This window comes from Cyanistes caeruleus, unplaced genomic scaffold, assembly GCF_971803275.1.
Source record: "Cyanistes caeruleus unplaced genomic scaffold, bCyaCae1.hap1.1 HAP1_SCAFFOLD_102, whole genome shotgun sequence".
NCBI lineage: Eukaryota > Metazoa > Chordata > Aves > Passeriformes > Paridae > Cyanistes > Cyanistes caeruleus.
This window is the reverse complement of record NW_028255904.1, coordinates 414,279-478,283: the sequence shown is the minus strand read 5'-3', so window position 1 is coordinate 478,283 and position 64,005 is coordinate 414,279. Positions and strand designations below refer to the sequence as shown.

Sequence of the window (64,005 nt, the reverse complement as noted above, 5' to 3'; positions counted from 1 at the left end):
AGAAACACCTCAAAAATTCCAGAAAAAAGTCCACAAAATTCCCAAAATCTTCTCATAAGCCTACCAAATTCCAGAAACATCCCACAAATTCCTTCAAGTCTCCTCAAAATCCCACAAAATTCCAGACAATTCCTCAACATTCCAAAGAAATCCCACCAAATTCCAGAAACATCTCACAAAATTCCAGAAAAAATAAGCAAAATTACCCAGATCTTCTCATAAGCCTACCAAATTCCAGAAATATCCCAAAAAATCTCCACAAGTTTCCACACATTCTAACAAAAATCCCACACAATTCTTCAAGGCTCCTCAAAATCCCACAAAATCCAAGAAAACTGCCACAACATTCCAAAAAAATCCAACAAAATTCCCTGAATCTTCTGAAAACCCCACCAAATTCCAGAAAATCTCCACAAAAATCTCCACAAATTTCCACAAAATCTAGGAAAAATCCCACACAATTCTTCAAGGCTCCTCAAAATCCCACAAAATTCCAGAAAATTACCACAACATTCCAAAACAATCCCACCAAATTCCAAAAATCTTCTTTTATCCCTACCAAATTCCAGAAACATCCCACAAAATCTCCAACAATTTCCACACAATCTAAGAAAAATGTACTCAAAGTTCTTCAAGTCTCCTCAGAATCCCACAAAATTTCAGACAATTCCACAACATTCTAAAGAAATCCCACCAAATTCCAGAAACACCTCAAAAATTCCAGAAAAAAGTCCACAAAATTCCCAAAATCTTCTCATAAGCCTACCAAATTCCAGAAACATCCCACAAATTCCTTCAAGTCTCCTCAAAATCCCACAAAATTCCAGAAAATTACCACAACATTCAAAAAAAATCCCACCAAATTCCGAAAATCTTCTCATAACCCTACCAAATTCCAGAAATATCCCACAAAATCTCCAACAATTTCCACACAATCTAAGAAAAATGTACTCAAAGTTCTTCAAGTCTCCTCAGAATCCCACAAAATTTCAGACAATTCCACAACATTCAAAAGAAATCCCACCAAATTCCAGAAACGCCTCAAAAATTCCAGAAAAAAATCCACAAAATTCCCAAAATTTTCTCATAAGCCTACCAAATTCCATAAATATCCCACAAAATCTCCACAAGTTTCCACGCAATCTAAGAAAAATCCCACACAATTCTTCAAGTCTCCTCAAAATCCCACAAAATTCCAGAAACATTCCACAAAATTCCAGAAAAAACCCACAAAATTCCCTAAATCTTCTCAAAACCCTACCAAATTCCAGAAATATCCCACAAAATCCAACAAAAATTTCCACAAAATCTAAGAAAAATCCCACACAATTCTTCAAGTCTCCTCAAAATCCCACAAAATTCCAGAAAATTACCACAACATTCCAAAACAATCCCACCAAATTCCAAAAATCTTCTCATAACCCTACCAAATTCCAGAAACATCCCACTAAATCTCCACTCATTTCCACACAATCTGAGAAAAATGTACTCAAAGTTCTTCAGGTCTCCTCAGAATCCCACAAAATTTCAGACAATTCCACAACATTCCAAAGAAATCCCACCAAATTCCAGAAACACCTCAAAAATTCCAGAAAAAAGTCCACAAAATTCCCAAAATCTTCTCATAAGCCTACCAAATTCCAGAAACATCCCACAAATTCCTTCAAGTCTCCTCAAAATCCCACAAAATTCCAGACAATTCCTCAACATTCCAAAGAAATCCCACCAAATTCCAGAAACATCTCACAAAATTCCAGAAAAAATAAGCAAAATTACCCAGATCTTCTCATAAGCCTACCAAATTCCAGAAATATCCCAAAAAATCTCCACAAGTTTCCACACATTCTAACAAAAATCCCACACAATTCTTCAAGGCTCCTCAAAATCCCACAAAATCCAAGAAAACTGCCACAACATTCCAAAAAAATCCAACAAAATTCCCTGAATCTTCTGAAAACCCCACCAAATTCCAGAAAATCTCCACAAAAATCTCCACAAATTTCCACAAAATCTAGGAAAAATCCCACACAATTCTTCAAGGCTCCTCAAAATCCCACAAAATTCCAGAAAATTACCACAACATTCCAAAACAATCCCACCAAATTCCAAAAATCTTCTTTTATCCCTACCAAATTCCAGAAATATCCCACAAAATCTCCAACAATTTCCACACAATCTAAGAAAAATGTACTCAAAGTTCTTCAAGTCTCCTCAGAATCCCACAAAATTTCAGACAATTCCACAACATTCCAAAGAAATCCCACCAAATTCCAGAAACACCTCAAAAATTCCAGAAAAAATCCACAAAATTCTCAATATCTTCTCATAAGCCTACCAAATTCCAGAAATATCCCACAAAATCTCCACAAGTTTCCACGCAATCTAAGAAAAATCCCACACAATTCTTCAAGTCTCCACAAAATCCCACCAAATTCCAGAAACATTGAACAAAATTCCAGAAAAAAACCCACGAAATTCCCAAAATCTTCTCATAAGCTTACAAAACTCCAGAAACATCCCACAAAAATCTCCACAAGTTTCCATGCAATCTAAGAAAAACCCCTCAAAATTCTTCAAGTCTCCTCAAAATCCCACAAAATTCCAGAAACATTCCACAAAATTCCAGAAAAAAACCACAAAATTCCCTAAATCTTCTCAAAACCCCACCAAATTCCAGAAATATCCACCAAAATCCTCAGAAATTTCCACAAAGCCTAAGAAAAATCCCACACAATTCTTCAAGGCTCCTCAAAATCCCACAAAATTTAAGAAAACTGCCACAACATTCCAAAAAAATCCAACAAAATTCCCTAAATCTTCTGAAAACCCCACCAAATTCCAGAAAATCTCCACAAAATCTCCACAAATTTCCACAAAATCTAAGAAAAATCCCACACAATTCTTCAAGGCTCCTCAAAATCCCACAAAATTCCAGAAAATTACCACAACATTCCAAAAAATACAACAAAATTCCCTAAATCTTCTGAAAACCCCACCAAATTCCAGAAAATCACCACAAAAATCTCCACAAATTTCCACAAAATCTAAGAAAAATCCCACACAATTCTTCAGGTCTCCTCAAAATCCCACAAAATTCCAGAAAATTACCACAACATTCCAAAAAAATCCCACCAAATTCCGAAAATCTTCTCATAACCCTACCAAATTCCAGAAATATCTTACAAAATCTCCAACAATTTCCACACAATCTAAGAAAAATGTACTCAAAGTTCTTCAGGTCTCCTCAGAATCCCACAAAATTTCAGACAATTCCACAACATTCCAAAGAAATCCCAACAAATTCCAGAAACGCCTCAAAAATTCCAGAAAAAAATCCACAAAATTCCCAAAATCTTCTCATAAGCCTACCAAATTCCAGAAATATCCCACAAAATCTCCACAAGTTTCCACGCGATCTAAGAAAAATCCCACACAATTCTTCAAGTCTCCTCAAAATCCCACAAAATTCCAGAAACGCCTCAAAAATTCCAGAAAAAAACCCACGAAATTCCCAAAATCTTCTCATAAGCTTACAAAACTCCAGAAACATCCCACAAAAATCTCCACAAGTTTCCACGCAATCTAAGACCCCCCAAAATTCTTTAAGTCTCCTCAAAATCCCACAAAATTCCAGAAACATTCCACAAAATTCCAGAAAAAACCCACAAAATTCCCTAAATCTTCTCAAAACCCTACCAAATTCCAGAAATATCCCACAAAATCCAACAAAAATTTCCACAAAATCTAAGAAAAATCCCACACAATTCTTCAAGTCTCCTCAAAATCCCACAAAATTCCAGAAAATTACCACAACATTCCAAAACAATCCCACCAAATTCCAAAAATCTTCTCATAACCCTACCAAATTCCAGAAACATCCCACTAAATCTCCACTAATTTCCACACAATCTAAGAAAAATGTACTCAAAGTTCTTCAGGTCTCCTCAGAATCCCACAAAATTTCAGACAATTCCACAACATTCCAAAGAAATCCCACCAAATTCCAGAAACACCTCAAAAATTCCAGAAAAAAATCCACAAAATTCCCAAAATCTTCTCATAAGCCTACCAAATTCCAGAAACATCCCACAAATTCCTTCAAGTCTCCTCAAAATCCCGCAAAATTCCAGAAAATTACCACAACATTCCAAAAAAATCCCACCAAATTCCGAAAATCTTCTCATAACCCTACCAAATTCCAGAAATATCTTACAAAATCTCCAACAAGTTCCACACAATCTAAGAAAAATGTACTCAAAGTTCTTCAGGTCTCCTCAGAATCCCACAAAATTTCAGACAATTCCACAACATTCCAAAGAAATCCCACCAAATTCCAGAAACACCTCAAAAATTCCAGACAAAAATCCACAAAATTCCCAAAATCTTCTCATAAGCCTACCAAATTCCAGAAATATCCCACAAAATCTCCACAAGTTTCCACGCAATCTAAGAAAAATCCCACACAATTCTTCAAGTCTCCACAAAATCCCACCAAATTCCAGAAACATTGAACAAAATTCCAGAAAAAAACCCACGAAATTCCCAAAATCTTCTCATAAGCTTACAAAACTCCAGAAACATCCCACAAAAATCTCCACAAGTTTCCATGCAATCTAAGAAAAACCCCTCAAAATTCTTCAAGTCTCCTCAAAATCCCACAAAATTCCAGAAACATTCCACAAAATTCCAGAAAAAAACCACAAAATTACCTAAATCTTCTCAAAACCCTACCAAATTCCAGAAATATCCACCAAAATCCTCAGAAATTTCCACAAAGCCTAAGAAAAATCCCACAAAATTCTTCAAGGCTCCTCAAAATCCCACAAAATCCAAGAAAACTGCCACAACATTCCAAAAAAATCCAACAAAATTCCCTAAATCTTCTGAAAACCCCACCAAATTCCAGAAAATCTCCACAAAATCTCCACAAATTTCCACAAAATCTAAGAAAAATCCCACACAATTCTTCAAGGCTCCTCAAAATCCCACAAAATTCCAGAAAATTACCACAACATTCCAAAAAATCCAACAAAATTCCCTAAATCTTCTGAAAACCCCACCAAATTCCAGAAAATCACCACAAAAATCTCCACAAATTTCTACAAAATCTAAGAAAAATCCCACACAATCCTTCAGGTCTCCTCAAAATCCCACAAAATTCCAGAAAATTACCACAACATTCCAAAAAAATCCCACCAAATTCCAAAAATCTTCTCATAACCCTACCAAATTCCAGATACATCCCACTAAATCTCCAACAATTTCCACACAATCTAAGAAAAATGTACTCAAAGTTCTTCAAGTCTCCTCAGAATCCCACAAAATTTCAGACAATTCCACAACATTCATAAAAAATCCCACCAAATTCCAGAAACACCTCAAAAATTCCAGAAAAAAATCCACAAAATTCCCAAAATCTTCTCATAAGCCTACCAAATTCCAGAAATATCCCACAAAATCTCCACAAGTTTCCACGCAATCTAAGAAAAATCCCACACAATTCTTCAAGTCTCCTCAAAATCCCACAAAATTCCAGAAACGCCTCAAAAATTCCAGAAAAAAATCCACGAAATTCCCAAAATTTTCTCATAAGCTTACAAAACTCCAGAAACATCCCACAAAAATCTCCACAAGTTTCCACGCAATCTAAGAAAAACCCCCCAAAATTCTTTAAGTCTCCTCAAAATCCCACAAAATCCAAGAAAACTGCCACAACATTCCAAAAAAATCCAACAAAATTCCCTGAATCTTCTGAAAACCCCACCAAATTCCAGAAAATCTCCACAAAAATCTCCACAAATTTCCACAAAATCTAAGAAAAATCCCACACAATTCTTCAAGGCTCCTCAAAATCCCACAAAATTCCAGAAAATTACAACATTCCAAAACAATCCCACCAAATTCCAAAAATCTTCTCATAACCATACCAAATTCCCTAAACATCCCACTAAATCTCCACTAATTTCCACACAATCTAAGAAAAATGTACTCAAAGTTCCTCAAGGATCCTCAAAATCCCACAAAATCCAAGAAAACTGCCACAACATTCCAAAAAAATCCAACAAAATTCCCTGAATCTTCTGAAAACCCCACCAACTTCCAGAAAATCTCCACAAAAATCTCCACAAATTTCCACAAAAATCTCCACAAATTTCCACAAAATCTAAGAAAAATCCCACACAATTATTCAAGGCTCCTCAAAATCCCACAAAATTTCAGACAATTCCACAACATTCCAAAGAAATCCCACCAAATTCCAGAAACACCTCAAAAATTCCAGAAAAAAGTCCACAAAATTCCCAAAATCTTCTCATAAGCCTACCAAATTCCAGAAACATCCCACAAATTCCTTCAAGTCTCCTCAAAATCCCACAAAATTCCAGACAATTCCAAAACATTCCAAAGAAATCCCACCAAATTCCAGAAACATCCCACAAAATTCCAGAAAAAAATCCACAAGACCCCCAATATCTTCTCATAAGACCACCAAATTCTAGAAAAATCCCACAAAATCTCCACAAGTTTCCACGCAATCTAAGAAAAATCCCACACAATTCTTCAAGTCTCCTCAAAATCCCACAAAATTCCAGAAACATTGAACAAAATTCCAGAAAAAAACCCACGAAATTCCCAAAATCTTCTCATAAGCTTACAAAACTCCAGAAACATCCCACAAAAATCTCCACAAGTTTCCACGCAATCTAAGACCCCCCAAAATTCTTTAAGTCTCCTCAAAATCCCACAAAATTCCAGAAACATTCCACAAAATTCCAGAAAAAACCCACAAAATTCCCTAAATCTTCTCAAAACCCTACCAAATTCCAGAAATATCCCACAAAATCCAACAAAAATTTCCACAAAATCTAAGAAAAATCCCACACAATTCTTCAAGTCTCCTCAAAATCCCACAAAATTCCAGAAAATTACCACAACATTCCAAAACAATCCCACCAAATTCCAAAAATCTTCTCATAACCCTACCAAATTCCAGAAACATCCCACTAAATCTCCACTAATTTCCACACAATCTAAGAAAAATGTACTCAAAGTTCTTCAGGTCTCCTCAGAATCCCACAAAATTTCAGACAATTCCACAACATTCCAAAGAAATCCCACCAAATTCCAGAAACACCTCAAAAATTCCAGAAAAAAATCCACAAAATTCCCAAAATCTTCTCATAACCCTACCAAATTCCAGAAACATCCCACAAATTCCTTCAAGTCTCCTCAAAATCCCACAAAATTCCAGAAAATTACCACAACACTCCAAAAAAATCCCACCAAATTCCAAAAATCTTCTTTTATCCCTACCAAATTCCAGAAACATCCCACAAAATCTCCAACAATTTCCACACAATCTAAGAAAAATGTACTCAAAGTTCTTCAAGTCTCCTCAGAATCCCACAAAATTTCAGACAATTCCACAACATTCTAAAGAAATCCCACCAAATTCCAGAAACACCTCAAAAATTCCAGAAAAAAGTCCACAAAATTCCCAAAATCTTCTCATAAGCCTACCAAATTCCAGAAACATCCCACAAATTCCTTCAAGTCTCCTCAAAATCCCACAAAATTCCAGAAAATTACCACAACATTCCAAAAAAATCCCACCAAATTCCGAAAATCTTCTCATAACCCTACCAAATTCCAGAAATATCCCACAAAATCTCCAACAATTTCCACACAATCTAAGAAAAATGTACTCAAAGTTCTTCAAGTCTCCTCAGAATCCCACAAAATTTCAGACAATTCCACAACATTCAAAAGAAATCCCACCAAATTCCAGAAACGCCTCAAAAATTCCAGAAAAAAATCCACAAAATTCCCAAAATTTTCTCATAAGCCTACCAAATTCCATAAATATCCCACAAAATCTCCACAAGTTTCCACGCAATCTAAGAAAAATCCCACACAATTCTTCAAGTCTCCTCAAAATCCCACAAAATTCCAGAAAATTACCACAACATTCCAAAACAATCCCACCAAATTCCAAAAATCTTCTCATAACCCTACCAAATTCCAGAAACATCCCACTAAATCTCCACTCATTTCCACACAATCTGAGAAAAATGTACTCAAAGTTCTTCAGGTCTCCTCAGAATCCCACAAAATTTCAGACAATTCCACAACATTCCAAAGAAATCCCACCAAATTCCAGAAACACCTCAAAAATTCCAGAAAAAAGTCCACAAAATTCCCAAAATCTTCTCATAAGCCTACCAAATTCCAGAAACATCCCACAAATTCCTTCAAGTCTCCTCAAAATCCCACAAAATTCCAGACAATTCCTCAACATTCCAAAGAAATCCCACCAAATTCCAGAAACATCTCACAAAATTCCAGAAAAAATAAGCAAAATTACCCAGATCTTCTCATAAGCCTACCAAATTCCAGAAATATCCCAAAAAATCTCCACAAGTTTCCACACATTCTAACAAAAATCCCACACAATTCTTCAAGGCTCCTCAAAATCCCACAAAATCCAAGAAAACTGCCACAACATTCCAAAAAAATCCAACAAAATTCCCTGAATCTTCTGAAAACCCCACCAAATTCCAGAAAATCTCCACAAAAATCTCCACAAATTTCCACAAAATCTAGGAAAAATCCCACACAATTCTTCAAGGCTCCTCAAAATCCCACAAAATTCCAGAAAATTACCACAACATTCCAAAACAATCCCACCAAATTCCAAAAATCTTCTTTTATCCCTACCAAATTCCAGAAATATCCCACAAAATCTCCAACAATTTCCACACAATCTAAGAAAAATGTACTCAAAGTTCTTCAAGTCTCCTCAGAATCCCACAAAATTTCAGACAATTCCACAACATTCCAAAGAAATCCCACCAAATTCCAGAAACACCGCAAAAATTCCAGAAAAAATCCACAAAATTCTCAATATCTTCTCATAAGCCTACCAAATTCCAGAAATATCCCACAAAATCTCCACAAGTTTCCACGCAATCTAAGAAAAATCCCACACAATTCTTCAAGTCTCCACAAAATCCCACCAAATTCCAGAAACATTGAACAAAATTCCAGAAAAAAACCCACGAAATTCCCAAAATCTTCTCATAAGCTTACAAAACTCCAGAAACATCCCACAAAAATCTCCACAAGTTTCCATGCAATCTAAGAAAAACCCCTCAAAATTCTTCAAGTCTCCTCAAAATCCCACAAAATTCCAGAAACATTCCACAAAATTCCAGAAAAAAACCACAAAATTCCCTAAATCTTCTCAAAACCCCACCAAATTCCAGAAATATCCACCAAAATCCTCAGAAATTTCCACAAAGCCTAAGAAAAATCCCACACAATTCTTCAAGGCTCCTCAAAATCCCACAAAATTTAAGAAAACTGCCACAACATTCCAAAAAAATCCAACAAAATTCCCTAAATCTTCTGAAAACCCCACCAAATTCCAGAAAATCTCCACAAAATCTCCACAAATTTCCACAAAATCTAAGAAAAATCCCACACAATTCTTCAAGGCTCCTCAAAATCCCACAAAATTCCAGAAAATTACCACAACATTCCAAAAAATCCAACAAAATTCCCTAAATCTTCTGAAAACCCCACCAAATTCCAGAAAATCACCACAAAAATCTCCACAAATTTCCACAAAATCTAAGAAAAATCCCACACAATTCTTCAGGTCTCCTCAAAATCCCACAAAATTCCAGAAAATTACCACAACATTCCAAAAAAATCCCACCAAATTCCGAAAATCTTCTCATAACCCTACCAAATTCCAGAAATATCTTACAAAATCTCCAACAATTTCCACACAATCTAAGAAAAATGTACTCAAAGTTCTTCAGGTCTCCTCAGAATCCCACAAAATTTCAGACAATTCCACAACATTCCAAAGAAATCCCAACAAATTCCAGAAACGCCTCAAAAATTCCAGAAAAAAATCCACAAAATTCCCAAAATCTTCTCATAAGCCTACCAAATTCCAGAAATATCCCACAAAATCTCCACAAGTTTCCACGCGATCTAAGAAAAATCCCACACAATTCTTCAAGTCTCCTCAAAATCCCACAAAATTCCAGAAACGCCTCAAAAATTCCAGAAAAAAACCCACGAAATTCCCAAAATCTTCTCATAAGCTTACAAAACTCCAGAAACATCCCACAAAAATCTCCACAAGTTTCCACGCAATCTAAGACCCCCCAAAATTCTTTAAGTCTCCTCAAAATCCCACAAAATTCCAGAAACATTCCACAAAATTCCAGAAAAAACCCACAAAATTCCCTAAATCTTCTCAAAACCCTACCAAATTCCAGAAATATCCCACAAAATCCAACAAAAATTTCCACAAAATCTAAGAAAAATCCCACACAATTCTTCAAGTCTCCTCAAAATCCCACAAAATTCCAGAAAATTACCACAACATTCCAAAACAATCCCACCAAATTCCAAAAATCTTCTCATAACCCTACCAAATTCCAGAAACATCCCACTAAATCTCCACTAATTTCCACACAATCTAAGAAAAATGTACTCAAAGTTCTTCAGGTCTCCTCAGAATCCCACAAAATTTCAGACAATTCCACAACATTCCAAAGAAATCCCACCAAATTCCAGAAACACCTCAAAAATTCCAGAAAAAAATCCACAAAATTCCCAAAATCTTCTCATAAGCCTACCAAATTCCAGAAACATCCCACAAATTCCTTCAAGTCTCCTCAAAATCCCGCAAAATTCCAGAAAATTACCACAACATTCCAAAAAAATCCCACCAAATTCCGAAAATCTTCTCATAACCCTACCAAATTCCAGAAATATCTTACAAAATCTCCAACAAGTTCCACACAATCTAAGAAAAATGTACTCAAAGTTCTTCAGGTCTCCTCAGAATCCCACAAAATTTCAGACAATTCCACAACATTCCAAAGAAATCCCACCAAATTCCAGAAACACCTCAAAAATTCCAGACAAAAATCCACAAAATTCCCAAAATCTTCTCATAAGCCTACCAAATTCCAGAAATATCCCACAAAATCTCCACAAGTTTCCACGCAATCTAAGAAAAATCCCACACAATTCTTCAAGTCTCCACAAAATCCCACCAAATTCCAGAAACATTGAACAAAATTCCAGAAAAAAACCCACGAAATTCCCAAAATCTTCTCATAAGCTTACAAAACTCCAGAAACATCCCACAAAAATCTCCACAAGTTTCCATGCAATCTAAGAAAAACCCCTCAAAATTCTTCAAGTCTCCTCAAAATCCCACAAAATTCCAGAAACATTCCACAAAATTCCAGAAAAAAACCACAAAATTACCTAAATCTTCTCAAAACCCTACCAAATTCCAGAAATATCCACCAAAATCCTCAGAAATTTCCACAAAGCCTAAGAAAAATCCCACAAAATTCTTCAAGGCTCCTCAAAATCCCACAAAATCCAAGAAAACTGCCACAACATTCCAAAAAAATCCAACAAAATTCCCTAAATCTTCTGAAAACCCCACCAAATTCCAGAAAATCTCCACAAAATCTCCACAAATTTCCACAAAATCTAAGAAAAATCCCACACAATTCTTCAAGGCTCCTCAAAATCCCACAAAATTCCAGAAAATTACCACAACATTCCAAAAAATCCAACAAAATTCCCTAAATCTTCTGAAAACCCCACCAAATTCCAGAAAATCACCACAAAAATCTCCACAAATTTCTACAAAATCTAAGAAAAATCCCACACAATCCTTCAGGTCTCCTCAAAATCCCACAAAATTCCAGAAAATTACCACAACATTCCAAAAAAATCCCACCAAATTCCAAAAATCTTCTCATAACCCTACCAAATTCCAGATACATCCCACTAAATCTCCAACAATTTCCACACAATCTAAGAAAAATGTACTCAAAGTTCTTCAAGTCTCCTCAGAATCCCACAAAATTTCAGACAATTCCACAACATTCATAAAAAATCCCACCAAATTCCAGAAACACCTCAAAAATTCCAGAAAAAAATCCACAAAATTCCCAAAATCTTCTCATAAGCCTACCAAATTCCAGAAATATCCCACAAAATCTCCACAAGTTTCCACGCAATCTAAGAAAAATCCCACACAATTCTTCAAGTCTCCTCAAAATCCCACAAAATTCCAGAAACGCCTCAAAAATTCCAGAAAAAAATCCACGAAATTCCCAAAATTTTCTCATAAGCTTACAAAACTCCAGAAACATCCCACAAAAATCTCCACAAGTTTCCACGCAATCTAAGAAAAACCCCCCAAAATTCTTTAAGTCTCCTCAAAATCCCACAAAATCCAAGAAAACTGCCACAACATTCCAAAAAAATCCAACAAAATTCCCTGAATCTTCTGAAAACCCCACCAAATTCCAGAAAATCTCCACAAAAATCTCCACAAATTTCCACAAAATCTAAGAAAAATCCCACACAATTCTTCAAGGCTCCTCAAAATCCCACAAAATTCCAGAAAATTACAACATTCCAAAACAATCCCACCAAATTCCAAAAATCTTCTCATAACCATACCAAATTCCCTAAACATCCCACTAAATCTCCACTAATTTCCACACAATCTAAGAAAAATGTACTCAAAGTTCCTCAAGGATCCTCAAAATCCCACAAAATCCAAGAAAACTGCCACAACATTCCAAAAAAATCCAACAAAATTCCCTGAATCTTCTGAAAACCCCACCAACTTCCAGAAAATCTCCACAAAAATCTCCACAAATTTCCACAAAAATCTCCACAAATTTCCACAAAATCTAAGAAAAATCCCACACAATTATTCAAGGCTCCTCAAAATCCCACAAAATTTCAGACAATTCCACAACATTCCAAAGAAATCCCACCAAATTCCAGAAACACCTCAAAAATTCCAGAAAAAAGTCCACAAAATTCCCAAAATCTTCTCATAAGCCTACCAAATTCCAGAAACATCCCACAAATTCCTTCAAGTCTCCTCAAAATCCCACAAAATTCCAGACAATTCCAAAACATTCCAAAGAAATCCCACCAAATTCCAGAAACATCCCACAAAATTCCAGAAAAAAATCCACAAGACCCCCAATATCTTCTCATAAGACCACCAAATTCTAGAAAAATCCCACAAAATCTCCACAAGTTTCCACGCAATCTAAGAAAAATCCCACACAATTCTTCAAGTCTCCTCAAAATCCCACAAAATTCCAGAAACATTGAACAAAATTCCAGAAAAAAACCCACGAAATTCCCAAAATCTTCTCATAAGCTTACAAAACTCCAGAAACATCCCACAAAAATCTCCACAAGTTTCCACGCAATCTAAGACCCCCCAAAATTCTTTAAGTCTCCTCAAAATCCCACAAAATTCCAGAAACATTCCACAAAATTCCAGAAAAAACCCACAAAATTCCCTAAATCTTCTCAAAACCCTACCAAATTCCAGAAATATCCCACAAAATCCAACAAAAATTTCCACAAAATCTAAGAAAAATCCCACACAATTCTTCAAGTCTCCTCAAAATCCCACAAAATTCCAGAAAATTACCACAACATTCCAAAACAATCCCACCAAATTCCAAAAATCTTCTCATAACCCTACCAAATTCCAGAAACATCCCACTAAATCTCCACTAATTTCCACACAATCTAAGAAAAATGTACTCAAAGTTCTTCAGGTCTCCTCAGAATCCCACAAAATTTCAGACAATTCCACAACATTCCAAAGAAATCCCACCAAATTCCAGAAACACCTCAAAAATTCCAGAAAAAAATCCACAAAATTCCCAAAATCTTCTCATAACCCTACCAAATTCCAGAAACATCCCACAAATTCCTTCAAGTCTCCTCAAAATCCCACAAAATTCCAGAAAATTACCACAACACTCCAAAAAAATCCCACCAAATTCCGAAAATCTTCTCATAACCCTACCAAATTTCAGAAATATCCTACAAAATCTCCAACAATTTCCACACAATCTAAGAAAAATGTACTCAAAGTTCTTCAAGTCTCCTCAGAATCCCACAAAATTTCGGACAATTCCACAACATTCCAAAGAAACCCCACCAAATTCCAGAAACACCTAAAAATTCCAGAAAAAAAATCCACAAAATTCTCAATATCTTCTCATAAGCTTACAAAACTCCAGAAACATCCCACAAAATCTCCACAAGTTTCCACGCAATCTAAGAAAAATCCCACACAATTCTTCAAGTCTCCTCAAAATCCCACCAAATTCCAGAAACATTGAACAAAATTCCAGAAAAAAACCCACGAAATTCCCAAAATCTTCTCATAAGCCTACAAAACTCCAGAAACATCCCACAAAAATCTCCACAAATTTCCATGCAATCTAAGAAAAACCCCTCAAAATTCTTCAAGTCTCCTCAAAATCCCACAAAATTCCAGAAACATTCCAAAAAATTCCAGAAAAAAACCACAAAATTACCTAAATCTTCTCAAAACCCTACCAAATTCCAGAAATATCCACCAAAATCCTCAGAAATTTCCACAAAGCCTAAGAAAAATCCCACAAAATTCTTCAAGGCTCCTCAAAATCCCACAAAATCCAAGAAAACTGCCACAACATTCCAAAAAAATCCAACAAAATTCCCTAAATCTTCTGAAAACCCCACCAAATTCCAGAAAATCTCCACAAAATCTCCACAAATTTCCACAAAATCTAAGAAAAATCCCACACAATTCTTCAAGGCTCCTCAAAATCCCAGAAAATTCCAGAAAATTACCACAACATTCCAAAAAATCCAACAAAATTCCCTAAATCTTCTGAAAACCCCACCAAATTCCAGAAAATCACCACAAAAATCTCCACAAATTTCTACAAAATCTAAGAAAAATCCCACACAATTCTTCAGGTCTCCTCAAAATCCCACAAAATTCCAGAAAATTACCACAACATTCCAAAAAAATCCCACCAAATTCCGAAAACCTTCTCATAACCCTACCAAATTCCAGAAACATCCCACAAAATCTCCACAAGTTTCCACGCAATCTAAGAAAAATCCCACACAATTCTTCAAGTCTCCTCAAAATCCCACAAAATTCCAGAAACGCCTCAAAAATTCCAGAAAAAAATCCACGAAATTCCCAAAATCTTCTCATAAGCTTACAAAACTCCAGAAACATCCCACAAAAATCTCCACAAGTTTCCACGCAATCTAAGAAAAACCCCCCAAAATTCTTTAAGTCTCCTCAAAATCCCACAAAATCCAAGAAAACTGCCACAACATTCCAAAAAAATCCAACAAAATTCCCTGAATCTTCTGAAAACCCCACCAAATTCCAGAAAATCTCCACAAAAATCTCCACAAATTTCCACAAAATCTAAGAAAAATCCCACACAATTCTTCAAGGCTCCTCAAAATCCCACAAAATTCCAGAAAATTACAACATTCCAAAACAATCCCACCAAATTCCAAAAATCTTCTCATAACCATACCAAATTCCCTAAACATCCCACTAAATCTCCACTAATTTCCACACAATCTAAGAAAAATGTACTCAAAGTTCCTCAAGGATCCTCAAAATCCCACAAAATCCAAGAAAACTGCCACAACATTCCAAAAAAATCCAACAAAATTCCCTGAATCTTCTGAAAACCCCACCAACTTCCAGAAAATCTCCACAAAAATCTCCACAAATTTCCACAAAAATCTCCACAAATTTCCACAAAATCTAAGAAAAATCCCACACAATTCTTCAAGGCTCCTCAAAATCCCACAAAATTCCAGAAAATTACCACAACATTCCAAAACAATCCCACCAAATTCCAAAAATCTTCTTTTATCCCTACCAAATTCCAGAAACATCCCACAAAATCTCCAACAATTTCCACACAATCTAAGAAAAATGTACTCAAAGTTCTTCAAGTCTCCTCAGAATCCCACAAAATTTCAGACAATTCCACAACATTCTAAAGAAATCCCACCAAATTCCAGAAACACCTCAAAAATTCCAGAAAAAAGTCCACAAAATTCCCAAAATCTTCTCATAAGCCTACCAAATTCCAGAAACATCCCACAAATTCCTTCAAGTCTCCTCAAAATCCCACAAAATTCCAGAAAATTACCACAACATTCCAAAAAAATCCCACCAAATTCCGAAAATCTTCTCATAACCCTACCAAATTCCAGAAATATCCCACAAAATCTCCAACAATTTCCACACAATCTAAGAAAAATGTACTCAAAGTTCTTCAAGTCTCCTCAGAATCCCACAAAATTTCAGACAATTCCACAACATTCAAAAGAAATCCCACAAAATTCCAGAAACGCCTCAAAAATTCCAGAAAAAAATCCACAAAATTCCCAAAATTTTCTCATAAGCCTACCAAATTCCATAAATATCCCACAAAATCTCCACAAGTTTCCACGCAATCTAAGAAAAATCCCACACAATTCTTCAAGTCTCCTCAAAATCCCACAAAATTCCAGAAAATTACCACAACATTCCAAAACAATCCCACCAAATTCCAAAAATCTTCTCATAACCCTACCAAATTCCAGAAACATCCCACTAAATCTCCACTCATTTCCACACAATCTGAGAAAAATGTACTCAAAGTTCTTCAGGTCTCCTCAGAATCCCACAAAATTTCAGACAATTCCACAACATTCCAAAGAAATCCCACCAAATTCCAGAAACACCTCAAAAATTCCAGAAAAAAGTCCACAAAATTCCCAAAATCTTCTCATAAGCCTACCAAATTCCAGAAACATCCCACAAATTCCTTCAAGTCTCCTCAAAATCCCACAAAATTCCAGACAATTCCTCAACATTCCAAAGAAATCCCACCAAATTCCAGAAACATCTCACAAAATTCCAGAAAAAATAAGCAAAATTACCCAGATCTTCTCATAAGCCTACCAAATTCCAGAAATATCCCAAAAAATCTCCACAAGTTTCCACACATTCTAACAAAAATCCCACACAATTCTTCAAGGCTCCTCAAAATCCCACAAAATCCAAGAAAACTGCCACAACATTCCAAAAAAATCCAACAAAATTCCCTGAATCTTCTGAAAACCCCACCAAATTCCAGAAAATCTCCACAAAAATCTCCACAAATTTCCACAAAATCTAGGAAAAATCCCACACAATTCTTCAAGGCTCCTCAAAATCCCACAAAATTCCAGAAAATTACCACAACATTCCAAAACAATCCCACCAAATTCCAAAAATCTTCTTTTATCCCTACCAAATTCCAGAAATATCCCACAAAATCTCCAACAATTTCCACACAATCTAAGAAAAATGTACTCAAAGTTCTTCAAGTCTCCTCAGAATCCCACAAAATTTCAGACAATTCCACAACATTCCAAAGAAATCCCACCAAATTCCAGAAACACCGCAAAAATTCCAGAAAAAATCCACAAAATTCTCAATATCTTCTCATAAGCCTACCAAATTCCAGAAATATCCCACAAAATCTCCACAAGTTTCCACGCAATCTAAGAAAAATCCCACACAATTCTTCAAGTCTCCACAAAATCCCACCAAATTCCAGAAACATTGAACAAAATTCCAGAAAAAAACCCACGAAATTCCCAAAATCTTCTCATAAGCTTACAAAACTCCAGAAACATCCCACAAAAATCTCCACAAGTTTCCATGCAATCTAAGAAAAACCCCTCAAAATTCTTCAAGTCTCCTCAAAATCCCACAAAATTCCAGAAACATTCCACAAAATTCCAGAAAAAAACCACAAAATTCCCTAAATCTTCTCAAAACCCCACCAAATTCCAGAAATATCCACCAAAATCCTCAGAAATTTCCACAAAGCCTAAGAAAAATCCCACACAATTCTTCAAGGCTCCTCAAAATCCCACAAAATTTAAGAAAACTGCCACAACATTCCAAAAAAATCCAACAAAATTCCCTAAATCTTCTGAAAACCCCACCAAATTCCAGAAAATCTCCACAAAATCTCCACAAATTTCCACAAAATCTAAGAAAAATCCCACACAATTCTTCAAGGCTCCTCAAAATCCCACAAAATTCCAGAAAATTACCACAACATTCCAAAAAATCCAACAAAATTCCCTAAATCTTCTGAAAACCCCACCAAATTCCAGAAAATCACCACAAAAATCTCCACAAATTTCCACAAAATCTAAGAAAAATCCCACACAATTCTTCAGGTCTCCTCAAAATCCCACAAAATTCCAGAAAATTACCACAACATTCCAAAAAAATCCCACCAAATTCCGAAAATCTTCTCATAACCCTACCAAATTCCAGAAATATCTTACAAAATCTCCAACAATTTCCACACAATCTAAGAAAAATGTACTCAAAGTTCTTCAGGTCTCCTCAGAATCCCACAAAATTTCAGACAATTCCACAACATTCCAAAGAAATCCCAACAAATTCCAGAAACGCCTCAAAAATTCCAGAAAAAAATCCACAAAATTCCCAAAATCTTCTCATAAGCCTACCAAATTCCAGAAATATCCCACAAAATCTCCACAAGTTTCCACGCGATCTAAGAAAAATCCCACACAATTCTTCAAGTCTCCTCAAAATCCCACAAAATTCCAGAAACGCCTCAAAAATTCCAGAAAAAAACCCACGAAATTCCCAAAATCTTCTCATAAGCTTACAAAACTCCAGAAACATCCCACAAAAATCTCCACAAGTTTCCACGCAATCTAAGACCCCCCAAAATTCTTTAAGTCTCCTCAAAATCCCACAAAATTCCAGAAACATTCCACAAAATTCCAGAAAAAACCCACAAAATTCCCTAAATCTTCTCAAAACCCTACCAAATTCCAGAAATATCCCACAAAATCCAACAAAAATTTCCACAAAATCTAAGAAAAATCCCACACAATTCTTCAAGTCTCCTCAAAATCCCACAAAATTCCAGAAAATTACCACAACATTCCAAAACAATCCCACCAAATTCCAAAAATCTTCTCATAACCCTACCAAATTCCAGAAACATCCCACTAAATCTCCACTAATTTCCACACAATCTAAGAAAAATGTACTCAAAGTTCTTCAGGTCTCCTCAGAATCCCACAAAATTTCAGACAATTCCACAACATTCCAAAGAAATCCCACCAAATTCCAGAAACACCTCAAAAATTCCAGAAAAAAATCCACAAAATTCCCAAAATCTTCTCATAAGCCTACCAAATTCCAGAAACATCCCACAAATTCCTTCAAGTCTCCTCAAAATCCCGCAAAATTCCAGAAAATTACCACAACATTCCAAAAAAATCCCACCAAATTCCGAAAATCTTCTCATGACCCTACCAAATTCCAGAAATATCTTACAAAATCTCCAACAAGTTCCACACAATCTAAGAAAAATGTACTCAAAGTTCTTCAGGTCTCCTCAGAATCCCACAAAATTTCAGACAATTCCACAACATTCCAAAGAAATCCCACCAAATTCCAGAAACACCTCAAAAATTCCAGACAAAAATCCACAAAATTCCCAAAATCTTCTCATAAGCCTACCAAATTCCAGAAATATCCCACAAAATCTCCACAAGTTTCCACGCAATCTAAGAAAAATCCCACACAATTCTTCAAGTCTCCACAAAATCCCACCAAATTCCAGAAACATTGAACAAAATTCCAGAAAAAAACCCACGAAATTCCCAAAATCTTCTCATAAGCTTACAAAACTCCAGAAACATCCCACAAAAATCTCCACAAGTTTCCATGCAATCTAAGAAAAACCCCTCAAAATTCTTCAAGTCTCCTCAAAATCCCACAAAATTCCAGAAACATTCCACAAAATTCCAGAAAAAAACCACAAAATTACCTAAATCTTCTCAAAACCCTACCAAATTCCAGAAATATCCACCAAAATCCTCAGAAATTTCCACAAAGCCTAAGAAAAATCCCACAAAATTCTTCAAGGCTCCTCAAAATCCCACAAAATCCAAGAAAACTGCCACAACATTCCAAAAAAATCCAACAAAATTCCCTAAATCTTCTGAAAACCCCACCAAATTCCAGAAAATCTCCACAAAATCTCCACAAATTTCCACAAAATCTAAGAAAAATCCCACACAATTCTTCAAGGCTCCTCAAAATCCCACAAAATTCCAGAAAATTACCACAACATTCCAAAAAATCCAACAAAATTCCCTAAATCTTCTGAAAACCCCACCAAATTCCAGAAAATCACCACAAAAATCTCCACAAATTTCTACAAAATCTAAGAAAAATCCCACACAATCCTTCAGGTCTCCTCAAAATCCCACAAAATTCCAGAAAATTACCACAACATTCCAAAAAAATCCCACCAAATTCCAAAAATCTTCTCATAACCCTACCAAATTCCAGATACATCCCACTAAATCTCCAACAATTTCCACACAATCTAAGAAAAATGTACTCAAAGTTCTTCAAGTCTCCTCAGAATCCCACAAAATTTCAGACAATTCCACAACATTCATAAAAAATCCCACCAAATTCCAGAAACACCTCAAAAATTCCAGAAAAAAATCCACAAAATTCCCAAAATCTTCTCATAAGCCTACCAAATTCCAGAAATATCCCACAAAATCTCCACAAGTTTCCACGCAATCTAAGAAAAATCCCACACAATTCTTCAAGTCTCCTCAAAATCCCACAAAATTCCAGAAACGCCTCAAAAATTCCAGAAAAAAATCCACGAAATTCCCAAAATCTTCTCATAAGCTTACAAAACTCCAGAAACATCCCACAAAAATCTCCACAAGTTTCCACGCAATCTAAGAAAAACCCCCCAAAATTCTTTAAGTCTCCTCAAAATCCCACAAAATCCAAGAAAACTGCCACAACATTCCAAAAAAATCCAACAAAATTCCCTGAATCTTCTGAAAACCCCACCAAATTCCAGAAAATCTCCACAAAAATCTCCACAAATTTCCACAAAATCTAAGAAAAATCCCACACAATTCTTCAAGGCTCCTCAAAATCCCACAAAATTCCAGAAAATTACAACATTCCAAAACAATCCCACCAAATTCCAAAAATCTTCTCATAACCATACCAAATTCCCTAAACATCCCACTAAATCTCCACTAATTTCCACACAATCTAAGAAAAATGTACTCAAAGTTCCTCAAGGATCCTCAAAATCCCACAAAATCCAAGAAAACTGCCACAACATTCCAAAAAAATCCAACAAAATTCCCTGAATCTTCTGAAAACCCCACCAACTTCCAGAAAATCTCCACAAAAATCTCCACAAATTTCCACAAAAATCTCCACAAATTTCCACAAAATCTAAGAAAAATCCCACACAATTATTCAAGGCTCCTCAAAATCCCACAAAATTTCAGACAATTCCACAACATTCCAAAGAAATCCCACCAAATTCCAGAAACACCTCAAAAATTCCAGAAAAAAGTCCACAAAATTCCCAAAATCTTCTCATAAGCCTACCAAATTCCAGAAACATCCCACAAATTCCTTCAAGTCTCCTCAAAATCCCACAAAATTCCAGACAATTCCAAAACATTCCAAAGAAATCCCACCAAATTCCAGAAACATCCCACAAAATTCCAGAAAAAAATCCACAAGACCCCCAATATCTTCTCATAAGACCACCAAATTCTAGAAAAATCCCACAAAATCTCCACAAGTTTCCACGCAATCTAAGAAAAATCCCACACAATTCTTCAAGTCTCCTCAAAATCCCACAAAATTCCAGAAACATTGAACAAAATTCCAGAAAAAAACCCACGAAATTCCCAAAATCTTCTCATAAGCTTACAAAACTCCAGAAACATCCCACAAAAATCTCCACAAGTTTCCACGCAATCTAAGACCCCCCAAAATTCTTTAAGTCTCCTCAAAATCCCACAAAATTCCAGAAACATTCCACAAAATTCCAGAAAAAACCCACAAAATTCCCTAAATCTTCTCAAAACCCTACCAAATTCCAGAAATATCCCACAAAATCCAACAAAAATTTCCACAAAATCTAAGAAAAATCCCACACAATTCTTCAAGTCTCCTCAAAATCCCACAAAATTCCAGAAAATTACCACAACATTCCAAAACAATCCCACCAAATTCCAAAAATCTTCTCATAACCCTACCAAATTCCAGAAACATCCCACTAAATCTCCACTAATTTCCACACAATCTAAGAAAAATGTACTCAAAGTTCTTCAGGTCTCCTCAGAATCCCACAAAATTTCAGACAATTCCACAACATTCCAAAGAAATCCCACCAAATTCCAGAAACACCTCAAAAATTCCAGAAAAAAATCCACAAAATTCCCAAAATCTTCTCATAACCCTACCAAATTCCAGAAACATCCCACAAATTCCTTCAAGTCTCCTCAAAATCCCACAAAATTCCAGAAAATTACCACAACACTCCAAAAAAATCCCACCAAATTCCGAAAATCTTCTCATAACCCTACCAAATTTCAGAAATATCCTACAAAATCTCCAACAATTTCCACACAATCTAAGAAAAATGTACTCAAAGTTCTTCAAGTCTCCTCAGAATCCCACAAAATTTCGGACAATTCCACAACATTCCAAAGAAACCCCACCAAATTCCAGAAACACCTAAAAATTCCAGAAAAAAAATCCACAAAATTCTCAATATCTTCTCATAAGCTTACAAAACTCCAGAAACATCCCACAAAATCTCCACAAGTTTCCACGCAATCTAAGAAAAATCCCACACAATTCTTCAAGTCTCCTCAAAATCCCACCAAATTCCAGAAACATTGAACAAAATTCCAGAAAAAAACCCACGAAATTCCCAAAATCTTCTCATAAGCCTACAAAACTCCAGAAACATCCCACAAAAATCTCCACAAATTTCCATGCAATCTAAGAAAAACCCCTCAAAATTCTTCAAGTCTCCTCAAAATCCCACAAAATTCCAGAAACATTCCAAAAAATTCCAGAAAAAAACCACAAAATTACCTAAATCTTCTCAAAACCCTACCAAATTCCAGAAATATCCACCAAAATCCTCAGAAATTTCCACAAAGCCTAAGAAAAATCCCACAAAATTCTTCAAGGCTCCTCAAAATCCCACAAAATCCAAGAAAACTGCCACAACATTCCAAAAAAATCCAACAAAATTCCCTAAATCTTCTGAAAACCCCACCAAATTCCAGAAAATCTCCACAAAATCTCCACAAATTTCCACAAAATCTAAGAAAAATCCCACACAATTCTTCAAGGCTCCTCAAAATCCCAGAAAATTCCAGAAAATTACCACAACATTCCAAAAAATCCAACAAAATTCCCTAAATCTTCTGAAAACCCCACCAAATTCCAGAAAATCACCACAAAAATCTCCACAAATTTCTACAAAATCTAAGAAAAATCCCACACAATTCTTCAGGTCTCCTCAAAATCCCACAAAATTCCAGAAAATTACCACAACATTCCAAAAAAATCCCACCAAATTCCGAAAACCTTCTCATAACCCTACCAAATTCCAGAAACATCCCACAAAATCTCCACAAGTTTCCACGCAATCTAAGAAAAATCCCACACAATTCTTCAAGTCTCCTCAAAATCCCACAAAATTCCAGAAACGCCTCAAAAATTCCAGAAAAAAATCCACGAAATTCCCAAAATCTTCTCATAAGCTTACAAAACTCCAGAAACATCCCACAAAAATCTCCACAAGTTTCCACGCAATCTAAGAAAAACCCCCCAAAATTCTTTAAGTCTCCTCAAAATCCCACAAAATCCAAGAAAACTGCCACAACATTCCAAAAAAATCCAACAAAATTCCCTGAATCTTCTGAAAACCCCACCAAATTCCAGAAAATCTCCACAAAAATCTCCACAAATTTCCACAAAATCTAAGAAAAATCCCACACAATTCTTCAAGGCTCCTCAAAATCCCACAAAATTCCAGAAAATTACAACATTCCAAAACAATCCCACCAAATTCCAAAAATCTTCTCATAACCATACCAAATTCCCTAAACATCCCACTAAATCTCCACTAATTTCCACACAATCTAAGAAAAATGTACTCAAAGTTCCTCAAGGATCCTCAAAATCCCACAAAATCCAAGAAAACTGCCACAACATTCCAAAAAAATCCAACAAAATTCCCTGAATCTTCTGAAAACCCCACCAACTTCCAGAAAATCTCCACAAAAATCTCCACAAATTTCCACAAAAATCTCCACAAATTTCCACAAAATCTAAGAAAAATCCCACACAATTCTTCAAGGCTCCTCAAAATCCCACAAAATTTCAGACAATTCCACAACATTCCAAAGAAATCCCACCAAATTCCAGAAACACCTGAAAAATTCCAGAAAAAAGTCCACAAAATTCCCAAAATCTTCTCATAAGCCTACCAAATTCCAGAAACATCCCACAAATTCCTTCAAGTCTCCTCAAAATCCCACAAAATTCCAGACAATTCCAAAACATTCCAAAGAAATCCCACCAAATTCCAGAAACATCCCACAAAATTCCAGAAAAAAATCCACAAAACCCCCAATATCTTCTCATAAGACCACCAAATTCTAGAAAAATCCCACAAAATCATCTCAAATTTCCACACAATCTAAAAAAAATCCCACACAATTCTTCAAGGCTCCTCAAAATCCCACAAAATTCCAGAAAATTTGGAATTAACATTCCAAAACAATCCCACCAAATTCCAGAAACACCTCACAAACTTACAAAAAAAATTCCACGAAGTCCCCAAAATCTTCTCATAAGCCCACCAACTTCCAGATACATCCCACACAATATTTACAAATTTCCACTAAACCTAAGAAAGATCCCTCCAAGTTCTTCAAGTCTCCTCAATATCCCACAAAATTCCACAGAAACTCCACAACAGTCCAAAAAAATCCTAAAAATTCCAGAAACATCCCACAAATTCCTTCAAGTCTCCTCAAAATACCACAAAATTCCAGACAATTCCTCAACATTCCAAAGAAATCCCACCAAATTCCAGAAACATCTCACAAAATTCAAGAAAAAATAAGCAAAATTACCCAGATCTTCTCATAAGCCTACCAAATTCCAGAAATATCCCATAAAATCTCCACAAGTTTCCACACATTCTAACAAAAATCCCACACAATTCTTCAAGGCTCCTCAAAATCCCACAAAATCCAAGAAAACTGCCACAACATTCCAAAAAAATCCAACAAAATTCCCTGAATCTTCTGAAAACCCCACCAAATTCCAGAAAATCTCCACAAAAATCTCCACAAATTTCCACAAAATCTAAGAAAAATCCCACACAATTCTTCAAGTCTCCTCAAAATCCCACAAAATTCCAGAAAATTACCACAACATTCCAAAACAATCCCACCAAATTCCAAAAATCTTCTCATAACCCTACCAAATTCCAGAAACATCCCACTAAATCTCCACTAATTTCCACACAATCTAAGAAAAATGTACTCAAAGTTCTTCAGGTCTCCTCAGAATCCCACAAAATTTCAGACAATTCCACAACATTCCAAAGAAATCCCACCAAATTCCAGAAACACCTCAAAAATTCCAGAAAAAAATCCACAAAATTCCCAAAATCTTCTCATAAGCCTACCAAATTCCAGAAACATCCCACAAATTCCTTCAAGTCTCCTCAAAATCCCACAAAATTCCAGACAATTCCTCAACATTCCAAAGAAATCCCACCAAATTCCAGAAACATCTCACAAAATTCCAGAAAAAATAAGCAAAATTACCCAGATCTTCTCATAAGCCTACCAAATTCCAGAAATATCCCACAAAAATCTCCACAAATTTCCGCACAAAGAAAAATCCCACACAATTCTCCAAGGCTCCTCAAAATCCCACGAAATTCCAGAAACACCCCACAAACTTGCAAAAAAACCCGCACGAATTTCCCAAAATCTTCTCATAAACCCACCAAATTCCAGAAACACCCCACAAAATCTCCACAAATTTCCACAAAATTGAAGAAAAATCCCACACAATTCTTCAAGGCTCCTCAAAATCCCACAAAATTCCAGAAAATTACCACAACTCTACAAGAAAATTCCAGAAAATTCCCTTAAACTTCTGAAAACCCCACCAAATTCCAGAAACACCCTAAAAAATCCCCACTAATTTCCACGCGATCTAAGAAAAAGGCCCTCAAAATTCTTCAACTCTCTTTAGAATCCCACAAAATTCCAGACAATTCCAAAACATTCCAAAGAAATCCCACCAAATTCCAGAAACATCCCACAAAATTCCAGAAAAAAATCCACAAAACCCCCAATATCTTCTCATAAGCCCACCAAATTCCAGAAATATCCCACAAAATCGCCTCAAATTTCCACACAATCTAAGAAAAATCCCACACAATTCTTCAAGGCTCCTCAAAATCTCACAAAATCCAAGAAAACTGCCAAAACATTCCAAAAAAATCCAACAAAATTCCCTAAATCTTCTGAAAACCCCACCAAATTCCAGAAAATCACCACCAAAATCTCCACTAATTTCCGCACAATCTAAGGAAAATCCCACACAATACTTCAGGTCTCCTTAAAATCCCACAAAATTCCAGAAAATTACCACAACATTCCAAAACAATCCCACCAAATTCCAAAAATCTTCTCATAACCCTACCAAATTCCAGAAACTTCCCACAAAATCGCCACTAATTTCCACACAATCTAAGAAAAATGTACTCAAAATTCTTCAAGTCTCCTCAAAATCCCACAAAATTTCAGACAATTCCACAACATTCCAAAGAAACCCCACCAAATTCCAAAAACACCTCAAAAATTCCAGAAAAAATCCACAAAATTCCCAAAATCTTCTCATAAGCCTACCAAATTCTAGAAATACCCCATAAAATCTCCACAAGTTTCCACACAATCTAAGAAAAATCCCACACAATTCTCCAAGTCTCCTCAAAATCCCACAAAATTCCAGAAACATTCCACAAATTTTCAGAAAAAACCCCACGAAATTCCCAAAATCTTCTCATGAGCTTACAAAACTCCAGGAATATCCCACAAAATCTCCACAAGTTTCCACGCAATCTAAGAAAAACCCCTCAAAATTCTTCAAGTCTCCTCAAAATCCCACAGAATTCCAGAAACATTCCACAAAATTCCAGAAAAAAACCCACAAAATTCCCTAAATCTTCTCAAAACCCTACCAAATTTAAGAAATATCCCACATAATCTCCACAAATTTCCACAAAGCCTAAGAAAAATCACACAAAATTCTTCAGGGCTCCTCAATATCCTACAAAATTCCTCAAAAACCACACAACATTCCAAAAAAATCCTAACAATTCTAGAAACAACCCACAAAATCTCTCAGGTCTCCTCAAAAACCCACAAAATTCCAGACAATTCCAAAACATTCCAAAAAAATCCCACCAAATTCCAGAAACACCTCACAAAATTCCTGAAAAAAATCCACAAAATTCCCCAGATCTTCTTATAAGCCCACCAAATTCCAGAAATATCCCATAAAATCTCCACAAATTTCCACGCAATCTAAGAAAAACCATTCAGAATTCTTCAAGTCTCCTCAAAATCCCACAAAATTCCAGAAACATTCCACAAAATTCCAGAAAAAAACCCACAAAATTCCCTAAATCTTCTCAAAACCCTACCAAATTTAAGAAATATCCCACATAATCTCCACAAATTTCCACAAAGCCTAAGAAAAATCACACAAAATTCTTCAGGGCTCCTCAATATCCTACAAAATTCCTCAAAAACCACACAACATTCCAAAAAAATCCTAACAATTCTAGAAACAACCCACAAAATCTCTCAGGTCTCCTCAAAAACCCACAAAATTCCAGACAATTCCAAAACATTCCAAAAAAATCCCACCAAATTCCAGAAACACCTCACAAAATTCCTGAAAAAAATCCACAAAATTCCCCAGATCTTCTTATAAGCCCACCAAATTCCAGAAATATCCCATAAAATCTCCACAAATTTCCACGCAATCTAAGAAAAACCATTCAGAATTCTTCAAGTCTCCTCAAAATCCCACAAAATTCCAGAAACATTCCACAAAATTCCTGAAAAAAACCCCACAGAATTCCCTGAATCTTCTCATAAGCTTACCACATTCCAGAAATATCCCACAAAATTCTCCACAAATTTCCATGCAATCTAAGAAAAATCCCAAACAATTCATCAAGGCTGCTTAAAATCCCACAAAACTTCAGAAAATTACCACATCTTTCCAAAAAAATCCCACAAAATTCCATAAAACTTCAGAAATCCCTACCAAATTCTTGAAATATCTCCACAAAATCTCCACAAATTTCCACAAAATTTGAGAAAAATATACTCAAAATTCTTCAAGTCTCTCCAAAATCACCCAAATTACAAAAAAACCCACAAAATTCCAGAAACATCCCACCAAATTCCAGAAAAATTCCAAAAAATGGCAGAAAACATCCACAATAGTTCCTAAATCTTCTCAAAACCCTACCAAATTCTAGAAACATCCCTCATAATCTTTACAAATTTCCACTAAACCTAAGAAAAATCCTTAAAAATTCTTCAAGTCTCCTCAATATCCCACAAAATTCCACAGAAACCACAAAACATTCCAAAAAAATTCTAACACTTCTAGAAACACCCCACAAAATCCTTCAAGTCTCCTCAAAATCCCACAAAATTCCATACAATTCCACAACATTCCAAAAAAATCCCACCAATTTCCAGATACATTCCCTCAAAATTCCAGAAAAGTTCCTGAATCTTCTCATAAGCCCACCAAATTCCAGAAATATCCCACAAAATCTCCACAAGTTTCCACGCAATCTAAGAAAAATCCCACACAATTCTTCAAGTCTCCTCAAAATCCCACAAAATTCCAGAAACATTACACAAAATTCCAGAAAAAAAACATGAGAATACCTTAATCTTCTCATAAACCCACCAATTTCCAAAAACACCCTACAAAATCTCCACTAATTTCCACAAAATCTAAGAAAAAGGCCATCAAAATTCTTCAAGTCTCCTCAAAATCCCCCAAATTACACAAAAACATCACAAAATTCCAGAAACATCCCTCAAAATTCCAGAAAAATCCCCAAAAATGGCAGAAAACACTTACAAAATTCCCTAAATCTTCTCAAAGCCTTACGACATTCCAGAATCATCCCACATAATCTTTACAAATTTCCACAAAACCTTAGAAAAATCCCTCAAAATTCTTCAAGGCTCCTCAATATCCTACAAAATTCCTTAAAAACCACACAACATTCAAAAAAAATCCTAAAAATTCTAGAAACATCCCAAAAAATTCTAGAAAAAAAGCAAGAAATTCCTTAAATCTTCTCACAGGCTCACAAAATTCCAGATATATCCCACAAAATTCTCCACAAATTTCCACACAATCTAAGAAAAATGCCTAAAAGAATTTTCATGAGTCTTCAAAATGTTTCAAAATTCAAAAAAAATCTCACAAAATTCAAGAAACTTCCACAAAAATCTCTTCAATATCCCACAAAATTTTTAAAAGAATCACACAACATTAAAGAAAAAAATACCACAAAATTCCCTAAATCTTCTCAAAACTTTACTGAATTCCAGAAACATCCCACAAAATCTCCACAATTTCCACAAAATTCTACAAAAATCACTCATAATTTGAGAAAATTCCACAAAATTTAAGAGAAGTTTGACAACATTTGAAAAAAATACCACAAAATTACCTAAATTTTCTCCCTTCACCAAATTCCAGAAACATCTCACAAAATCTCCACAAATTTCCAGAAAATATTAGAAATATCCCTCAAAATTCAGCAAGTTTCCTCAATATATCACAAAATTCTAGAAAAATCCTACAAAATTGCAGCAAAATCCCAAAAAAATCCTTAAATCTTCTCATAACCCTACCAAATTTTTGAAACATCCCACAAAATCTCCACAAATTTCCAGACAATCTAAGAAAAATCCCACAAAATTGTTCAAGTCTTCTCAAAATCCCACAAAATTCTACAAAAATTCCACAAAAATGCCACAAAATTCTTCAAAATGTCACCAAATTCCAGAAACATAAAAAAGTTCTCTCCCAATTTCCACAACATTCCAAAATATTCTCTCAAAATTCCAGAAACATCCACACAGATCTCCTCCACTTTCCACAAAATTCCAGAAATATCCCTCAAAATTCTTCAAGTCTCCTCATTATCCCACAGCATTCCAGAAAAATCCCACAAAATTAAAAAAAAACCCCAAAAAATAGCATATAAATCCCTCAAAATTGCAGAAAAAAATAAAATAAGTCCTTAAATCTTCTCAAAACTGAATCAAATTTTTGAAACATCCCACAAAATCTCCACAAATTTCCACAAAATCTAAGAAAAAGCCCACAAAATTCTTCAAGTCTTCCCAAAATCCTTCAAAATTTCACAGAAACCTCAATAATTCCAGAATCATCCCACAAAATCTCCTCATAATTACAGAATAACTCCAAAAAATCCTACAAAATTCAAAAAAAAAACCCCTAAGAATTCCATCAATCTTCTCAAAATCCCACCGAATTCCAGAAACATCCCAAAAAATCTCCACAAATTCCCACAAAATCTAAGAAAGAGGCCTGAAAATTCCTCATGTCTCCTCAATATCTCTCAAAATTCCATAAAACCCCCACGAAATTCCAGAAGCATCACACAAAATTTAAGGAACAATCCCACAAGATTCCAGAAAAATCCCCAAAAAAGTCTTCAAGTCTCCTCAAAATCCCACAAAATTTCACAACATTCAAAAAAACCCCACAAAATTCCCAAAAAATCCCACAAAAATCCCTGAAATGTCTCAAAACCCTACCAAATTCCAGAAACATCCCAAAAAATCTGCTCCAATTTCTTCAAAGCCTAAGAAAAATCCCTCAAAATTCCTCAAGTCTCCTCAAAATCCCACAAAATTCCACAAAAACCCCACAACATTCCATAAAAATCCCAATAATTCTATAAACCTCCCACAAAATCCTTCAAGTCTCCTTAAAATCCCACAAAATGGCAGAAAACACCCACAAAATTTCCTAAAACTTCTCAAAACCCCAGACATTTCCAGAAACATCGCAAAATATCTCCACAATTTTCTACAAAATTCCAGAAAAATCCCACAAAATTGCAGAAAAATTAAAAAAACCCTCAATCTTATCAAAACCCTACGATTTTCCAGGAACAACTGAAAATGTCTCCATAAATTTCTACAAAATTCCAGAAAAATCCCATTAAATTGCAGAAGAATAAAAAAAACCCTCAATCTTATCAAAACCCTACCAATTTCCAGAAACATCCCACAGAATCACCTCCTATTTACACAGAATTCCAGAAAAAAAAAATCACAAAATTCTTGAAAAGCCCCACAAAATTCAAGAAAAATCCCACAAAATTCCCTAAATCTTCACAAAACCCTACCAAATTCCAGAAACATCCACAAAATCTCCAGTGTTCCACAAAATTCCAGAAAAATACCAAAAAACTCTTCAAGTCTTCTCAGAATCCCACAAAATTCTAGAAAAATCCTCAAAATTCCAGAAAATTTCCCACAAAATTCCCTAAATCTCCTCAATATCTCACAAAATTTTACAAAATATCCCACAAAATTCCACAAATTTCTCACAAAATTCCAGTAAAATCTGATGAAATTGTTAGCGTTCAGGAGCACAGACAATCACGAATGATTATATGCAGGTGCTTTATTAAGAGATCTGGGTGTCAGGGGTACACATACCCAAATCTGACCCAACTTGGCTTTGAGTTGAACATGTTTTTCTACTCTATCATTATAAAACTTATATATTAATTATTAAACTTACATCGTTCTATTGTATACATTGATGTTACCCAAGCATGGATTTCTCATGATCCCCCTCAGACCCCTAACATTTCTCCTCATCTTCTTTAAACAATAATTATATCTAATCATATCTAACAATTGTATCATTTATTATATACTGCTAACACAGGTGCAGTTTCACCTGATCTTTAGCAAGGACAAGGCCTAACATTTCCCAGAGCCTACTTTTCCCAGGCTTGCCAAACCTAACTTTATTTCTAAGTCCCTGAATTTTCTAAGATTTTAAGACCTTTTACTATTATTCCCCCCTTTGAAAGCATTTTTACTTCACTAGAAGTCCAAATGTTTTCACTTGTTACAGTCCTTTGTTTCTGAGTTTATACTTGATGTTCTTCGAATCCTTGAGTGATGTAAGCGTTGTCTGGGATGTTGTCACAAATTGGAGAACCAGAAGATGGTGGCTGTGGATCTCACATCAGTGCCTTTATTATTTTCTGGTTCCAGGACATTTTCTTCCGTATTTCTCCCTTGAAGATGCTGTCAACTAACCAAATTGCTAAGAATACAGTTAGTAAGATGATCACACTCTCAATGATAGATTTAATCCATGAACTCACATTCCACCCTAAGCCGTTGAAGATTTTGCCTAACCAACTTGTAGACAAATCCTTTTGCTCTTCCTGTGCTTCATGCTCTATTTGTTGCAATTGATTGATGTCATATTCTACATGTGCAGTCACATTTGCGGTGTGGATGCAGCAATGATCAATCCATCCCTTTAAAAAACTCACACACTCCATGCTCTTTCAGGAGTAGTAAATTGTAATTGTATGTTTAGTTCTTTAAATCTTTCTCTGGTCACTCTTGCTAATTTATCTACCGGACCTCTAAGTTTGTACAACATTTCTCTCTTCTGATAGTTTGCTATAGGACCAAGCAAAGACTCTAGGGCCCACCCAAATTTCACTCTACTAGAGGCTTCTTGCCAAGTGTCATCCTGATTCTGTTCCTATCCTAATCTTCCCTAGCTATGCCTGTGTCTAGCCACTGAGTTGTTTTTTAAGCAGATTTCACATTTTGACATTACTGATTTTGCCATTGTTAGCATCCGTACCGAGATTAATTTTTGTTTCATCAATTTCACCAATGCCTCTGCACCCCAATGACATTTGTTATGTTTCATTTGTAGAACTTTATTGGAGGACTGCCAGCAACTCACCACTCTTCACACAAGTAAACGTGAACAGCGTTTATTTCTATCTTTAGCACACCTTTTATAGGGTTCTACAGGGCCTGCGGGCAGAGCAAGTTACTATTGCCTAACACACACAGTTTACATTTTTTCCCCTACACACAAGGATATTGTTTTGCTTTACTCTCTCTTCTGCAGAAAGGTTTCAAGGACTTTAGCCTTTAATATCACGAGTTATTTCAAAGACTGGTTTGTGCAGACAGGCCTTTACTAATATATAAAATATAGCAACAATTTCCCCTTTCACTTTTTGCACAAACCAGGCTTTGGATGTGACTCATTCTATACTCTTATGAAGCCAAGATAACACACAACTTAGACTTTCATCCCCATTAACATTATAAGTAAAGTCCGTCCCCCCTCCAGCACAAGAGACCTCAACCATCCGGTGATGCCCCAGCTGGAGAACCAACTTCCAGTGGGGTCACTATCTTCCTTCAGGGCATGTAACCCATCCTGTAGCTGCTGCAGTTGCCCATGGATGGAAACTGAATGATCAGTAAGATTCAGACAGCACATGCCTTCAAACTCCTTACAACCATGTCCTTGTGCTAAGAGCAAAAAGTCAATTGCAGCTTGATTTTGTAATACTGCATGATGTACACTACTCACATTGGCTGAAAGCTCACTTAACATTGTGGATGTTAGATTCAATTCTTTCTTAGTCTAACAAGCGAGCCTTTTTAGAGTTGCTAAGCTTTAATTCATTCAGGCTTCACTTTGACTGTTTGATGTTTTTTATTTTATCAACTACATTCAGCAATTGGTGTAAGCTTGGATGGAAACAAAGTAAGTTTCCCAAAATAACAGGGTCTTCTATGTGGATTAGCAGGAATCTAATTCCATGCTCTATCTCCACAAATTAGGAATATGGAACTAAGTAATCGCTTTGGTAATTGTCCTGTGAGATTGCACCACTAATAAAGGCTTTACTCTGTGTAGTAACGAGATCAGCTATAGGGTTAACTGACTGCAGCCCAGTGCTGCATTACTTTGTTAGAATGGCTTCTGTTGGGGGTTCAAACATTATCCATCCACCTGAGGTATTGGTGGAACTTAACAAATCTAATTCTTCTGAGGGCTGCATGGTAACATTGAGAACTTTGGTAATTTTTGCTTGCCAATAGGCTTCAAGTTGTCTTAATGTGAAGCCAACAGTGCAATTGCACTCTTGCAACATTGCCAATTGATTCAGTCGAGTCTCATTACTAATTAAACCTTTAAATGCTTGAGGATCCCATTCAGGGACTCCTATGAGACAGGTGTGAAAGGATCTCCGGGTGTGGCTAGGCTCAAACACATTGACCTTTGGCCAGTTCAGTGTGCCAGAGTGACCCATATGTTCTGTCACTTTTGGATGTTAGTTAGCAGGCAGTTGGTCAGGACTATACACAACACAATTACCATAAGCAGTTTGTTCCATGTAAATGACACCATACTTGCAAACTCACAGCAAAAACTAACGTTAAATGAACTTTCAAAGATGCTTACACTACCTCTTGAAGGGGGAAATGCTTATACTTTATACTAATTTATACTAATATAACAATTGCTATACAGGCTAAACTCTTTATCTTAAACTATTATCTAACTACTTTTAACACAGGTGCTCTGGTATATATGTAGTCTAAGCGTGAAAGCAATTTGCTGAAAGGGTAAACACACAACTACAATTTGCTTTATATACAGTTAGATGGAGTCTCTACACTTTTCTTAGATCTTCTACAGAATTTCCTTCACAAACAGACTATGATTTAACACGATTCAGTCTTGGAACGTTCACTGCTCCCGTGATGTCAGCTGGCAGCTGATCGGTGACTGAGGGCTTCGATGTTCAGGTTGTTCTTCACATCCTTCTTAATCTTAAAACAAAAGATAACTGAAAAATTGGTAGAGACACAACATAAAAATAACAACATAAAATTTCTGTTGGTAAACTGTCTGTGTAGTGTTCAGACACAACTGTGTCCTGACAGCTCCACTTCTGATCCATGTCTGGAGTACCAAGGCTGTGTGGTGACTTCTCTGTTCACTGGATCTCGTGTGTTCAGAGGCAGACAGTCTGGTCAGATGGACAGGTGACCTTCTTGAACCTGCCAACAAAACACAGATACTTCTTCCTTTGAAGTTAATGAATTACACTAATCAAATGCTTTTAGGGCATCAATTTCCCCCATTTTTTTTTTTTTTTAAATAAAAACGAGATGTACTTCTGTTATACACATCAACATTAACACAAAACCATATACAATGATTAAGAACCTATAGAAGTTAAAAATCAATTAAATCATAAACATTATTAATAAGATATGTAATATAAAACTACTATTAATTACTAAAACACTGCACCAGCGTCCCATAGTTAGCAAACAAACAGAAACAAAAAATCATGAGGAAGGATTGGATAACCACCTCCAGAAATGATTCTCCAAGCCCACTTCAAAATTGATCCAGCTTTCATATTAATAGGGTCAAATTGCTGAGTCAAAAAGTGACTCAAATACTGATTTGGTACAGAAAACATCTGGATCTGCTGGCAAACATTCTGTCCAGGTAAAGTTAAGGCTTGGCCAGGGCCTGGCTTTAAACTGGAAAGATGCCTCTTAACTCATTTCTAAAACAAGGTTCTCAATAGCAGCAGCTAGGAGATGCTCACAGCACAGCAAACTGTTAAAATGCATTTGTACAAAGCAAATGATCAGAAGCCTCAGGTACCAGACCAATTAAACCATGCAGCAGTTGGTTTAATCTGAAGCCTCTCCCATGGCAGCTGATCCTCAGCAATGGTACATCTTCTTAAAATTCTGGAAACACTGAAAAATAAGAAAGCTATAAGAAACAAAAACTGCAGAGATTGTAACAACCAATAGAACTCCCGATGAAGTCAAAGGTGTCACAGACTGCATTCACTTCTATCCACAAGCAGGTTTCATCAGCGTTCTGTCACAGCTGTTTCAGTTGTGGCTGTCTTCATCTCTCTAGGAAAATAACTATACTTTGCAGTTTAGACAAGTGTCTCCAATAAAACATAAACAATTTAAATTAAACAATATTTAAACCTAACAATAATGATTTATGACAAAAGGAAGTAACAAACTTAACCTTAAAAGAATATATTTTATGATATAAAGTTATAAAACTTAACTTAAAAACATTCAAGCCTAAATATAATAAAACTTGACTATTCTTAATTCTATTAACACTTATACTATATTAAATAAAAACATAACTTAATCTTATTCTGTTACTACAAAGAGGCAACTAAAGGTTTGATATATACCTTTTAAACACAATATAATAGTAACATGGATTCACTATAAAGATTATAAAAACATAACAAATCCATCACAATACTATGTCATCTAGCTTTGAGAATAACTCACAATAACTGCAAATGGTACTAAAAATACTTATTCATAATAGGAATTTGCCTTGCTTAAATTGGTTAGGATTTTAAAGTGCAGTATTTCCAGAGAAAAAACACAACAACACAGGATTTGGCAAGTTGCCATTCAGCTTTTGTAGCACTTTTCAGAAACATTAAGTCTAATTCTTAAACTAAAATCTAAAATCCAAATTGGTATATATGCAGTTATATGTGTTTTATATAACAAAAGGACTCACATTGAAATTACCTTATTAAAATTGTGGAAAAAACAAGCAAATGGGTAATATAAACTTTAACTTAACTTTGTCTTGTGCAGTAAATTTCTCTTAACTAATTATTTTTTTTTTAAACCACAAATCTCTTTTGTAGATAACATTAATTGGAAGGTTTTCTTAGAAGCTGTAAATCATACCATATTTTAACCTTAGGTTTTAAAACTAATTATTGCAAGGTAACTTCTGTTAATATTCACCTTAAACACCTTTTTTTTTGAAATGGGGACTTTTTAAACTTTCAAAGAAACACAATAATTTCTCCAGTAAAACTCTAAAAAACTGCAACTGCATAAATTCATTATTACTTAAAACACAAAATTAACTCTAAAAGGGTATATAAAAACATTTTTAAAAACCAATGAACCATGACTTTTTAACAAACTGGGTACTATCCCAGTGCTTTTTCTTAGAGAGGGAGAGGGGGGTGGACTGCCCGCCCTGCTGCTGCTCTCTGCTGCTGTTATCTTTCTTCACATTCTCCACATGCTCTTGCAGAAAAAACCCCAAAAAACCTCACAAAGTTAACATTAACACACACAGTTACTTCTCTCAATCTCTCTTGTTCACTGAGAGGAAAAAAGGGGCACAATTTTTACAAAAGCAAACGATGTTACATGAAAAGTCTCTCATGGCCAGGTGATAACAACGGTGACCATTGCAGCTTATCAACTTCTAATTACAGTGATGAATTTTTAACTAGATACCATATAGTTTGTGATTTTTTGGCTATTTTGTCTCTTTTTGAAGCTGTCTGAGCCACCTGTTTCTGCTCAGCTGTTTCTGTAATTGTTCAGCATGGCCTTGGAACTTTTTCTGCACTGCTTCTGCCCCAGGGGTGCCCCCGCTCTCTGCGCACACCTCAGTGCTCCCCCATGTCCCCCTGGTTCGGGGGGAAACCAATCTAAATTTGGATTCTTTTCCTCCAGGGTAGCAAAGTTGGAACTTAAATAAGATTGTAGTGTTAAGAGTGACTCCAAAAGTGAAGCAAATAGTTCAGGATATATCACATCCTGCCGTAACTGAACAGATTCTGTTCGTTGTTTCAGCGTTTCCTCTGAAATTTCTTTCTCATTATTTCCTTCTCTCTGACTCTCCCTCCCTCTTTCCATGGGCAGCATAGGCAGGAGTGTTTGCCCAGCAGTGGGAGGTAAAGGGATGAGCATACCCATAAGCAAGAAGTCCAGGGAGCTCCTTGCGCAAATCAAAACCCTTAAGCTGTGGCTTTTCTAAAAAGCAGGTAAATAAATCATGTGCTGCTTGCCTTTCCATCTTACCGTCAGCGCTGTTGCAGCCCTACAAGGTTTGGCAGCACGTTACGGCCAGGACTCTCCTCTGAGGTCGCCTGGGGCGCGGCACCGTTGCTTTTCGCCGTCCTTGCTGCGGAGGACCCGTCCCCTGTCGCCGACTCCCGTGGCCTTCGCTTTTTAATGTCCCAAAGGTCCCAAAGGTCCCAAGGGTCCCATTTGTTCGGGCGCCATTTGATGAGTTTGGCGGGAGACAAGCAGCACTCAATATGAATGATCAGCAAGTCTCATTTATTGGCAACTCCAAACTCCCTATATAACATCAATAATTAGGCTCCTACATAGTGCAAAAGCAAGCTCATTATTGGATATTTCATTTAAGGACAACTCCACCTAGTTCCACCTTCTTGTGGTCATTCATCTGTGCTGAATCCACATTCTTCTGATCACAGTGTCCTGTTCTCAGTTCAGAGTTATCACTAAGGTCTTTCTGACATTGCAACATCTCATACCAACTACACTCCACTGTTGTTTAATTCTTTCTCAGCTAATTGCTGCATGGGAACACGACCTTTGTTAGCTAGCCACTCTTTCACACTGTTGAGCTTCGGGAGCCTCCCGGGAAGCACCAGCCATGAAGATTCCAGTGGGCTCAGCTGCTACCTGCAGGGGTACTGGGTGTGGCCCGTTGTGACTCAGCGGTGCTAAGAGACCCCTGTGACATCAGAGAGCCCCACCACGACTCAGGGTGTGTAAGCGGCGCAGAACCCTGAGGTGCCCAGTCCCGTGAGAGCCACTCTTGCAGAAGGAAGCAGCTCCCGAGATCCATTCGCTCTTCAGGATCTCAGAGATGGAGGAGAACAAGGCAAAACCCAAATGCTCCCAGCCACCCAGGCCCCTGCCCAGCTGGGGGCAAGACCAGGCCCTCAGCGGGCACTTGGTGGGGGCAGTGGGTGGCTCAGCCTGGCCACAGTCAGGCACTGAGAAGGAGGGGCCCTTGGTCATCACGGAAGAGAAGAACCCTGACGTGGATGACGAGCCTTCCCAGTGGGGAGACCTTCGGGCCCAAGAGCATCGCCTCTACGGAGCAGGGAGTCACCAAGAGTTGCACCAGGGGAAGGTGGCTGTGAGAGTGCCCTGGGGAGATGTGGCACAGCAACACCTCTACCAGTGGCAACAAAGGGTGACAGTCAAGGAGCTGCCCCAAGGGGAGAAGGAGGTGAGTGACCTAAAGCTGTCCCAGCAAGGGGAAGGAAGTGCGAACAGCCAGGAGAAGCAGACACATTCTCCTGCCCCCAGTGAGGAGATGCCATCAGCAGGGGTACAGAGCTCAGGCCCTGCCCCTCACAGCACCTGCTGCTCCCCCAGCCTGCCGGGAGCCCAGAGCCCCAGTGAGCAGCAGGCTGTCGCTGAGGGGAGGTCACTCCTAGCAGAGGAAGGGAGTGAGGAGGGGACCCCAGCTGAGTATGATGAAGACTGGGAACAATACACCCAGAGTGAGTCTTCCCAGGAGTGCCAAGCAGAGCCAGAGCTGTCCCAGGAAGAGGTCAGCAGCTGCCAGGACTGGTACGACTCGGAAGAGTGCAGCGAACTGGGCCATGGAGACTTCCTGGACGGGGACTCCAGCAGCCTAGACGATTCCACCGAGGAAGACGACAGCAGCACACAGGACAGCTATGAATATGTGAGCATCCTCAGCTTTGGGATCACCCCCCTGCCACAGGAGGAGGACAGCTTGGACAAAGTCAGCCTCCTCGAGCTGTGTGAAGCAGAAAGCAGGGCCCAAAGCCTGGCAGCTCTTGCGGCAGACGGGCTGCCAGTGCCTGTCCCTCGGGAGGCCTGGCTTGAGGTCCAGGCACCGGAGTCACTCCGTGCCTCACTTTCCTCCCTGCATGGCCAAGCCTCCATGGCCCAGCAGGGGCCTGAGGCAGGGCCTCAGAGCCTGGGGCCTGCCCTGCACAGCCTCGAGGTCCCCGAGGCCCTCAGGCAGCAGCCGTCTCCCTCCAGCAAACGGCCCGGCTTCCTCAGGCGGGCACGGCGGGCGCTGCGGGCGCTGTTCCGCTGGCCCTGCTGGGCACCACAGCCACAGGAGTAGCGCCGCTGCCAGGCTTACAGATGGCCGCTGGCCCAGGGCCCCAGGGAGCCACACCTTGCCCTGGACATGGCCCTGCAGCCTCAGCTGCCATGGCTACTGTGGACTGTGCCAGGGGCATCTCCCCAACACCCAGAGTCACCGCTGTGGCCAGCCCCAAACAGCAGCCATGGGGCACATTGGTGCCAGGGCGCTCAGCAGTGAATCCCAGAGTCATCAAGGTGGGAAGAGACCCCGACAGTCACCCAGTGCCACTGGCCTCCTGGCAGCACCGCCATCACCGCAAAACCACATCCCCAAGGGCCACAACTCTTCGACACTCCAGAGACAGCCACTCCACCACCTCCCCGGGCAACTTCTTCTAATGCCTCACGCCTCTGTCAGAGAAAAACTGCTTCTGATATTGAGTCTGAACTTCCCCTGGTGGCATCACGGGACATTTCCTCTCATGAAAGGATCCCACGCCAGGCCTTTGGGATTATATCCATGAAGAATGGGCACAGACCAGAGGTGCTGCTCCACTGACGTGACTGCAGAACTCTGACTCGTACCATTCTTCCAAAAAAATCAACGTTGAGTTTAGGAAATAGTAGTAGTTAGGAATAAGAATAGGAATAGGAATAAGAAGATGAAGATAGTCATTAATATAAGAAGAATAGGAATTACAGTAAGCATAACAAGTGAATAAGATTAATTAGAATAAGAAGAATAGGATGAAGAAGAAATAGTAGTAGTAAATAGGAATAAAAATTAGGAATAAGAAGAATAAGAGTAAGACGAAGAAGAAAAAATAGTAGTAGCAATTAAGAAGGGAAAGAAGAAGAAGAAGAAGAAGAAGGGAAAGAAGAAGACGATTTAGATGAAGAAATAGTAAATAGGAAGAAGAAGAAGAAGAAGAAGATCATCAAATTAAAATACACATCTGGGATCCCAGAATGCAGGGAAGGACTTTAAAAAGCACCTACTTCCACCTGATCGTCTTCTGAGCACTCTCTGCCTCTGAGACCTCCTCCCTATTTCTATGTCCCTGGCACCCATTTCTTTCTCAATAAAACCCACGTTCAATAAAATCTGCTTGTTGTCCTCCTATGGTCTCATTTGCACCTTCACTGGGGCAGAGGCACCTCTCCTTCATGGCATCCTAACCCTGGGTGGAACCATGGGCAGGGTCCCTTCCAGTTATGAATCACTTCAGGATTCTGTCAGGACTCCCTTCCCTTCTTCCCTCCGCTTCCAGCTGGAGAATGTGCAGCAAAGCAACCTTTGCTGTCTGCTCTGGGAGCCCACCCAGCTGCTGGACCCTGCCCAGCTCCCTTGGGAGGCACAGCAGGAGCAGCACCCTGGCAGCCTCGGGAATTGCCCTCTGGGGTCCATGGCACACACTGCAATGGGCTGGCATTCCAGCTTCCAGCAAGGAAAAGATGTTCCTGCCCTTCAAGGCAAAGTTCTCAAAGGGCAGAGACCCAAGTGGAGCAAGATCTTACAATGACATTCCACTGCCAGCCTCCATAACTTCATCCAGGGCTGCTTTACCTCCTGGATTGGGGAAAAACAAAAATCAGGAGAGGGTCTTTGGCTGGGAACTGCCACAGGAAAAGAGGGACACTGGGAGGGAAAAAGAGCAGACAAAGGAAGGCAGGAGAGAAAGGAGGACACAAATGGCAACCAGCTGAGAAGGTGGCACTCTGAAAACCAAACCGGAACTTACAGAAAAAGAATGGGGCAGAAATGAAGGATTCTGAAACTTTATTTACTATGCTTCTCTGGGCAACCTGTGCCAGGACCTCACCACCCTCACAGGGAAGATTTTCTACATTAAACATGAATTTCCTCTCTTTCACTCTGAGCCACACAAACTCGTTTGTGGTAATTCTCATAAACTGCTCAGCTCTTTGTTCCAGTGCACCCAGCAAGCAACAGGCAGGACAGTTCCACCAGCATAGAAACCCAACTCACAGCTGAGGGACTCAGAAAATCTAAACACCAGCAGAACACCAAAAGGGCACATTTATCATTTTTGCTACAATACACAGCACTGAAAGTGATAGCTAATGACAGCCTCCTAGTCACCCCAATCCTTTCTCCATTTTAAACTTTCTCTGAAATAACCAAAATAACTCTTCAAATTCCTTCATCTTTATCAATCACAGATCTTTTCAGAGCAGACTCAGGAAGAGAGCACATTAGCATGTTGTTATTCAGACATGGCTTGTTGTCCGTCTTCCCCTGCTAAATGACAGCAGTAGATACTGGGAATAAGCAGGTATCCTGAGGAATTTTTCCTGCAGCAAGTTATTTTCCTATCATGGTCCATCTGTAATTTTATGACTTATTAAAAGACCAATATAAATACAGTACAGTGCCTTGCAATTACTCCCCCATATATTTATAAACCTCAAAGTCTTCCAGGTCCTAAAAACAGGAAAAACCCTGTGTCACTCTTTCAGGAGATTAACGTAGTTAGGGACTGGACACATCCTCTGTAGGACTAACTAGAGAAACAGCTGAAGCTCCAGCAGATCCTTAATAAACTTTTCAGGAATAAAATTGTGTTATTTCAGTGTGCTGATTTTTTATTCATCTAGTTATTATCTTTTTATTTCTTTTCTCTTTCTGACTTTTCAAAAGCTGATGTTGCACAAAAAAGTGAGCTTTGGAAACCTGAAGCAAGCTGGGCAATTAGGGCTGAACTGCTCCATCTGCTTCACAGAGAATTTTTATTTGACCCCAGGAATGCTGGTTACTCAAGCAGACTAAACAATTTTGATTCATTTCAGCATGTGAGGACTGGGGTGTGCAGCTTCAGGCCAGGCTGGCAGGGTTGAACAGGAATTCCCAAACAGCACTGGAGTCATGGTCCCCTCAGCATACCCGGCTCCACCCAGCCCCAGCCTGCTGGGAGTCAGGCTCAGACGTAAAAGCATGAATTCTGAATATCTCAGGATTGCTGTGTCGCTGCCTGCTCGGCCCTTCACGCCCCGGCTAGCTTGTGCCAAGCGTCAGCGGCAGGAGTGGGGAACCAGGTGAGCACTGTGTGGCTCGACCTGGAACTTCTAGAGCTCCTTTGGGCTCGGGCTCTATAGTATGCAGGGCGACACGAGGTGCAGTAAAGGGAGAGAGAGTGCTCGGAGTCCTCCAATTTCCCAGGAACAAGTTTATTCCAGCAGGTGCAGGGAGAAGGCGATGAGGGACAGGGCTGGGACCTCGAGGAGAAAGTCCGAGCCGAGACCCTGGGCACCTCTGTGCGCCAGGTTTTAAAGCCCGTGGGTGGCTCATACAACAACCAATAATATGGCAGCAGGGGAGGTGTTGTGGGAAGGGGTTACAATACACAAATCCAATGGTAGGGACTTGGGGGAGGGAGGATAGCTATACAACCAATAGGGCATCGAGTAAGGGGTGATGAACAGGGAAGGAACCAGAACAAAAGGTGTGGTGTACATAGACTGATAGGGCTTGGGGGTAGGACCAAAGTGATGGATGGGGAACAATCTGGAAAGAGGGGAGAGGTTTACAATGACAGGCAACTGGGAAAAACTATATCGGGATAGTGGGGGAGTAACTGGGACAAACCAACTCTAAACTCAAAGAAGGTGAACAAATATACTTAATGAAAGTAAACTAACAGGAGGCAACAAATCTCCTCCAATATCCACACAATTTCAGAAATATCCTTCCAAATTCTTCACGTCTCATCAATATCCCACAACATTCCGAAAAAATCCCACAAAATTGCAGAAAAATGCCACAAAATGGCAGAAAACTCCCACAAACTTCCCTAAAACTTCTCAAAACTCTAAAAATTCCAGAAACATCCCACAAAATCTCCTCCAATTTCCACACAATTCCAGAAATATCCTTCAAAATTCTTCAAGTCTCATCAATATCCCACAACATTCCAGAAAAATCCCACAACATTCAGAAAAAATCCCACAAAATTGCAGCCAAATCCCACAAAATTGCAGAAAAGTCACAAAAAAATCCTTAAATCTTCTCAAAACCATATCAAATATTTGAAATATCCCACAAAATCTTTACCAAGTTCCACAGAATCTAAGATAATTGACTCAAAATTCTTCCTGTCTCCTCAATATCCCTCAAAATTCCACAAAACCCCCACGTAATTCCAGAAACAGCCCACAAAATTTAAGGAACAATCCCACAAAATGGAAGAAAACTCCCACCAAAATCCCTAAAGCTTCTCAAAACTCTACCAAATTCCTGAAACATCCCACAAAATCTCCACAAATTTCCACACAATCTAAGAAAAATCCCACAAAATTCTTCAGGTCTCCTCAGAATCCCTCAAAATTCTAAAAAAATTCCACCAAAATACTACAAAATTCTTAAAAATGTTACCAAATTCCAGAAACATCCCAAAAAATCACCTCCAATTTCCTCAAAATTCCAGAAATATCCTTCAAAATTCTTCAAGTCTCCTCAATATCTCTCAAAATTCCACAAAACCCACACGTAATTCCAGAAACATCCCACAAAATAGATGCAAAAATCCCATAAAATGGCAGAAAACTCCCACCAAATTCCCTAAAACTTCTCAAAACCCTACCAAATTCCAGAAACATACCACAAATTCTCCACAAATTTCCACACAATCTAAGAAAATTCCACAAAATTCTTCAAGTCTCCTCAGAATCCCACAAAATTCCACAAAAATTCTACAAAATTCTTAAAAATGTTACCAAATTCCAGAAACATCCCACAAAATCTCCTCAATATCCCACAAAATTAAAAGAAAACCCCATAAAATGGCAGAAAACTCCCACCAAATTCCCAACACCTTCTCAAAACCCTACCAGATTCCAGAAACATCCCACAAAATCTCTACAAATTTCCACACAATCTAAGAAAATTCCACAAAATTCTTCAAGTCTCCTCAGAATCCCACAAAATTCCACAAAAATTCCACAAAATTCTTCAAAATGTCACCAAATTCCAGAAACATCCCAAAAAATCACCTCCAATTCCCACAAAATTCCACAAATATCCTTCAAAATTCTTCAAGTCTCATCAATATCCCTCAAAATTCCACAAAACCCCCATGTAATTCCAGAAATATCCCTCAAAATTTAAGGAACAATCCAACAAAATGGCAATAAACTTCCACAAAATTCCCTAAATCGTCTCTATACACGAACAAATTCAAGAAACATCCCACAAAATCTCCACAAATTTCCACACAATCTAAGAAAAATCCAAAAAAATTCTTCAAGTCTCCTCATAATTCCACAAAATTCCACAAAAATTCCACAGAATTTTTAAACTTGTCACCAAATTCCAGAAACATCCCACAAGATCTCCTCCAATTTCCACACAATTCCAGAAATATCCTTCAAAATTCTTCAAGTCTCATCAACATCCCTCAACATTCCAGAAAAATCCCACAACATTCAGAAAGAATCCCACAAAATTGCAGCCAAATCCCACAAAATTGCAGAAAAGTCACAATAAAATCCTTAAATCTTCTCAAAACCATATCAAATATTTGAAATATCCCACAAAATCTTTACCAAGTTCCACAGAATCTAAGATAATTGACTCAAAATTCTTCAAGTCTCCTCAATATCCCTCAAAATTCCACAAAACCCCCACGTAATTCCAGAAACAGCCCACAAAATTTAAGGAACAATCCCACAAAATGGCAGAAAACTCCCACCAAATTCCCTAAAACTTCTCAAAACCCTACCAAATTCCTGAAACATCCCACAAAATCTCCACAAATTTCCACACAATCTAAGAAAAATCCCACAAAATTCTTCAGGTCTCCTCAGAATCCCTCAAAATTCTAAAAAAATTTTACCAAAATTCTACAAAATTCTTAAAAATGTTACCAAATTCCAGAGACATCCCAAAAAATTTCCTCCAATTTCCTCAAAATTCCAGAAATATCCTTCAAAATTCTTCAAGTCTCCTCAATATCCCTCAAAATTCCACAAAACCCACACGTAATTCCAGAAACATCCCACAAAATAGATGCAAAAATCCCATAAAATGGCAGAAAATTCCCACCAAATTCCCTAAAACTTCTCAAAACCCTACCAAATTCCAGAAACATCCCACAAAATCTCCACAAATTTCCACACAATCTAAGAAAATTCCACAAAATTCTTTGTCTCCTCAGAATCCCACAAAATTCCACAAAAATTCCACAAAATTCTTAAAAATGTCAACAAATTCCAGAAACATCCCACAAAATCTCCTCAATATCCCACAAAATTCCACAAATATCCTTCAAAATTCTTCAAGTCTCATCAATATCCCTCAAAATTCCACAAAACCCCCATGTAATTCCAGAAATATCCCACAAAATTTAAGGAACAATCCAACAAAATGGCAATAAACTTCCACAAAATTCCCTAAATCGTCTCTATACACGAACAAATTCAAGAAACATCCCACAAAATCTCCACAAATTTCCACACAATCTAAGAAAAATCAAAAAAAATTCTTCAAGTCTCCTCATAATTCCACAAAATTCCAAAAAAAATTCCACAGAATTCTTAAACTTGTCACCAAATTCCAGAAACATCCCACAAAATCTCCTCAATATCCCACAAAATTAAAAGAAAACCCCATAAAATGGCAGAAAACTCCCACCAAATTCCCTACACCTTCTCAAAACCCTACCAGATTCCAGAAACATCCCACAAAATCTCCACAGATTTCCACACAATCTAAGAAAATTCCACAAAATTCTTCAAGTCTCCTCAGAATCCCACAAAATTCCACAAAAATTCCACAAAATTCTTCAAAATGTCACCAAATTCCAGAAACATCCCAAAAAATCACCTCCAATTCCCACAAAATTCCACAAATATCCTTCAAAATTCTTCAAGTCTCATCAATATCCCTCAAAATTCCACAAAACCCCCATGTAATTCCAGAAATATCCCACAAAATTTAAGGAACAATCCAACAAAATGGCAATAAACTTCCACAAAATTCCCTAAATCGTCTCTATACACGAACAAATTCAAGAAACATCCCACAAAATCTCCACAAATTTCCACACAATCTAAGAAAAATCAAAAAAAATTCTTCAAGTCTCCTCATAATTCCACAAAATTCCACAAAAATTCCACAGAATTCTTAAACTTGTCACCAAATTCCAGAAACATCCCACAAAATCTCCTCCAATTTCCACACAATTCCAGAAATATCCTTCAAAATTCTTCAAGTCTCATCAACATCCCTCAAAATTCCAGAAAAATCCCACAAAATTCAGAAAAAATCCAACAAAATTGCAGCCAAATCCCACAAAATTGCAGAAAAGTCACAAAAAAGTCCTTAAATCTTCTCAAAACCATATCAAATATTTGAAATATCCCACAAAATCTTTACCAAGTTCCACAGAATCTAAGATAATTGACTCAAAATTCTTCCTGTCTCCTCAATATCCCTCAAAATTCCACAAAACCCACACGTAATTCCAGAAACAGCCCACAAAATTTAAGGAACAATCCCACAAAATGGCAGAAAACTCCCACCAAATTCCCTCAAACTTCTCAAAACTCTACCAAATTCCTGAAACATCCCACAAAATCTCCACAAATTTCCACACAATCTAAGAAAAATCCCACAAAATTCTTCAGGTCTCCTCAGAATCCCTCAAAATTCTAAAAAATTCCACCAAAATTCTACAAAATTCTTAAAAATGTTACCAAATTCCAGAAACATCCCAAAAAATTTCCTCCAATTTCATCAAAATTCCAGAAATATACTTCAAAATTCTTCTAGTCTCCTCAATATCTCTCAAAATTCCACAAAACCCCCACGTAATTCCAGAAACAGCCCACAAAATTTAAGGAACAATCCCACAAAATGGCAGAAAACTCCCACCAAATTCCCTAAAACTTCTCAAAACCCTACCAAATTCCAGAAACATCCCACAAAATCTTCACAAATTTCCACACAATCTAAGAAAATTCCACAAAATTCTTTGTCTCCTCAGAATCCCACAAAATTCCACAAAAATTCCACAAAATTCTTAAAAATGTCAACAAATTCCAGAAACATCCCACAAAATCTCCTCAATATCCCACAAAATTAAAAGAAAACCCCTTAAAATGGCAGAAAACTCCCACCAAATTCCCTACACCTTCTCAAAACCCTACCAGATTCCAGAAACATCCCACAAAATCTCCACAGATTTCCACACAATCTAAGAAAATTCCACAAAATTCTTCAAGTCTCCTCAGAATCCCACAAAATTCCACAAAAATTCCACAAAATTCTTCAAAATGTCACCAAATTCCAGAAACATCCCAAAAAATCACCTCCAATTCCCACAAAATTCCACAAATATCCTTCAAAATTCTTCAAGTCTCATCAATATCCCTCAAAATTCCACAAAACCCCCATGTAATTCCAGAAATATCCCACAAAATTTAAGGAACAATCCCACAAAATGGCAATAAACTTCCACAAAATTCCCTAAATCGTCTCTATACACGAACAAATTCAAGAAACATCCCACAAAATCTCCACAAATTTCCACACAATCTAAGAAAAATCAAAAAAAATTCTTCAAGTCTCCTCATAATTTTACAAAATTCCAAAAAAAATTCCACAGAATTTTTAAACTTGTCACCAAATTCCAGAAACATCCCACAAAATCTCCTCCAATTTCCACACAATTCCAGAAATATCCTTCAAAATTCTTCAAGTCTCATCAATATCCCTCAAAATTCCAGAAAAATCCCACAACATTCAGAAAGAATCCCACAAAATTGCAGCCAAATCCCACAAAATTGCAGAAAAGTCACAATAAAATCCTTAAATCTTCTCAAAACCATATCAAATATTTGAAATATCCCACAAAATCTTTACCAAGTTCCACAGAATCTAAGATAATTGACTCAAAATTCTTCCTGTCTCCTCAATATCCCTCAAAATTCCACAAAACCCCCACGTAATTCCAGAAACAGCCCACAAAATTTAAGGAACAATCCCACAAAATGGCAGAAAACTCCCACCAAATTCCCTAAAACTTCTCAAAACTCTACCAAATTCCTGAAACATCCCACAAAATCTCCACAAATTTCCACACAATCTAAGAAAAATCCCACAAAATTCTTCAGGTCTCCTCAGAATCCCTCAAAATTCTAAAAAAATTCCACCAAAATACTACAAAATTCTTAAAAATGTTACCAAATTCCAGAAACATCCCAAAAAATCACCTCCAATTTCCTCAAAATTCCAGAAATATCCTTCAAAATTCTTCAAGTCTCCTCAATATCCCTCAAAATTCCACAAAACCCACACGTAATTCCAGAAACATCCCACAAAATAGATGCAAAAATCCCATAAAATGGCAGAAAACTCCCACCAAATTCCCTAAAACTTCTCAAAACCCTACCAAATTCCAGAAACATCCCACAAAATCTCCACAAATTTCCACACAATCTAAGAAAATTCCACAAAATTCTTTGTCTCCTCAGAATCCCACAAAATTCCACAAAAATTCCACAAAATTCTTAAAAATGTCAACAAATTCCAGAAACATCCCACAAAATCTCCTCAATATCCCACAAAATTAAAAGAAAACCCCATAAAATGGCAGAAAACTCCCACCAAATTCCCTACACCTTCTTAAAACCCTACCAGATTCCAGAAACATCCCACAAAATCTCCACAGATTTCCACACAATCGAAGAAAATTCCACAAAATTCTTCAAGTCTCCTCAGAATCCCACAAAATTCCACAAAAATTCCACAAAATTCTTCAAAATGTCACCAAATTCCAGAAACATCCCAAAAAATCACCTCCAATTCCCACAAAATTCCACAAATATCCTTCAAAATTCTTCAAGTCTCATCAATATCCCTCAAAATTCCACAAAACCCCCATGTAATTCCAGAAATATCCCACAAAATTTAAGGAACAATCCCACAAAATGGCAATAAACTTCCACAAAATTCCCTAAATCGTCTCTATACACGAACAAATTCAAGAAACATCCCACAAAATCTCCACAAATTTCCACACAATCTAAGAAAAATCAAAAAAAATTCTTCAAGTCTCCTCATAATTCCACAAAATTCCACAAAAATTCCACAGAATTCTTAAACTTGTCACCAAATTCCAGAAACATCCCACAAAATCTCCTCCAATTTCCACACAATTCCAGAAATATCCTTCAAAATTCTTCAAGTCTCATCAATATCCCACAACATTCCAGAAAAATCCCACAACATTCAGAAAAAATCCCACAAAATTGCAGCCAAATCCCACAAAATTGCAGAAAAGTCACAAAAAAATCCTTAAATCTTCTCAAAACCATATCAAATATTTGAAATATCCCACAAAATCTTTACCAAGTTCCACAGAATCTAAGATAATTGACTCAAAATTCTTCCTGTCTCCTCAATATCCCTCAAAATTCCACAAAACCCCCACGTAATTCCAGAAACAGCCCACAAAATTTAAGGAACAATCCCACAAAATGGAAGAAAACTCCCACCAAAATCCCTAAAGCTTCTCAAAACTCTACCAAATTCCTGAAACATCCCACAAAATCTCCACAAATTTCCACACAATCTAAGAAAAATCCCACAAAATTCTTCAGGTCTCCTCAGAATCCCTCAAAATTCTAAAAAAATTCCACCAAAATACTACAAAATTCTTAAAAATGTTACCAAATTCCAGAAACATCCCAAAAAATCACCTCCAATTTCCTCAAAATTCCAGAAATATCCTTCAAAATTCTTCAAGTCTCCTCAATATCTCTCAAAATTCCACAAAACCCACACGTAATTCCAGAAACATCCCACAAAATAGATGCAAAAATCCCATAAAATGGCAGAAAACTCCCACCAAATTCCCTAAAACTTCTCAAAACCCTACCAAATTCCAGAAACATACCACAAATTCTCCACAAATTTCCACACAATCTAAGAAAATTCCACAAAATTCTTCAAGTCTCCTCAGAATCCCACAAAATTCCACAAAAATTCTACAAAATTCTTAAAAATGTTACCAAATTCCAGAAACATCCCACAAAATCTCCTCAATATCCCACAAAATTAAAAGAAAACCCCATAAAATGGCAGAAAACTCCCACCAAATTCCCAACACCTTCTCAAAACCCTACCAGATTCCAGAAACATCCCACAAAATCTCTACAAATTTCCACACAATCTAAGAAAATTCCACAAAATTCTTCAAGTCTCCTCAGAATCCCACAAAATTCCACAAAAATTCCACAAAATTCTTCAAAATGTCACCAAATTCCAGAAACATCCCAAAAAATCACCTCCAATTCCCACAAAATTCCACAAATATCCTTCAAAATTCTTCAAGTCTCATCAATATCCCTCAAAATTCCACAAAACCCCCATGTAATTCCAGAAATATCCCTCAAAATTTAAGGAACAATCCAACAAAATGGCAATAAACTTCCACAAAATTCCCTAAATCGTCTCTATACACGAACAAATTCAAGAAACATCCCACAAAATCTCCACAAATTTCCACACAATCTAAGAAAAATCCAAAAAAATTCTTCAAGTCTCCTCATAATTCCACAAAATTCCACAAAAATTCCACAGAATTCTTAAACTTGTCACCAAATTCCAGAAACATCCCACAAAATCTCCTCCAATTTCCACACAATTCCAGAAATATCCTTCAAAATTCTTCAAGTCTCATCAACATCCCTCAACATTCCAGAAAAATCCCACAACATTCAGAAAGAATCCCACAAAATTGCAGCCAAATCCCACAAAATTGCAGAAAAGTCACAATAAAATCCTTAAATCTTCTCAAAACCATATCAAATATTTGAAATATCCCACAAAATCTTTACCAAGTTCCACAGAATCTAAGATAATTGACTCAAAATTCTTCAAGTCTCCTCAATATCCCTCAAAATTCCACAAAACCCCCACGTAATTCCAGAAACAGCCCACAAAATTTAAGGAACAATCCCACAAAATGGCAGAAAACTCCCACCAAATTCCCTAAAACTTCTCAAAACCCTACCAAATTCCTGAAACATCCCACAAAATCTCCACAAATTTCCACACAATCTAAGAAAAATCCCACAAAATTCTTCAGGTCTCCTCAGAATCCCTCAAAATTCTAAAAAAATTTTACCAAAATTCTACAAAATTCTTAAAAATGTTACCAAATTCCAGAGACATCCCAAAAAATTTCCTCCAATTTCCTCAAAATTCCAGAAATATCCTTCAAAATTCTTCAAGTCTCCTCAATATCCCTCAAAATTCCACAAAACCCACACGTAATTCCAGAAACATCCCACAAAATAGATGCAAAAATCCCATAAAATGGCAGAAAATTCCCACCAAATTCCCTAAAACTTCTCAAAACCCTACCAAATTCCAGAAACATCCCACAAAATCTCCACAAATATCCACACAATCTAAGAAAATTCCACAAAATTCTTTGTCTCCTCAGAATCCCACAAAATTCCAAAAAAATTCCACAAAATTCTTAAAAATGTCAACAAATTCCAGAAACATCCCACAAAATCTCCTCAATATCCCACAAAATTCCACAAATATCCTTCAAAATTCTTCAAGTCTCATCAATATCCCTCAAAATTCCACAAAACCCCCATGTAATTCCAGAAATATCCCACAAAATTTAAGGAACAATCCAACAAAATGGCAATAAACTTCCACAAAATTCCCTAAATCGTCTCTATACACGAACAAATTCAAGAAACATCCCACAAAATCTCCACAAATTTCCACACAATCTAAGAAAAATCAAAAAAAATTCTTCAAGTCTCCTCATAATTCCACAAAATTCCAAAAAAAATTCCACAGAATTCTTAAACTTGTCACCAAATTCCAGAAACATCCCACAAAATCTCCTCAATATCCCACAAAATTAAAAGAAAACCCCATAAAATGGCAGAAAACTCCCACCAAATTCCCTACACCTTCTCAAAACCCTACCAGATTCCAGAAACATCCCACAAAATCTCCACAGATTTCCACACAATCTAAGAAAATTCCACAAAATTCTTCAAGTCTCCTCAGAATCCCACAAAATTCCACAAAAATTCCACAAAATTCTTCAAAATGTCACCAAATTCCAGAAACATCCCAAAAAATCACCTCCAATTCCCACAAAATTCCACAAATATCCTTCAAAATTCTTCAAGTCTCATCAATATCCCTCAAAATTCCACAAAACCCCCATGTAATTCCAGAAATATCCCACAAAATTTAAGGAACAATCCAACAAAATGGCAATAAACTTCCACAAAATTCCCTAAATCGTCTCTATACACGAACAAATTCAAGAAACATCCCACAAAATCTCCACAAATTTCCACACAATCTAAGAAAAATCAAAAAAAATTCTTCAAGTCTCCTCATAATTCCACAAAATTCCACAAAAATTCCACAGAATTCTTAAACTTGTCACCAAATTCCAGAAACATCCCACAAAATCTCCTCCAATTTCCACACAATTCCAGAAATATCCTTCAAAATTCTTCAAGTCTCATCAACATCCCTCAAAATTCCAGAAAAATCCCACAAAATTCAGAAAAAATCCAACAAAATTGCAGCCAAATCCCACAAAATTGCAGAAAAGTCACAAAAAAGTCCTTAAATCTTCTCAAAACCATATCAAATATTTGAAATATCCCACAAAATCTTTACCAAGTTCCACAGAATCTAAGATAATTGACTCAAAATTCTTCCTGTCTCCTCAATATCCCTCAAAATTCCACAAAACCCACACGTAATTCCAGAAACAGCCCACAAAATTTAAGGAACAATCCCACAAAATGGCAGAAAACTCCCACCAAATTCCCTCAAACTTCTCAAAACTCTACCAAATTCCTGAAACATCCCACAAAATCTCCACAAATTTCCACACAATCTAAGAAAAATCCCACAAAATTCTTCAGGTCTCCTCAGAATCCCTCAAAATTCTAAAAAATTCCACCAAAATTCTACAAAATTCTTAAAAATGTTACCAAATTCCAGAAACATCCCAAAAAATTTCCTCCAATTTCCTCAAAATTCCAGAAATATACTTCAAAATTCTTCTAGTCTCCTCAATATCTCTCAAAATTCCACAAAACCCCCACGTAATTCCAGAAACAGCCCACAAAATTTAAGGAACAATCCCACAAAATGGCAGAAAACTCCCACCAAATTCCCTAAAACTTCTCAAAACCCTACCAAATTCCAGAAACATCCCACAAAATCTTCACAAATTTCCACACAATCTAAGAAAATTCCACAAAATTCTTTGTCTCCTCAGAATCCCACAAAATTCCACAAAAATTCCACAAAATTCTTAAAAATGTCAACAAATTCCAGAAACATCCCACAAAATCTCCTCAATATCCCACAAAATTAAAAGAAAACCCCATAAAATGGCAGAAAACTCCCACCAAATTCCCTACACCTTCTCAAAACCCTACCAGATTCCAGAAACATCCCACAAAATCTCCACAGATTTCCACACAATCTAAGAAAATTCCACAAAATTCTTCAAGTCTCCTCAGAATCCCACAAAATTCCACAAAAATTCCACAAAATTCTTCAAAATGTCACCAAATTCCAGAAACATCCCAAAAAATCACCTCCAATTCCCACAAAATTCCACAAATATCCTTCAAAATTCTTCAAGTCTCATCAATATCCCTCAAAATTCCACAAAACCCCCATGTAATTCCAGAAATATCCCACAAAATTTAAGGAACAATCCCACAAAATGGCAATAAACTTCCACAAAATTCCCTAAATCGTCTCTATACACGAACAAATTCAAGAAACATCCCACAAAATCTCCACAAATTTCCACACAATCTAAGAAAAATCAAAAAAAATTCTTCAAGTCTCCTCATAATTTTACAAAATTCCAAAAAAAATTCCACAGAATTTTTAAACTTGTCACCAAATTCCAGAAACATCCCACAAAATCTCCTCCAATTTCCACACAATTCCAGAAATATCCTTCAAAATTCTTCAAGTCTCATCAATATCCCTCAAAATTCCAGAAAAATCCCACAACATTCAGAAAGAATCCCACAAAATTGCAGCCAAATCCCACAAAATTGCAGAAAAGTCACAATAAAATCCTTAAATCTTCTCAAAACCATATCAAATATTTGAAATATCCCACAAAATCTTTACCAAGTTCCACAGAATCTAAGATAATTGACTCAAAATTCTTCAAGTCTCCTCAATATCCCTCAAAATTCCACAAAACCCCCACGTAATTCCAGAAACAGCCCACAAAATTTAAGGAACAATCCCACAAAATGGCAGAAAACTCCCACCAAATTCCCTAAAACTTCTCAAAACCCTACCAAATTCCTGAAACATCCCACAAAATCTCCACAAATTTCCACACAATCTAAGAAAAATCCCACAAAATTCTTCAGGTCTCCTCAGAATCCCTCAAAATTCTAAAAAAATTTTACCAAAATTCTACAAAATTCTTAAAAATGTTACCAAATTCCAGAGACATCCCAAAAAATTTCCTCCAATTTCCTCAAAATTCCAGAAATATCCTTCAAAATTCTTCAAGTCTCCTCAATATCCCTCAAAATTCCACAAAACCCACACGTAATTCCAGAAACATCCCACAAAATAGATGCAAAAATCCCATAAAATGGCAGAAAATTCCCACCAAATTCCCTAAAACTTCTCAAAACCCTACCAAATTCCAGAAACATCCCACAAAATCTCCACAAATATCCACACAATCTAAGAAAATTCCACAAAATTCTTTGTCTCCTCAGAATCCCACAAAATTCCAAAAAAATTCCACAAAATTCTTAAAAATGTCAACAAATTCCAGAAACATCCCACAAAATCTCCTCAATATCCCACAAAATTCCACAAATATCCTTCAAAATTCTTCAAGTCTCATCAATATCCCTCAAAATTCCACAAAACCCCCATGTAATTCCAGAAATATCCCACAAAATTTAAGGAACAATCCAACAAAATGGCAATAAACTTCCACAAAATTCCCTAAATCGTCTCTATACACGAACAAATTCAAGAAACATCCCACAAAATCTCCACAAATTTCCACACAATCTAAGAAAAATCAAAAAAAATTCTTCAAGTCTCCTCATAATTCCACAAAATTCCAAAAAAAATTCCACAGAATTCTTAAACTTGTCACCAAATTCCAGAAACATCCCACAAAATCTCCTCAATATCCCACAAAATTAAAAGAAAACCCCATAAAATGGCAGAAAACTCCCACCAAATTCCCTACACCTTCTCAAAACCCTACCAGATTCCAGAAACATCCCACAAAATCTCCACAGATTTCCACACAATCTAAGAAAATTCCACAAAATTCTTCAAGTCTCCTCAGAATCCCACAAAATTCCACAAAAATTCCACAAAATTCTTCAAAATGTCACCAAATTCCAGAAACATCCCAAAAAATCACCTCCAATTCCCACAAAATTCCACAAATATCCTTCAAAATTCTTCAAGTCTCATCAATATCCCTCAAAATTCCACAAAACCCCCATGTAATTCCAGAAATATCCCACAAAATTTAAGGAACAATCCAACAAAATGGCAATAAACTTCCACAAAATTCCCTAAATCGTCTCTATACACGAACAAATTCAAGAAACATCCCACAAAATCTCCACAAATTTCCACACAATCTAAGAAAAATCAAAAAAAATTCTTCAAGTCTCCTCATAATTCCACAAAATTCCACAAAAATTCCACAGAATTCTTAAACTTGTCACCAAATTCCAGAAACATCCCACAAAATCTCCTCCAATTTCCACACAATTCCAGAAATATCCTTCAAAATTCTTCAAGTCTCATCAACATCCCTCAAAATTCCAGAAAAATCCCACAAAATTCAGAAAAAATCCAACAAAATTGCAGCCAAATCCCACAAAATTGCAGAAAAGTCACAAAAAAGTCCTTAAATCTTCTCAAAACCATATCAAATATTTGAAATATCCCACAAAATCTTTACCAAGTTCCACAGAATCTAAGATAATTGACTCAAAATTCTTCCTGTCTCCTCAATATCCCTCAAAATTCCACAAAACCCACACGTAATTCCAGAAACAGCCCACAAAATTTAAGGAACAATCCCACAAAATGGCAGAAAACTCCCACCAAATTCCCTCAAACTTCTCAAAACTCTACCAAATTCCTGAAACATCCCACAAAATCTCCACAAATTTCCACACAATCTAAGAAAAATCCCACAAAATTCTTCAGGTCTCCTCAGAATCCCTCAAAATTCTAAAAAATTCCACCAAAATTCTACAAAATTCTTAAAAATGTTACCAAATTCCAGAAACATCCCAAAAAATTTCCTCCAATTTCCTCAAAATTCCAGAAATATACTTCAAAATTCTTCTAGTCTCCTCAATATCTCTCAAAATTCCACAAAACCCCCACGTAATTCCAGAAACAGCCCACAAAATTTAAGGAACAATCCCACAAAATGGCAGAAAACTCCCACCAAATTCCCTAAAACTTCTCAAAACCCTACCAAATTCCAGAAACATCCCACAAAATCTTCACAAATTTCCACACAATCTAAGAAAATTCCACAAAATTCTTTGTCTCCTCAGAATCCCACAAAATTCCACAAAAATTCCACAAAATTCTTAAAAATGTCAACAAATTCCAGAAACATCCCACAAAATCTCCTCAATATCCCACAAAATTAAAAGAAAACCCCATAAAATGGCAGAAAACTCCCACCAAATTCCCTACACCTTCTCAAAACCCTACCAGATTCCAGAAACATCCCACAAAATCTCCACAGATTTCCACACAATCTAAGAAAATTCCACAAAATTCTTCAAGTCTCCTCAGAATCCCACAAAATTCCACAAAAATTCCACAAAATTCTTCAAAATGTCACCAAATTCCAGAAACATCCCAAAAAATCACCTCCAATTCCCACAAAATTCCACAAATATCCTTCAAAATTCTTCAAGTCTCATCAATATCCCTCAAAATTCCACAAAACCCCCATGTAATTCCAGAAATATCCCACAAAATTTAAGGAACAATCCCACAAAATGGCAATAAACTTCCACAAAATTCCCTAAATCGTCTCTATACACGAACAAATTCAAGAAACATCCCACAAAATCTCCACAAATTTCCACACAATCTAAGAAAAATCAAAAAAAATTCTTCAAGTCTCCTCATAATTTTACAAAATTCCAAAAAAAATTCCACAGAATTTTTAAACTTGTCACCAAATTCCAGAAACATCCCACAAAATCTCCTCCAATTTCCACACAATTCCAGAAATATCCTTCAAAATTCTTCAAGTCTCATCAATATCCCTCAAAATTCCAGAAAAATCCCACAACATTCAGAAAGAATCCCACAAAATTGCAGCCAAATCCCACAAAATTGCAGAAAAGTCACAATAAAATCCTTAAATCTTCTCAAAACCATATCAAATATTTGAAATATCCCACAAAATCTTTACCAAGTTCCACAGAATCTAAGATAATTGACTCAAAATTCTTCCTGTCTCCTCAATATCCCTCAAAATTCCACAAAACCCCCACGTAATTCCAGAAACAGCCCACAAAATTTAAGGAACAATCCCACAAAATGGCAGAAAACTCCCACCAAATTCCCTAAAACTTCTCAAAACTCTACCAAATTCCTGAAACATCCCACAAAATCTCCACAAATTTCCACACAATCTAAGAAAAATCCCACAAAATTCTTCAGGTCTCCTCAGAATCCCTCAAAATTCTAAAAAAATTCCACCAAAATACTACAAAATTCTTAAAAATGTTACCAAATTCCAGAAACATCCCAAAAAATCACCTCCAATTTCCTCAAAATTCCAGAAATATCCTTCAAAATTCTTCAAGTCTCCTCAATATCCCTCAAAATTCCACAAAACCCACACGTAATTCCAGAAACATCCCACAAAATAGATGCAAAAATCCCATAAAATGGCAGAAAACTCCCACCAAATTCCCTAAAACTTCTCAAAACCCTACCAAATTCCAGAAACATCCCACAAAATCTCCACAAATTTCCACACAATCTAAGAAAATTCCACAAAATTCTTTGTCTCCTCAGAATCCCACAAAATTCCACAAAAATTCCACAAAATTCTTAAAAATGTCAACAAATTCCAGAAACATCCCACAAAATCTCCTCAATATCCCACAAAATTAAAAGAAAACCCCATAAAATGGCAGAAAACTCCCACCAAATTCCCTACACCTTCTTAAAACCCTACCAGATTCCAGAAACATCCCACAAAATCTCCACAGATTTCCACACAATCGAAGAAAATTCCACAAAATTCTTCAAGTCTCCTCAGAATCCCACAAAATTCCACAAAAATTCCACAAAATTCTTCAAAATGTCACCAAATTCCAGAAACATCCCAAAAAATCACCTCCAATTCCCACAAAATTCCACAAATATCCTTCAAAATTCTTCAAGTCTCATCAATATCCCTCAAAATTCCACAAAACCCCCATGTAATTCCAGAAATATCCCACAAAATTTAAGGAACAATCCCACAAAATGGCAATAAACTTCCACAAAATTCCCTAAATCGTCTCTATACACGAACAAATTCAAGAAACATCCCACAAAATCTCCACAAATTTCCACACAATCTAAGAAAAATCAAAAAAAATTCTTCAAGTCTCCTCATAATTTTACAAAATTCCAAAAAAAATTCCACAGAATTTTTAAAATTGTCACCAAATTCCAGAAACATCCCACAAAATCTCCTCAAATTTCCACACAATTCCAGAAATATCCTTCAAAATTCTTCAAGTCTCCTCAATATCCCTCAAAATTCCACAAAACCCACACGTAATTCCAGAAACATCCCACAAAATAGATGCAAAAATCCCATAAAATGGCAGAAAATTCCCACCAAATTCCCTAAAACTTCTCAAAACCCTACCAAATTCCAGAAACATCCCACAAAATCTCCACAAATATCCACACAATCTAAGAAAATTCCACAAAATTCTTTGTCTCCTCAGAATCCCACAAAATTCCAAAAAAATTCCACAAAATTCTTAAAAATGTCAACAAATTCCAGAAACATCCCACAAAATCTCCTCAATATCCCACAAAATTCCACAAATATCCTTCAAAATTCTTCAAGTCTCATCAATATCCCTCAAAATTCCACAAAACCCCCATGTAATTCCAGAAATATCCCACAAAATTTAAGGAACAATCCAACAAAATGGCAATAAACTTCCACAAAATTCCCTAAATCGTCTCTATACACGAACAAATTCAAGAAACATCCCACAAAATCTCCACAAATTTCCACACAATCTAAGAAAAATCAAAAAAAATTCTTCAAGTCTCCTCATAATTCCACAAAATTCCAAAAAAAATTCCACAGAATTCTTAAACTTGTCACCAAATTCCAGAAACATCCCACAAAATCTCCTCAATATCCCACAAAATTAAAAGAAAACCCCATAAAATGGCAGAAAACTCCCACCAAATTCCCTACACCTTCTCAAAACCCTACCAGATTCCAGAAACATCCCACAAAATCTCCACAGATTTCCACACAATCTAAGAAAATTCCACAAAATTCTTCAAGTCTCCTCAGAATCCCACAAAATTCCACAAAAATTCCACAAAATTCTTCAAAATGTCACCAAATTCCAGAAACATCCCAAAAAATCACCTCCAATTCCCACAAAATTCCACAAATATCCTTCAAAATTCTTCAAGTCTCATCAATATCCCTCAAAATTCCACAAAACCCCCATGTAATTCCAGAAATATCCCACAAAATTTAAGGAACAATCCAACAAAATGGCAATAAACTTCCACAAAATTCCCTAAATCGTCTCTATACACGAACAAATTCAAGAAACATCCCACAAAATCTCCACAAATTTCCACACAATCTAAGAAAAATCAAAAAAAATTCTTCAAGTCTCCTCATAATTCCACAAAATTCCACAAAAATTCCACAGAATTCTTAAACTTGTCACCAAATTCCAGAAACATCCCACAAAATCTCCTCCAATTTCCACACAATTCCAGAAATATCCTTCAAAATTCTTCAAGTCTCATCAACATCCCTCAAAATTCCAGAAAAATCCCACAAAATTCAGAAAAAATCCAACAAAATTGCAGCCAAATCCCACAAAATTGCAGAAAAGTCACAAAAAAGTCCTTAAATCTTCTCAAAACCATATCAAATATTTGAAATATCCCACAAAATCTTTACCAAGTTCCACAGAATCTAAGATAATTGACTCAAAATTCTTCCTGTCTCCTCAATATCCCTCAAAATTCCACAAAACCCACACGTAATTCCAGAAACAGCCCACAAAATTTAAGGAACAATCCCACAAAATGGCAGAAAACTCCCACCAAATTCCCTCAAACTTCTCAAAACTCTACCAAATTCCTGAAACATCCCACAAAATCTCCACAAATTTCCACACAATCTAAGAAAAATCCCACAAAATTCTTCAGGTCTCCTCAGAATCCCTCAAAATTCTAAAAAATTCCACCAAAATTCTACAAAATTCTTAAAAATGTTACCAAATTCCAGAAACATCCCAAAAAATTTCCTCCAATTTCCTCAAAATTCCAGAAATATACTTCAAAATTCTTCTAGTCTCCTCAATATCTCTCAAAATTCCACAAAACCCCCACGTAATTCCAGAAACAGCCCACAAAATTTAAGGAACAATCCCACAAAATGGCAGAAAACTCCCACCAAATTCCCTAAAACTTCTCAAAACCCTACCAAATTCCAGAAACATCCCACAAAATCTTCACAAATTTCCACACAATCTAAGAAAATTCCACAAAATTCTTTGTCTCCTCAGAATCCCACAAAATTCCACAAAAATTCCACAAAATTCTTAAAAATGTCAACAAATTCCAGAAACATCCCACAAAATCTCCTCAATATCCCACAAAATTAAAAGAAAACCCCATAAAATGGCAGAAAACTCCCACCAAATTCCCTACACCTTCTCAAAACCCTACCAGATTCCAGAAACATCCCACAAAATCTCCACAGATTTCCACACAATCTAAGAAAATTCCACAAAATTCTTCAAGTCTCCTCAGAATCCCACAAAATTCCACAAAAATTCCACAAAATTCTTCAAAATGTCACCAAATTCCAGAAACATCCCAAAAAATCACCTCCAATTCCCACAAAATTCCACAAATATCCTTCAAAATTCTTCAAGTCTCATCAATATCCCTCAAAATTCCACAAAACCCCCATGTAATTCCAGAAATATCCCACAAAATTTAAGGAACAATCCCACAAAATGGCAATAAACTTCCACAAAATTCCCTAAATCGTCTCTATACACGAACAAATTCAAGAAACATCCCACAAAATCTCCACAAATTTCCACACAATCTAAGAAAAATCAAAAAAAATTCTTCAAGTCTCCTCATAATTTTACAAAATTCCAAAAAAAATTCCACAGAATTTTTAAACTTGTCACCAAATTCCAGAAACATCCCACAAAATCTCCTCCAATTTCCACACAATTCCAGAAATATCCTTCAAAATTCTTCAAGTCTCATCAATATCCCTCAAAATTCCAGAAAAATCCCACAACATTCAGAAAGAATCCCACAAAATTGCAGCCAAATCCCACAAAATTGCAGAAAAGTCACAATAAAATCCTTAAATCTTCTCAAAACCATATCAAATATTTGAAATATCCCACAAAATCTTTACCAAGTTCCACAGAATCTAAGATAATTGACTCAAAATTCTTCCTGTCTCCTCAATATCCCTCAAAATTCCACAAAACCCCCACGTAATTCCAGAAACAGCCCACAAAATTTAAGGAACAATCCCACAAAATGGCAGAAAACTCCCACCAAATTCCCTAAAACTTCTCAAAACTCTACCAAATTCCTGAAACATCCCACAAAATCTCCACAAATTTCCACACAATCTAAGAAAAATCCCACAAAATTCTTCAGGTCTCCTCAGAATCCCTCAAAATTCTAAAAAAATTCCACCAAAATACTACAAAATTCTTAAAAATGTTACCAAATTCCAGAAACATCCCAAAAAATCACCTCCAATTTCCTCAAAATTCCAGAAATATCCTTCAAAATTCTTCAAGTCTCCTCAATATCCCTCAAAATTCCACAAAACCCACACGTAATTCCAGAAACATCCCACAAAATAGATGCAAAAATCCCATAAAATGGCAGAAAACTCCCACCAAATTCCCTAAAACTTCTCAAAACCCTACCAAATTCCAGAAACATCCCACAAAATCTCCACAAATTTCCACACAATCTAAGAAAATTCCACAAAATTCTTTGTCTCCTCAGAATCCCACAAAATTCCACAAAAATTCCACAAAATTCTTAAAAATGTCAACAAATTCCAGAAACATCCCACAAAATCTCCTCAATATCCCACAAAATTAAAAGAAAACCCCATAAAATGGCAGAAAACTCCCACCAAATTCCCTACACCTTCTTAAAACCCTACCAGATTCCAGAAACATCCCACAAAATCTCCACAGATTTCCACACAATCGAAGAAAATTCCACAAAATTCTTCAAGTCTCCTCAGAATCCCACAAAATTCCACAAAAATTCCACAAAATTCTTCAAAATGTCACCAAATTCCAGAAACATCCCAAAAAATCACCTCCAATTCCCACAAAATTCCACAAATATCCTTCAAAATTCTTCAAGTCTCATCAATATCCCTCAAAATTCCACAAAACCCCCATGTAATTCCAGAAATATCCCACAAAATTTAAGGAACAATCCCACAAAATGGCAATAAACTTCCACAAAATTCCCTAAATCGTCTCTATACACGAACAAATTCAAGAAACATCCCACAAAATCTCCACAAATTTCCACACAATCTAAGAAAAATCAAAAAAAATTCTTCAAGTCTCCTCATAATTTTACAAAATTCCAAAAAAAATTCCACAGAATTTTTAAACTTGTCACCAAATTCCAGAAACATCCCACAAAATCTCCTCCAATTTCCACACAATTCCAGAAATATCCTTCAAAATTCTTCAAGTCTCATCAATATCCCTCAA

General features: G+C 36.6%; 1 long non-coding RNA gene across 1 annotated transcript; it reads right to left on the bottom strand.

Annotated features, from left to right (window-relative positions):
- Window positions 1–31,579: 31,579 nt before the first annotated feature.
- On the bottom strand, window positions 31,580–38,522 carry LOC147646302 (uncharacterized). Its single transcript, XR_015281911.1, has 4 exons — window positions 38,251–38,522; window positions 37,888–38,169; window positions 35,671–35,763; window positions 31,580–35,043 (listed from the first exon to the last, which is right to left on the bottom strand). It is a non-coding gene; the product is annotated as an uncharacterized LOC147646302 (long non-coding RNA).
- Between the last annotated feature and the right edge of the window lie 25,483 nt (window positions 38,523–64,005).